The sequence below is a fragment of the Aythya marila genome (genome assembly GCF_965140915.1).
Source record: "Aythya marila genome assembly, chromosome: 6".
NCBI lineage: Eukaryota > Metazoa > Chordata > Aves > Anseriformes > Anatidae > Aythya > Aythya marila.
In genome coordinates this window covers 31,970,760-32,031,707 of record NC_139047.1, presented here as the reverse complement: position 1 = coordinate 32,031,707, position 60,948 = coordinate 31,970,760, and the positions used below count along the sequence as shown (strand labels likewise).

The window sequence follows — 60,948 nt, the reverse complement described above, 5'->3', positions numbered from 1 at the left end:
GCCGTGGGTGCTTCCCGGTGGCCGGAGGATGGCCGGAGCCGTGGCCGGAGCCGTGCCCGTGGCCGTGGCTGAGCGCGCAGGGCGCTGCGCTTGGCATCCCGGAGTCCCCCCGCCCGGCCCGCCCTGTCCGTCCCCCCGGGCTCCGGTTTCCCTGTCGGAGGCAGATGCTTTCGCAGCCCTGTCCCTCCTCCTCCTTCTGCGGAGCAGCCTCCTTCGCCGCGCTCCAGCCGCCCGGAGGTGCCTGCCCAGCCCAGCCCAGCCCAGCCCGGCCCGGCACGGCCCGGCCCGGCACGGCCCGGCCCCGGGCTGGCGGAGGGAGGCAGCGGGCACCCAGCCGCGGGGCCCCGGCCAGCCCCGCCGCCCTCCTCCTGGGGGCTCGGAGGGGGGCTCGGCTCTCCTCGCTGCCCCCCAGCCCCTGGCAGGATGTTGCCCCCCTCCCGGACCCAGCTGGGGCTCTTCTTCATCCTCCTCTGCCCCGCCAACATCATCGGGCTCTGGTGGTGAGTAAGGGCAGCCCGGGGGTGGGCGCGAGGTGGGCGACGGGGTCCCGAAGCCCTTTAGGGGTGCGCCCGGCTTGGGGACAGAGCCCCCGCACCCCTGACACCCCGACGGTGGGGACCGGGGGTCGCCGGGGGGGGGCAGAGCCAGCTGTGGGGTGCACACAGGGTGGGTTCGGGCTCCCCCCGGGCACCCCAGCGTGCCGGAGACCGGTGGGGGGCAGAGGGCTAAGGGGGGGGAGGGATTGGGGTACGGGGCACCCCGATCCTACAGAAGGAGCCGCAGCCTCCCCGCCGCCCTACAAGCCCGCCGCCCGGCAGGGCTGTGTGCCTGTGGGGCGGGGAGGGGGAGCGGGGGCCTCCAGACCCCTCCAATAAGTCAACTTTAATTAAAAGCCCGAGGGTCCCCACGGCGTCCCCTCCCCGAGAGGTGCCCTGGCCGCGGCGGGGACAAAACCCCTGTTTGTAATGGTGCCTTCATCAAAGGCAGGGACAGTGCTCCGCAGGATCCCGGAGGGGGTGGGGGATTCATTACAGGCGCAGAGCCGGGACCCAGCCTTGGAAAGCCCAGGTATCTGTCGAAACATGAACTATTTAAATCTATTAAGAATTTCACCCGGCCTGTCTTTATCCGGTTTTAAGTGCTTAGATTCCAGCTCCCCGGCGTGCCGTCCGGGCTATCATTCATTATCTGCGGCTATTCGTCTCCACATTGTCACACTCTTTTGACCCCTAAAATAAAGCTCGCCGTAAGCCTTTCCCCTCCCGTTCCCCCGCCCGCCCGGCGCTGATTTATTCCCCGGCTCCATCCCCTTCTCCAGCCCCGGCTGCGGGGACGCGGGGCGACAAGGGGGGGGCCTGGCTGGGTACAAATCCTGCCCTCCCCGGGGCTGGGGTCGTGGGGAAGGGGTTAACGTGGCTCTGAGCGGGGTGGCCCCGCCGGGCAGGGTTTTTTGCCGGGGATCCCTCGCTCCCCGCCGCTCGCCTCCGGACATCTGCGCCATCCCGGGGCGCGCTCCCTCCCGCTGGCTGCGAGCTGCGTTCTTTTTCCTTGGCTAATTCTCTTTGCGCACGCAAAGGCTGCCCCTTCGGCCGTCCCCGCTGTCCTCACCCCGGCCCCACCGACACCCACCCGCTGCTCCCCTCGTCCCCAAGCTCGCGGCCCGCACCCCAGCTGTGGGACGGCGGTGGCACAAGCCCCACGGACCTCGCTTTGCCCTCGGTTTGGGGGCGGGTGGATGGGGCCAGCACGGGCAGGGCGCTCCGAGCCGTGTCTCACCCCACGCACGGGTCCCGCTGGTGCTGCGACTGTGCCCTGCGTGCGCTGGCAGCGCCGGCGTTGGGGAGATTAGAAGGATTTGGCAGGGGAGGGCAAGGGGTCAGGCTTGTTTTTTCTTCCCTTAAAAAAAAAAAAAAAAAAAAGAAAGAGAAAAGGAACCTTTAATTTAAGAATAATAAGGCAGCTGCGAGCAGCGTGGCCGAGCGCGCCGGGCAGCGCAGGGGGGTCACCGGTGCGCACAGGGGGAGGCGAAGCCCACCAAAGGGATGTGGCGGGCTTCCCAGGATGGGGCAGGTGGCTGATTCACGAGCTGCTTCCCCTGGGGCAGAGCTTGGGTCTCCTGCCCGGCTGAGATCATCCAGGGAGCTCTTCTCATCTGGGGGAGAGCCCCGGCGCTGCCGGCCCTGGCAGCAGGCTCCGGGCAGGCACCTTCCCACGCACCTGCTGCCGTGACCCGGCCACCTCCCAGGAGGGGGCTGCGTCCTGGTGCAGCTGTGCCTGGGCTCCTGGAGCACCCAGGGGGTGCTGGCAGTGGCAGAGCCACCCCGCAGAGCCATCCCTTGCTGTCCCTGTCACCAGCACATGGGGATCTCGGTGCTGTGCCTTTGTTTCTCCGTCTGTGCGCACTCGCCTGGCTGCAAGGTGCCACAGGGGCACCCGTGGGTGCTTATCCAGGGGGTGTGTTCCCCCCGGCAGGGAAGGGAGGGCTTCGTTCACCCTTCTCCCTGGCCCACCTGCGGGCACAGTGCAGGAGCTGCCTGTTTGAGGTGCTTTTTGCCATCCTGGTGACAAAGGACCTGTGGGAGCGAGTGGCTGGTGGGTCCGTCTGCACTGACAGACAGGTGCTGGTTTGGTGCGGTGTCAGAGGAGGGATGCTCTGTGTCCCTGATGACTGAGAAAAAGCTTCTTTGCTGCAGCAGGGTGTCCCCAGGTGGGTCACTGGGGATCCAGGCACCCCCATCCTCCACCCCCTGAGCCCCCGTGTTGGAGTTGAGGCAGGGGGACAGAGGGATGGGCACGTGCCTTCCCGTGGCAGAAGGCAGTGCTGAGGGGGAAAATGGGCTGCTCACGTGCTGCAGGTCCCTTGGCTTGCACCAGGCTGCAGGGAATCAGCTCCCCTGGCTCACACCACCCCTGGAAAATCTGTTTCTTCCTCCTCCCTCCATTTTTTCATGTTCGTCACCCAGCTCCTCGTGTAACCATTCCTCCCTCAACAGGGCAGGTGGGGATGATTTGGGGCTCCCAGAACAGCAGGGACATGGGCAAACCTGGTGTCTTGGCAGCCCCGAGCATGTTCGGGGCAGGATTTGGGCTGAGATATTTTGTGGCCGTGTCCCTTGGACTGCTCAGGCACTGCATCATAACCGGCTGTCCCTTACCCCTCACTCTGCCGTGTGTCCCCATGCCCACCCTCTGTCCCATGTGCCCCAGCGGCCTCCCCTTTTCCTCCACCACCCCAACCAGCACCCCCAGCACCACGAAGCACGGCCGAGCCTGTAAGGGCAGGCTGCTGGCTGGCATGCCCTTGGCTGAGCCGTGAGTCACCTGCCATCCCGCTGACCCACGCCCGCCACCCCACAGCCCCCAGGGTGCCCACGGGCTGTCCCGGGCATGCCCTGGCCCCGGCTGCCCTGGCACGGGAGCCCTGCCCCGTGGCACCCTCTGGGGCAGCCACGCTGGGGTTTCCAAAGGGAAAACGTCCCTGCCTAGCATGAAAATGTTCAGCCTAGCGTGACCCCGCAGCCAGCAGGTCCCTGCCGTGCGAGAGCCTCCTCTCCAGAGATTTGCATCCCATCCCTGCCCCTGGTGCCCCGAGGAGGGCAGGGGAGGGGTGCCGCAGCTCTGCCCGGCCCATGGGATTTCCAGCTCCCGTGATGCCCCCGACGCTGCTCGGCAGCCAAGCCCTGGCTGTGCCCCCCAGGCTGGTGACTTGCTGCTTACTCACCCCGCTGTGCTCCTCCTGCTCGGCTTCCAGCACCCCCCCAGCCCTCCCGGGTCAGTAACCCAGCTCCAGGCACCCACGCGCATCCCCAGGGGAGGAGCCGGGCACTCGCAGGGCATCTGCGTGGGGAAGAAGGGAAGGTAGGCTGGGGAAAACCCACGTCCCCCCCTCACCCTGCTTGCACAGGAGATGGGCACGCTGCTGGGGTGAAGGTTGGGCTCCTGGATGAGATTTCCTTGCAGGACGGCCCCTGGGCGTGAGCTGGGGGTTGGTGGTTGTGGCTCGGGAGGTGATGGAGCCGTGGGGTGGCAGGGTCTCTGCATCCCTGCGCTCACATCCTGCAGATCTCGCCTCTCCAAACAGGTGGAGAAACACCTCTGGGCTCAGGGGGGTGGCTGGGCACCCTTGGGTGCTGCGTCCCCGCAGCCCAAGGCATCCAGAGGCAGGGATGGAGACCTGGCTGCGAGGTGAACCGTGCCTCTGCTCCCCCACAGCCAGGCCCCCCATTTTTCCAAGCAAGCTGCAGGAAATCACGTCACCCTGCACGCTGAAACCCAAGGCATGGCCGGCAACCTCTGCTAGGGCACGCGGGCAGGGTGGCACCAGCCTGCTGGGCTGGGGACGTGGGTTTTAGGGGAAGGCTGGGGATCAGGGACGCCGAGCACATCGCTGGGGTGCAGCTGGGTTTCTCTGAAGCGAGCTGAGGCACGGCTGTGCGGGGGATTTAACCCGACCCAGGAGCAGGCGGCTCTAGCACCTGCGCCCTCCTCCAGGGCTGCCTCTCCCTGCTGCACAGCCCATCCCCTTCGGCCGTGCTGGAGCACAGGGCTCGCACCAGGAGCTGGCAGGGGTGCGGATTTATAGGGCAGCTCCAGGTCCTCTCCTCTGCCTCAGTTTCCCCTTTCCACGCTGGCGACCCGGCTCCATCACCAGGGCAGGGGGAGGAGTGCCCGGCGGCAGAGGTGGGGCACCTTAATTGTAGATGTGGGAGGCCTTGGAGCAGGACAAGCTCAGGCAGATCTGGGCCCCGCGCCGAAGCCCTTGCCAAAGCAGTAGCAGTTTGGCAGCATTTTTCTTGCCCTCGTCTCCCCCCCCCCTCTTTTCACGAGCTTCCCCCCCCCACCTCAACCCTACAAAGCAAAAACAGCTCTCGGGCTCCCGGCAGCCTCCCCTGGCGAGAAAGCAGAGCCCAGCGGAAATTAATATCGCGCGGGGCTTAAGGAGCCCACCCCACAGCCCGGCCGGGGTGGGGACCCCCGCGGTGCCGCCAGCCCCCAGCCCTCCGGGGCCGAGCTCTCCCCGTCCTGCCGGCCCCGTCTGATCCGGGGTGAGCCGCAGTTCAGCATTTGATCTGAGGGCCCGAGGGCTCGCGCATCGTTTTTATAACAAGTACAAAGAGTCCTCTCTTAATGAAAGTCCCGGCCCCGGCTCCCCTGCTTCCCCACCCTGCCCCATCCGCCAGCCAAGCGGCCCCGGCGCAGCCCGGCACGGAGGTGGCGATGCCCTTGAGGACGGCGTGGTTTGGGGCACGGGGCAGGCTCCGTTTCCTGATCCAGCAGTGGTGTTGGGACATGCTGGGCTGTTTCTGGCATCAGGGAGGGCATCGGGTCCCCCCGGTGCTTCCCCAGCTGCTCCCCAGTTTGCAGCGTGTCGTGCCGGCACAGGGATGCTGGGCTGTGGGGAAGAAACGAAGCTGCGAGCTCCCCTGCAGCGCTTTCCTCCGTTCCCCTGCGGGAGGCCACCTTTCCAGGCTCTGCGTCTCTTTAAGCCTTCAAACCCCCAGCCAAAGCATCAGGGCTCCTTTTCCAGGCCGAGAGGACACATCCTCCCAAACCCTGCCTCCCTCGCAGACGCATCCAGCAGGGCTGTTCCCGGCCCGGCCCCATTCCCGCTCATCCCAGGGGGAGCCCAGGGCGAGCAGCGAGCGATGGGTTAGCCTGGTCCAGGCTTGGCAGCCTGCCGTGGAGCAGGGGGAGCCTGGGAAGGGCTTCGAGCTGAAAATCCGGGGCTAGGAGGGGGCTCGTGGCTCCCGCAGCCTGGCCTCCGCAGCCCGGTGTCCTGAGCACAGCCCCCCAGCTGAGCGAGAGGGAGAGAGGAAAGGAAACCCAGAGCGTACTTGCACACAGAGATTCATCTTGCGATTTTTCGAGCCCCTGGGGCTTGGCCAGACTATAAAGGCCTGTCTGGGTTTGGAAGCGGCGCTGCAGCTGGTGCTCGGCAGCGAGCGGGGCCGCCAGCAGCACGGGGCAGCCCTGCTGCTGCACCCGAAAACGTGGCCGGGGAACCTCTGCCTGGATCCCTCGGTGCCACGGATGGGACCTTGCTGGCCCTGCTGGCCCAGCCCAGCATCCCTGGCGCAGCACTGGGAGGCTGCTGGCACGCAGCTCGCAGCATCCCTGGGGCAAAGCAGCTCTGGTGTGCACGAGACCCCCCCAAAAAAATCCCTGCGTGCAGCCTTGGGATATCTGCGCTCTTCCTTTCACAGCCCTGGCGCACCCCAAACCGCTGGGGGCACGCCGAGCCCGGCGAAGCACCTTGGGGCAGGCTGAATTCGGGCAGCCCGGGGCCACACACCGTCTGCAGGCAGCTCAGCACTGCAGGACGGGCGGCGTGGGCAGGAGGCTGGCGGCACGCGGCGTGCCTGCCCTCTGCCCGCGGCACCGCTGCGCCAAGCGCCTGCCCCGGCACCGGGCAAAAGGCGTGGGGGAAGTACAGGAGGTTTCTGTAGCCAGCGGCGTGCCGTCGTGCTCAGGCTTTGCCTCGCAGCCCGGAGAGGCAGCAGCTCTCTCCAGCTGTGCTGGAGCAGGAGCAGGAGCTCTGGCAGGGCCCCAGCCGGGACTTGCCCTCCCGCACCGGGATCGTCGGGGCTGATGCCGCGCGCATCCCTCCCTCACCTGCCCGCGGCCACGTTCCCCGGGGTGGGTGCCCGGGAAGGGGAGGCGAGCGTGGGAGTTGGGGAGGGAGCCTGGCCTGCAGCCCGTGGGTTTTATCTCCGGCAAAGTCTCTGGGCTCATATCCCGTGGGGTGAAGCAGAGAGAAAGCCCTGAGCCGGGGAGGTGATGCCTGTGGTGTGCCAGGAGCAGCAACCACCCCGGGGCATCGTTCGTGCGGAGGAGCCAGGGCTGTGCCGGGTCGGTGCCAGAGCCGAGGAGCAGCACAGCATCTCTGCCACCCCACAGAGGACACCACCATCACCCCCAGGGCTGGCCAAGGTGCCTTGGGGTGTGCGAGGCGCTCCTGGCACTGCCCCGTGGCCCCACAACGTCCCCGGGAGCGGGTCTGGCCGTGCCCCCCCGGCTCGGGTGCTGGTTTTGCTCTGCTCCCTGTCCCTCCTGCAGGGCAGTGGGGAGCCCCCTGGTCATGGACCCCAACAGCATCTGCCGCAAGACGAAGCGGCTGGCGGGGAAGCAGGCGGAGCTGTGCCAGCTGGAGCCGGAGATCGTGCAGGAGGTGGCCAAGGGCACCAAGCTGGGCGTGCGGGAGTGCCAGTACCAATTCCGCTTCCGCCGCTGGAACTGCACCAGCCACAGCAAGTACTTCGGCAAGATCCTGCAGCAGGGTAAGGCCGCCTCTTCCCCTGCCTCGCTGCTCCCCCAAAAAGCACCCCGTGCACAGCTCTGTGTGTGCGTGTGTGCGTGTGTGTCTGTGTGTGTGTGCGCGCAGAGGGGCTCGCTCGGTGCTCCTCCTGAGGTTTTACTGCCGGGACATGTCTCCCCGTGTTGTAATGAAGCAATTAGCGATGCTCCCAGACAGCGCGGGGCTTCACGCAGCCCAAGAATGCACCCTCGTCTGGCAGTGATTTACTGCTCCCCCCCCGGGACCCCGCTGCGTGCAGGGGGGGAAGGGGCCTGGCGGGGAGGTGGCCCTGGGGAGCTGCCCCTCGCCCCGCGGGTGCCCGGAGCCTGCAGACCCCTCGGAGCAGGGTGGGCACCCTGACATCGCCCTGCACGCACTTCCCATGCCCGAAGGCCTTGGGGGGCAGGGGGTGGAGGGGATGCTAAGGGTCCTTCACTGTCAGCCCCCTGTGAAGGTCCTGGCACAAGCCCCGGTCTCCTTGGCCACCGCATCTCCCTGGCATGCACCAGAAGCAAAAGTACACCCTTCGGTCAGGGTGGCGGTGCCCCGAGGACAGCATTTTGCTGTTTTCCTCCTCCTTTCTGGAGGGACCATCAAGGGCAGGGCACCTTGGGCACCCCACAGCTGCAGGCATCAGCCGAGAGCAAAGCTGTGCCCCCAGGGGGACAGGGCTCCCCGGGAAACCCTCCCCACAGCACCTTCCATCCACGGCGGGGTGGCTGGAGGCTGAGCTGCCTGCTGCTGGGGGCAGCCTCTCTCCCAGCGAGGATGCTGTGCTGGCAACCTGAGAGCTCCTGAGGATGAGGGTGAAGGTGTACCCGTGCTCTCACACCTCTGTACGCACGGCTGTGGGCTCGGCACCCTGTGCTGCACGTGCGTGTGTGGCACGTCTCCAACGCACACACGTGTTGCACATGCCTGGGTCAGGATCTGTGTGGGGCAGGGCAGAGCAGTGGGGCAGGATCAACCCCTAAAACCTGCCACGGGGCTGAGGGAAGGGGATGCTGAGCCTCTCGCCTGGCATCAGGAGTGACCCCAGTGACCATCTTTGGCTCCAGCCCTGAGCATCTCCCCCAGCCCCTCTGTCCATGGGCTGCAGACACCCCCCGTCTCCCCTGCCCACCCCCGTGCTTCCTGTGCCACCCTCAGTGCCCTGGTCACATCCTGGGTGTCACCACCCCGGGCCACCCCTGCCCTGGCACCCAGGGGCCCGCCTGGCACGGGGGGGGGGGGTGCGTGTGGGATCCCCCCGAGCAGGGCGCCGCGCCCCCGCTGCCAGAATCCCCCGCTGGCTGCGGCTGCGAGCGGCAGGTCCGGGCAGGGGAAGGATGCTTGGAATTTGTGTCCCGGAGCAGAGAGAGACAGGAGCAAATACTAATAATAAATAATCCTGCAGGGTGGAGGCTGCGCCGGTGCAGGGAAAGGGGGGGGGGGAGCAGGCATCGCCCCGTGGCAAAGTGGGTACAGGGGGGGAGAGCAGGCAGGACAGAGCGCGTGTGGCACCCGGGGTGTCCCTTGTGGCACAGCTCTGCTCCCCGGGTGCCACCAGAGAGGGCATTTTGCTGTCTGGGGGGACGTTGCAGGGTGCTGTGAGGACGCTGTTGGTACAAGCTGGGCACCCAGGCCTCCCTGCCTGCAGCCAGCCCTCCTTTTTAGGGCCCCATCCTTGGGTAGGTGTGAGTTTTGGTGTCCCTCCAGCAGCCCCTAGGACCTGCTTTGGGGCGGGCGCATCACCGGGGAGCAGCACCAAGCAGAGGGGGAGATCCGAGCACCCACGGGCGCAGGCGAGGGGGTGCTTTGCTTGCAGAGCCTTACCCAGAGCTGACCCCACGTCCCGGCCCTGCTGTTCCCCTGCAGATATCCGCGAGACAGCCTTCGTGTATGCCATCACGGCGGCCGGCGTCAGCCACGCCATCACGCAGGCCTGCAGCATGGGCGAGCTGCTGCAGTGCGGCTGCGAGCTGACCCGCAGCCGGGCCCCCCCCTCGCCCACGGCGGGGCCGGGCACCGAGGGCACGGCCTGGGAGTGGGGGGGCTGCGGGGACGACGTGCAGTTCGGCTACGAGAAGTCCCAGCAGTTCATGGACGCCAAGAGCAAGAAAGGGAAAAACGACATCCGCGCCCTCATCGACCTGCACAACAACGAAGCCGGGCGCTTGGTAAGGCTCCCTGCGGGCAGGACGCAGCACCCCTGGGTGAAACAGACCCCAAAACATTTCAGAGGCCGTTTGGAGGTGTTTTGGGAGCCCCTCATCCCCTCCTCAGCATCCTCTCCAGGACCAGGGTGGCGCGGATGGGCTGGGGATGCCGGGCAGGGGTGCTGGGAGGGGACCGGGAGGGGACCAGGAGGGGGACAGGGGGGGACCGGGAGGGGATGGGGGTCTCAGCACCGCTGTTTCCCCACAGGCGGTGCGCAGCTACATGAGGACAGAGTGCAAATGCCACGGGCTGTCGGGCTCCTGCACCCTGCGGACCTGCTGGCGGAAGATGCCCCATTTCCGCGAGGTGGGGGACCGCCTGCTGGAGCGCTTCAACGGCGCCTTCAAGGTGATGGGGGGCAACGACGGCAAGACCCTCATCCCGGTGGGGGACAACATCAAGCCCCCCGACAAGCAGGACCTCATCTACTCGGCCGACTCGCCCGACTTCTGCTCGGCCAACCGCAAGACGGGCTCGCTGGGCACGCGGGGCCGCGTCTGCAACAGCACGGCCATGGACACGAGCGGCTGCGACCTGCTGTGCTGCGGCCGCGGGCACCGCGACGAGACCGTGGTGCTGGAGGAGAACTGCCTCTGCCGCTTCCACTGGTGCTGCGTGGTGCAGTGCCGCAAGTGCTCCGTCCGCCAGGAGCTCAGCCTCTGCGTCTGACGGCCTCCGCCGCCCCGCTGGTCCCCGCGGGGTGAGGACACTTCGGGGGGCACCCCCCTGGGATTGTGCCGCGGGCGCGCTGCAGCACCAGGACACGGAGAGGTGACCCGGTGGGTCCCGGAGAGCAGCAGGCTGGGCTGGTGGAGGGGGAGCCCAGCTCTGCGTGCGGGATGCTCCCGCTGCCTGGGGATACTGCGGGGTTGCCCGGCGTCCCCACGGCCCCTCGGGGGGGCTGCGGGTGCAGAGCTTCCACTAATAAAGCTATTTAAAGCCGGAGTGCTCCAGCGCTTCCTGGGGAGGGCTGGGAAGCGCTGACGGCCATCCCCTCCCCTCCCACCAGCCGCCACGGTGACGAGCTGGGACTTTTTGGTGGCTCCTGTTCTTATCTCTCCGCCAGGTCCCTGCTGCGGGGACCTGGCATAGCAAAGCCCCGCGTGGCGCTGGCACCGTGGGGCTGGTGGCATGCGAGGCATTCTCTTGGCATGCCGTGGGCCACGTGCAGCCTCACCTGGCCGGCACGGCGCCAGGCAGGGCTCGGTAACACGATCAGCCCGTACCCTCCTGGGCAAACACGGGACGAGGAGCAGCAGCGAGAGCACTGCCAGGCAGGGCAGGAGCAGGGCTCGTGGCGTGGGCACGCTGCGAGGCGAAGGGGGCTGCGGTGCCGAAAAAATACCCCGGTGGGTCCCTCCTCACCCAGCCCTGGCAGCGAGGACGAAACAGGGTGGTGGCGAAGCATTAACGTGGCCTGGTGAGCGCCAGGGCGGGAGCCTCTAAATCTGTCAGCTGCAGCTTTAGAGCTGGAAATTCCCTCCTGGCCCGGGGAGAGGGGAGGCACGCGGGGCGCCCGGGAACTCCCGGCCATGCGCGTAGGAGCACACGGGTGCGTGTGAGGGTGCGTGCCAAGGCGCCTGTGCGTGCAGGCAGCTCCGTGTGTGTGTGTGTGTGTGTGTGCACGCTCAGGTAACACGCTGCTGCATGTTCACTGCTCGCCGTGGGCTTTTGATCTCGTGTGCACGCCCCCCCCCGCCGCGTGCGTGAGCCCCTCGTGGGTGTGCAAGCAGTTTTCCCCACGTGTCTTCGTGCACGTCTGTTCATGTACGTGGGACGAATCGTCGGGGTGCTTGGCGGTGACCCTGTCCCCCTGCGTGCCTGTGTGCAAGCGTGTTGGTTTGTCTTGCTCTGCTCTGCCCCTGCAGCATCCCAGGCTGTGGGCAGCTGTGCCAGGGGATGCTGAATCTCCCCGGGAGATGTCGGAGCGCAGGGGCTGTGCCTGGGGCTGGGGGCAATGTTTCCTGCTCCATCCCAGCCACGGCTTTCAGTCAGCTCCTTCGCTGGGCCCTGCCCCAGTTTCCCCACCCTGGGCTGGTGCTGGCTCACGGCTAAAGCCTGGGCAAGGCAGGTAATTCTGCGAGCGGGGGCTCTGACCTGTGTGGCCTCCGTGCCGTTGCCAAAATTACAGCTCCCGGAGGCTGGAAACCACGAAAGCCAAAAACGCGGAGGAAAAGAAGCTGGAAAACGGAGTGAGGGCAGGGACAAGGAGACAGACACACGGCCACCGATTGTGGGGTGACTCCTCGGCACCCCCAGCACATCTCCAAGCACCCTGCCCGGCTTTAGGGGGGACACCAACTGGGGGCACCGCTCCCTCTGGCACTGAGCTGGCAGAGCCAGACCCATGCCCTGGGACCCCCTCATTTCCCCAGCCCCCCCCCCGATTCCTAGAAGTCCCCTATCTCTCCAGAACCTTCGGACCCCCTTGGGGACACCCCCAGACCCTCGGAGCCCCCCCGGGAGCCCGCAGCATCCCCTGGGTCGCCGTGGCAACGCGGGATGCGGGACGGGGCCGCTGTGCGCAGCGCCCCGAGGCCGCCAGGGGGAGCCGGGACCGGCCCGGGGGGGTCCGGGGGGGGCTTGGGGAGGGCGTGGGGGGGAGCCGGGGGGCGTCCCGGGGTGTCCACGGTGGGCACGTACACGTGTGGGGGGCACAGCGTGTGCACGGGGGTGATTTGTGCCACGGTGCACGGAGAGATGCTGGGGGGGGTGTGGGGGGGTGCAGCCCGGATCCTGGGGCTTGGGCAGAAGCTACCAAGGGAAAAAGGGAAGTTTATGAAATTTGGGTGAAAAAAAAATAAACCCCCGAAGTCTGTAATGTGAATGGCTTCATTTTTTTTAATTTTTATTTTATTTTTATTTTTATTTCAATGGGAAGAGCACGACTTCCCCTTCAATCGCTCGGGTTGAAAACAGCCGGACAGATTAATTCAAGCAAACTCAGGGAAAAAAAATCCCTCTGGACCGAGACCAAAAATAGATTTTTTTTTTTTCTTTTTCCAAAAAAAGAAGCTTTTTAGGAAAGTTTGGACCAACACAGATAGGCCTGCGAGGGGGAGGCTGAGAAACCCGGAGAGCAGCTGAGCCAAGGGAAAACTCGGAGGGCAGCACCCGAAACCACCCGAAACCTCCAGCAAGTTGTGGCCAGGGCTCCTGCCGTGCCCCCCCCGCCCTCCCACCCCCTGCTCCAGGCTTTGCTTTTCCCCAGGGAGCCGCCCTGCTCTGTCCCTGCTCCCTCCAGCCGCAGGGACAGATGTCACCCGTGGGGTCCCATCCGTGCCGAGCCACCCACTGTGTCCCAGCGCTCCGTGTCCTCACCCCGGCTGGGGACCAGCACCTTCCACCCACCCTGGGGACCCTCATCCTGCCCTGGCGGGGGCACCTGGAGCACTGATGTGCTTGGCCAGTCCCTATCTGGTCACCTCCCTGCCACCCCCAGCTCCTGGCGTGGCCCCAGGCTGGGCGCCGTCCCACCGGTCCCCATGGGGACTGTTTGGGGACACCCACAGCAACGTCCCCAAATCTCCCCATCCTTGCACCTTTCTGGGGGAAGGCAGGAGACAACCTGCCGGGTGGGAGCGAGGAAAAGAAAAAGATGTGGGTCTGACGCCGTTGAGCATCTCCAGCTGCCTCCATCCCCTGCCAGCTGCCGGGAGGAGGAGCGGAGGAGCTCCTGGGGATCCCCACGAGGATGCTCCTGGGGAGAGACGGCCGCCTCCTGCTCCTCCGCCCCGACGCGAGGGGCAGCGTGGCTGTGGCAGGGTGCAGGAGCTGGGCACGCACCCGCCGCCCCGTTCCTCGCCAGCTCCCCAGCCCGGGGCAGCCAGGAAGACAGGCCGGGCCGGCCGGGTGGCCGGGCGGTGCGCTCCTGAGTCACGGCGAGCAGACTCGGGCAGGTCGCCGGCCGCGTGCCAGCGGGAGGGCAGCGGTGCTGGGGGCTCCTCTGCCGCCGCTGAGTAACCCCCCACCCCGCCCCGAGCCCTGACTCACTCGTGGCCGTGGCTCCGGTCCCGTGGGTGCTGGGGAGATGGGGAATGCTGAGCCACATGGGCTTCTTCCTCGCCATCCTCCTCCTCCTCCTCCTCCCAGCGGGGCGGTGGGGTCCGTTGCACGGTGCGGGGCGGCAGCCGTGCCCTCCTGGTGGTGTCAGGCTGGGTGTTTGTCCCGCTGGTGCTCCATCCCTGCCCGTCCTCCAGCTGCACCATGCTCCTGGTGCTTCTCCTGCACCTCTATCTGAGCTGGCAGAGCTGCCTCGTCCTCCCACACCACCGGGAGGCTGCCCTCAGACGTCCCAGAGCCCCAGAGAGGTGACCCAGCGCTCCAAAGAGTGCCTGGAAGAACCTCCCTGGAGGTGCTCAAGGCCAGGCTGGAAGCAGTGATGTTTTTAGGGGCTGCAGGAGGGTTTCAGCGTCCCCCCTCCAGTTTGCCTTGGGACTTGTTTGTGTGCAGGATCCCCCGCAGGAGCACACAGACATCTGGAACCAGGAACCAGGTGCTGGGATCCCCAGAGCTGCAGGAGCCCTGCTGCCACTGGGGGAGCCCCAAGGGGAGTTCCCCGGCCCCAAGGGCATCGCGCTTGGTCCATATGGACCAGGGTGCTGCCTGTGCTGGGGTCTGGGGAGAAAAGGAGCGCAGGAACGGGGTCTTGGCAGGAGCAGTGACCCCGTTTCAGAGCCCAGTGTGCGTCGCCACCACCCCAATCCCCTTGGTGTGCTCTGTCCAGCACAGACATCACGCCTGCCATCAGCCAGCCTGCAGCAAGGGGACTGCATCCTGGCGTGGGACGTGGTGGCTGGGGACACCGGGGAGCTGGGAGAGGGCGTGGGGACAAGGATGCTGCAGCTGGGTCCCGGTTGCTCTCCTAGGAAGGTTTGTGGGGACACTGAGGCACGGGGCGCTCCAACCTGCCTGCCTGCACAGCCCAGCCCCGTGCACGTCCCCTGCCACCCCGTGCACACCCCACCACATCTCCTCCTGTGCGCACCCCACACCGTGTGCACACTCACTCCGTGCCCCACGGATTTAAATTCTGCCACCTCACCCCACACCCTAAATACCCAGCCCACACCCACCTGGCCCGTGCACGCTGACCACTTACCCCGTGCCCTGTGCACACTCCCCACGCTCCTTACACACTCCCTCGCCCCTTGCACGCTCACCCCAAGCCCCGTGCACACTCACCCCGCTGTCACCTGACACTCGGTGCGCTCGCAGCCCCACTGCTCACACTTTCTCCACACACCCCCCACTGTGCACACCCCCTCCCCACGCACCTTGCCCACCCCCCGTGCCGTGCACACTCATTCCGCGTGGACTCTCCCCCACGCCGTGCACTCACACTTTCCCTGCACACTCCCCCCGTGCCCTGCGCATCCCCCCCACGTGCTGCACACCCCCAAGTGCCGCACCCACTCCCCCCTACTCACAAAAACCACACGCAACCCCCCACCCCACACCCCCCCCCACCCGCTGCGCACTCACCTGCACTTTTTGCACACCCCCTCGTGCACGCTCCCCCCGCAGCCGATACCCTCGCCCCAAAACCGGGCTCTCCACGCGCTCCCGCACCCCGTACCCCCCCCAAATCTCCGTGCGCCCCCCCCTCCCCAGGCTGCGCGCAGCACCCCGGCTCCAAACCACCCCGCGCCGCGCACTCGCCCCACTCCACGCGTGCTCCGCGCTCCCCCTGCCCACTCGCCCCCCTCCGCGCTCCATCCCCACGCCCCCCGCTCCCCTCGCACCCCCTCCCCGCGCCCCCTACTCCCTCCCACGCCCCCCCCACGCCCTCGGTTCCCACTCCGCGCGCCCTGCCCGGCTCCCCAGCGCTCCCCCGCCGCCCGTGCCCGCTCCCCACGCCCGCCGCTCGCCCCCCCCGGCCGCTCCCTCCCCGGCAGCCTGCGTGCGACACGCCGCCTCCCCGCCCCGCTGCCACCCTCTCTGCCCCGTCCTTCCCCCGCGGGCTCCTGTCTGGACGTGTCGGGACTCGGGCTCCGGGCGCTGAGTAATGCTCGGCGCAGCGCGATCCCAGCCAGAGCCGCCGCCGCCGCCGCTCCGCGCCCAGCGCTCCCGGGGCGCTCCGGCCGCGACCCTGCCCGCTCCGCCGGCCACCCGGCGACACCGGCGGGGGGCGGCGGGGGGCCCGCGGCTCCCCATGTGCCTGCGGGCCCCGCGGGAGCCGCAGCGCCCCTCGGCCGGCCAGCCCCCCCCCGACACCCCCCGGGCGCCCTGCCCACGCCCGCCGCGGCCCCGGAGCCCCCGGGCGCCCTGGGGAGCGGCGGGGGAGCGCGCCCCGAGGGCCGAGGGCCCCCCCGGCCCCCCGGCCCGTCCGGCCATGGGGGGCTGAGCCGGGGGGGCGCGGAGCTTGGCGAGGCGGCGGCGGAGGGCAGGGAGCCCGGGGGGGGCGCGCAGCCCTCGGAGGGCGCTGGGGCGGCGGGAGGCGGCGGGGGGGGCATCCCGGGAGGATGGCAGAGCCGCCCCGGCGAGCCGAGCCCCGGCGCGCAGGGAGCCAGTGAGAGGGAGGAGAGGGGAAAACACAAACAAGCAAACAACCCACAACAAACAAAGCGGGCAGAGAGCAGCGCCGAGCCCCGCCGCCCCTGCCCCAAAGGCGCCCGCCCGCCCGCAGCCCGCACAGCCGCTGCCCCAGCGAAGATGCGCCCGGCCCTGGCCCACGGACTCTGCTCGCTGCTGCTCAGCCTCTGGGTACCCAGGTAGGACCTGCGCCCCCCCCCCCCCTCCCCACCTCCCGCAGCCCCGCGGCCCCCCAAACCCTCGGCGCCCCGGTTCCTCCGGGGAGCCGCTGCGCGCAGCCCCGCAGCGGGGGCGGGCGGCCGAGGGGGCTCCGCGGGGTCCCTGTCTCCCCGGCACGGCTCCCCCCGGTCCCCCCCGACCCCTCGGTGGCCCCTCACGGCCGGCTCCCCGCGCTCGGGGCGCTGTCAGGGCCGCCGTCGTCCCCCCCCCCCAGTTTTGCTGCTCCCCCCTCTTTTCCCCGCCGGGATGCGCGGCTCCCCAAAACGCGGAGCTTTGCGCTTTCCTCCCCGGCCGGAGCCACCCCGGCGCGGCCCGGCCTGCCTCAGTTTCCCCGCTGTGCCCGGAGGAGGCCTGGGGATGAGGGAGCAGCGCCCGGTGCCGCTGCAGCAGCGGGGTGGGGGGGGGGGGGAGCGCAGCCCCCAGCCCCGGCACCCCGCAGCCGGGATCCAGCAGCATCCCCCCATCCCTGGCTCTGCCGAGCCCGAAGGCCTCCTAGGGGGGGTTGGGGGGCAGGTGGGGGCCTCCTGGTTCCCAGAAATCGCCCCCCCCCCCTCCTTCACTCACCACCCCCGGCCGTCTCCATCTCCCCCGGGTGACTGGGAGCTCCCCTCTGCCTGCTCCGAAACTTGTGCGCCGCAGGCAGCCAGGGGTTAACCGTGGTGCTGAGAAAAGGGGGGGGTGTGTGGGGGTCCCCCCGCCCTTCCCCCTCCCTCCAGCCCCCTTTAAATATAATTTGTTAACGTTGGGACTTGTATTAATTAAAGCGGCAGCCGCTGCAGCCTGTGACCTGGGGGCTTGTCACCGTGAAATCAAGTTTAAATCCAGATTTCAAGGGGGGGAGAGAGAGAGCTGGGGGGGGGGGGGGGAAGAGCGCCGCGTCCTCCTAGGGACGGTGACAGTGACAGCCCCGTGCGGGTCCCCTGAGCCCTGGGAGGAGCGAGAGGCAGCAGGACCTGCCCTCTGCTCCCCGGGCCCTGGGTGAGAGCCCCTGCCTCAGTTTCCCTGCCGTGCAATGGGGACAGCGACCGCATTACCCCCCCGTTTGCCCCCCCGGGATGCTGGTGGGTGAAGGTGGCAGGCGCTGGGGCTGGCTGAGGACAGGCAGGGGACGAGGTCACCGCAGCGCTCGGGGTGGGAGCTTGTGGTGGCCTTGGGGTGGCTGCAGGGCTGCTGCCCATCCTTGGGGCAAGGGGCAGAGGATTCCCCTCGCGGGCAGGGGCTTTGGAGGGTTGTGCTCCCCCTCTGCCCTTCTTCTTCATCTCCCTCTCCCCCCCGTTGCAGTCCCCGTGGATTCACGCCGTGGCAGCCGCGCAGCTCGCCCCATGGCAGTGGTGGGATGGGTATGAAGGCACTTGGGAAGCTGGAGACGGCAGCAGCATGACGCTGACAGCTCCCTTCCCCCCCCTGCCCCGAGCGAGCTGTAATTCAGCGGGGATGCTGGGGCTGAGCCCTTCCTCCAGGGCTCAGAGGCAGCCCCTGTCCCCTGAGCTGCTTCTCTCCACGTACCTGCAGCAGGAGCTGGGGGAGCAGAGCGGGAGCAATCCTTCTCCCCGGGGCCTGGCTGCTCCAGCAGGGAGCTGCAGTCCCTCCTCCAGCATCCTCCTCCGAGCCTCCCTTCCCGGATCGAGGCTCGAAGGGCTCCTGCGCCCTGCTCCTGCTGGCACCCAGCTCCTGGGGAAGAGGGAGCCCTGCCCGGGGAGAGCTTCCCGCGGGGATGGAGCTGTCCTGAGCGAGGAGAGGGGCAGTGCTCAGCCCCTGGCAGACCCTGCTGCAAGGTGCAGGATGCTCCTCGGCACCCCACTGCCTGCCGCTCGCTCTGCGTGGGCTCTGTGGGTGCCAGGGGCCCCCAGGCTGTGCCCTGGAGTGGGGCAACTCTTTTCCCTCATCCGTCTCCCTCCTCACGCCTGCTTGTCCTGCCTGCCCCTCTCTTACCTCCAGCCATGTCCCTGGACGTGCTTTCTCCATCTCCCCACGCTCCATCCACCTCCCTTCTCCCCAGACAGCACCTCTGCTTGTGTAAGGACCCCGTACCCCCAAACGGAGCCTCCTCTTGCCCCCATCCACCTGCCAGCCTCCTGTTCCTGGCGGTGACAGCACCACAGCCACGGGGCTGTGCCTGTGGATGGTTCTGGGAGCGTTCAGCAGGGTGCTGAGCTCCGAAATTCCCAGCTGAGCTGCTGGGAAAAGGACGGTCCCTCTGCTTCCCCCCTCTCCTCCAGGAGACACAGATCTGCCGGCAGCAGGGACGGAGCCCGAGGGTTTCCCAGCCTCTGCAGCATCCGCTGGGCTCACGGCTTTCCCTTTTCCCCCAAAGCTCCTGCTCCAATGAGATCCTGGGCCTGAAGCTGCCGTCGGAGCCGGTGCTGAACGCCAACACGGTGTGCCTGACGCTGCCGGGGCTGACGCGGCGGCAGCTGGAGGTGTGCGTGCGCCACCCCGACGTGACGGCCTCGGCCATCCAGGGCATCCAGATCGCCATCCACGAGTGCCAGCACCAGTTCCGGGACCAGCGCTGGAACTGCTCCAGCCTCGAGACCAAGAACAAGATCCCCTACGAGAGCATCATCTTCAGCAGAGGTAAGGCACCCCTCCTCTTCCTCCTCCTCCGCCCAGACTCCGCTCTCGGGGGCCCACATCGGCTCCCAGTGAGCACAGCTCCTTCCTGGAGCAGGGCACTGGGACAGGTCTTCAGCATCCCCATGGGTGAAGGCAGAAAGAGCTGGATCCTAAAACCCTTAGGATCTGCCAGACCAAGCAGCAGCAAATTGGGCTCTTCCCCATGCGCCTTTTTTTTGGCCCTTGTCCTGAGCTACGTGCTCATGCCCAGCTTCTCCTGAGGCTCCTCCGAGGTCCCACCACTTTCCAAAATCTTCCCCCCGCGTGCTGTAGGCTGGTGGTGCCATGGGGAGCCTTAGGGAGCACCTTGGGGTGGGTGTGAAGGTGTGTGCCGTGCTCTGGGGTTCGGTTTGGTGGATGCACCGCGCGTCCTGGCTCCTTCCCGCTCTGGTGCTGGATTTTGGGGATGGTGTCTGAGCGCAGCGCGGCGAGCAGAAGCACAACGGGCCGTAGGTCAGTGAGCACATCGCCCTGCTGTCCTGCCTTCGTGTTGGCTCCCCCGGCAAGCAGGTGTCAGCCCTCTGAAGGGACGCACGGGCAGGGTAGGGGGATGGCTGGAGAGGGCACGCAGCAGCCTGTGGGTGCCGGGAAGCCCCTCACATCCAGGGCAGAGGGGCAGGGGATGCTGCCTGCGGGCAGGTGCGGGTGCCTGGAGGAGCAGCACCGAGCGTAGGGCCTGGCAGGGAGGGTGGGGACCGTCAGCCCTGATAAGCATCGTGGTATTTCCAGTCTCCTCGGGCAGCGGGAGACACCAGTTCACTGTCTCAAGCCACCCCCAGAGCTGGGCGAGATGCTCCAGCAGCAGCAGGGTGCAAAGCCCAGCGGGGAAGGAGCTGCCCCAAGGTCCTCAGCCCCAGGGCGCCAGGCACTGTGGGGATGTCCCCCTCCCCGCACAGCTCTGTACACGAAGAGGGGAGCCATTAGAGCAGGGATGCAGCTGGGAGGAGAGGCGAAGCGAGGGGTGCAGGCTCCGTGCCACACGCGCTGATGCATCTGGTCCCCGAGGTCCGGGTCTCCGCTCCGTGCCCTGCCCCATCCTTGGCGTGCCTGGGAACGTGGCGTGCTGGCAGGATCGTGGTTTGTAACCCGAAGTGACAGACCCCTTTAATCTTTCATTCCTTTTCCCACTTCTTCTGCCATCAGTTCAGCCGTGCGTGAACCTCACTTTAAATTATTTGTAGCTGCTTTCTCCCTCCCTCCATCTCTCCCTCTCTCCCTCTCTCCCTGCTCTGCTCGGCTCCCACCTCCACCCCGTCCCCCCGCACCCCACACGTCTCCCCCAGTGAGGTGGCAGCATCCCAGCTCCTGCCCCGCATCCAGGCACGCAGCAGAGCCCGCAAGGCAGATCCCAGCAGCTCGATGCAAGCCCTGGGGAGCCAGGGAGGAGCAGGGAGGCTTCAAACCAGACCTGGTGGGAGTCTGAAGGGGGTTTCTGGGCAGAAGAGCTGGGGAGAGGGATGCTGATGGGCTCCAGGGGTGGATGGAAAGGGATGGAGCGGTGCTGTGGGTTCCCCTGGTATCCAGGGGCTGTGAGGAGTTGGCTGGGCAGGACCGTGCCTGGCTGCGTGCCCAAAACCCACTGCGGGTGGCAAAGGGGTGCTGAGCCCTTGTCCTGGCCTCTCCAAGTGGATCCATGGTGGGGTGTGCTGCTGGGGGGGCTGCGGGGTGCAGCCCTGAGGGGTGCTGCGGGGCGCAGAAGCTCCCTGTGCCCGTGGCTCATCCCAACCCCGTTTATCTGTGGCTGGGCTGTCCTGGAGCGCAGCATCCCTCCGGTTCCTTCTGCAGCGTTTGGAGGCAGGGTGAGGTTTGCCAGCCTGTGCCCTCCTCAGAAAGCCTCCCGGCTGCTGTGGGTCTGTGGGGGCCCGGCCAAAGCCTGGCGAGGAGAGGGGGAACTCCCTGGAGGCCGGCAGGGCCGGGTGCCTGGTGCTGTTAGGGCCATCCCGAGGGATGCTGCCGAGCACAGGACCCCGGCGCCCAGCTCTGCAGAGCCCCAGCCAAGCTCTGGCGCCCGCAGACCGCAGCTCCCAGCCCAGCACAGCTGCAGCTGGGATCCTGGCAGGGATTTTCAGTGCCCCCAGGCGAGCTGCGGGCTTTGCCCACCCGGCCCCGAAGCGCACACGCACGCGCGCGCGCACGCAGGTGCTTCGGGTGCTCAGCTGCAGCCCTGCGGGTGCCCGCAGCCCCCGGCCGTGCCCACCGGGTGCACGGGCACAAAGCGGTGCCCTCGGGGAGCGGGCAGCATCCCCGGAGGCGCAGGGCTGAGCCCAGCTCCCCGCAGCCCGAGGAGCAGCTCCAGCTCCCGGCCCGCAGCGCCGTGGGCGGACGGGGAGCCGCGTGCTCGCAGCGAGGGCTCCAGGCTGTCCCCGGCACGCTCGGGAGGTGCAGGGAGGGCAAGTCGCGATCTGCAGGGAGCCGTTTAGTGCCTGGCGCGGGGCCAGAGCCTGGCAGGTTCACCTGCAGTTTAATTAGGGCGAGGGGAGGGGAGGGGAGGGAGCGGGGCTGGGGGAGAGGCGGCGTGTCGGGACCGGCTGGCTCTCGCGGGAGAAGCGCTCCTCCGCCTCGCCAGCCAGTGGGGACGGGGGCCTGGCAGCCCCCCTGGGCATCCCCAGGGTACCCTACGGTGCCCCCGGACCAGGCAGCAAGAGTGCAGAGCAGGATACTTCCCACAGCCCCTCTCGCATCTCCTGCAGCTACGACCTCCTCTGTACTCTCCAGAGGGACCTGGTGACTCGGGCATCACCACCAAGGCCTTAGGAGCCTTGGGCAGCTGGTCCCTCTCTCCAAAGGGCTCGGGGAGCAGCTGATGCTCACCGTGCTTGGCTGAGGTTCCTGGAACATCCCACCCTTGCCGAGACCGCGATGCCCACGGTTGTCACCTGCAGCCACCTCGCTCTCTGCTTTGCTGCATCCTCCAGGTTCTGGCATGGCCTGGGCAGAGCTGGTCCTGGGCTCAGAAATGCGTTGGCTCCACGGCTGCCGAGGGAAGGAGGCTCCAGGGACGTGCACCCATGCGTTGTCCATCAGCTCACGCGTGGCTGGAGAGCAGCAGGGGAAGAAGAAGGGCTGGGGCTTGGCCACAAGGGGTTCCCAGCCACGGAGGGCACCAAAGCAACTTGGCCTCCTCACCAGCAAGGAGACGGGCTTGCTAGACACCGTGGGTGGGGTAGAGCTTCTGTCTGGGCTCCAGGAGGGATTTGAAGGAGATGCCGCATGGGAAATTATTAGTTAGGCTGGGGAAACGGGTGAGAAAGAGGCTAACGGAAAGGCAGGGCTGGAGAGGAGAGCGTGGCGCCCCGTGGAGGGTTTTGCTCCTGCCATCCCTGGGCACGGGCTGGGAGAGCAGCCGGGGACAGCGAGCGGGTGGCAGCAGCGGGATGCAGAGCTGATAGGGTGATGCAGGGGGTTTGGGGGTGCTGGGGGCTCGTTCTCCATCCTGCACTGCACACCCGAGGGATGAAGTGCCCAGATTTGGGCTCTGCTTCTTGGGGAAGCTTGCAGGGAGGTGGCGCAGGCTGGTGGAGAGGGGAAGATGAGGTCCTTGTAGTAAAGACAAGCTGCTGCCGTGCGTCGAGAGCTTCCCTGGCTGGATGTGGAGATGCTCCCCGGCCAGGGATGGGGCTGAGAGGGGCTGACCCAGCCCCTGTGGCGGGGGCTGATCGTGGCGTGGGTGTGTTGCCACCCCCGGGGAGGCTGCACAGCGTGCGCACCAGCTGCCCCATTACCTGCCCAGTGAAAAATGTTGTTCAACTTGTGCATTGGAAGAGACAGGCTCGGAGCAAGCTTGTCCGACACCGAGGGGAAGCTGGGAGAGGCTCCCGGTTGCTTTTAAGCAGCGCCTCGTTAATTTTTTAAACGCACCAGTGTCAAATTAGCACACAAAAGAGCAGCACGGCTTTAAATGCAGGTTTCCGAGATGCGTTTTCGTTTCCCTTTAATAAGATCATAGCGTTGGCTCAGCAGGCGGCAGGGAACCACGGAGGAGACATGCGTGCTGCCGAGCATCGCCCGCGCCAAGCGCGCCCGCCGGGGAGCCTTCGCTGGGAAAAGCCCCCCGAACCTCCTGAATGTTCAGCAAACCCAGGGCTGTCCAAGGTCTTTTTGTCCAAAGGAGGGAGAGGGGCTTGCAAAGCCCATCCGTTTATTTATTCACGTGGGAAGGCAGCGCAGAAAGTCTGTCCCTCCCTCCTTCCTTGCTCCTGGGCCGGTCAGGGCGCAGCGAAGCGAAGCGTGCTGGGGGCTCCCCGCCTGGCCCGGCACCAGCAGGAAGGAAAATAATAGTTAGCATTAAAACAACAACGAAAAGAGACGGTCCCAGGTAGGGGAGGCTGTGTCCCTGCGCAGCAGCGAAGCCGAGCAGCCCTCAAGCAGCCCCTGCCTGCAGCCCCACGGGACCCGTCCCTGTCCCCGTCCGCCCCACCGGCTGCTAATGGCACTGGCGGGTGTCCTCGCTCCCCGGCGCTTAACGACAACCAGCTGCCGGCCCTGGCAGCCCACGGTGCGGTCGGGGATGTGCAATTTTTCCAGCGCCGTATCACATTTACAGGAGGTTTCAGCAGGAAGCAGCAGGGCTCAGGGCTCGGGGCTCGGGGAAGGAGCGGGCTGGCGCAGATGGATAGGGCAGGACGGGCAGTGCCGCACGCCCCGGGGCCGTGATTTGGGGTCCTGGTGCTGTGCGTGGGGACCCACAGCTGGTGGGGAGTGCTGCTGCCCGCCTCAGCCAGGGACAAATCCTGCCTGCTGCTGTCTGGGCAGTGCTGTCGGCACAGCCGCCTGTTTGGGGAGGACGCCTGCACCCACTCTGTGCTGCCCAGCTGTGTGGGATCTATTCCTTCCAGAAATATTCCTCAGCCAATGTGCTTTGCTTTTCTCTTTCTTTCTTTCTTTCTTTCTTTCTTTCTTTCTTTTTCTTTCTTTCTTTCTTTCTTTCTTTCTTTCTTTCTTTCTTTCTTTCTTTCTTTCTTTCTTTCTTTCTTTCTTTCTTTCTTTCTTTCTTTCTTTCTTTCTTTCTTTCTTTCTTTCTTTCTTTCTTTCTTTCTTTCTTTCTTTCTTTTCCTTCCTTCCTTCCTTCCTTCCTTCCTTCCTTCCTTCCTTCCTTCCTTCCTTCCTTCCTTCCTTCCTTCCTTCCTTCCTTCCTTCCTTCCTTCCTTCCTTCCTTCTTTTTATACACCGGGGAGCTCAGATGGGATGGAAGGCGATAACTGCCTCTCCCACCAGCCCCAGATGCCGCGGTGGCATCTCCGCAGGGCGATGCGAGCGCAGGTGACGGTCCTGCCATCTGCACCCAGCACCGGGCAGGGCTGGCACCTGGCGCAGCGCTGTGCCCTGCTTGGCAATGGCACTCGGGGCACCCGGAGGGGTTTTGCTCGTGGTCCAGACAGAGCAGGAGCCCGGCCTGAGCCCCCTCTTTCTCCTTCCCCGCAGGTTTCCGGGAAAGCGCCTTCGCCTACGCCATCGCGGCGGCCGGCGTGGTGCACGCCGTCTCCAACGCCTGCGCCCTGGGCAAGCTGCAGGCTTGCGGCTGCGACCAGAAGCGGCGGGGCGACGAGGAGGCTTTTCGCCGCAAGCTGCACCGGCTCCAGCTGGAGGCCATGAACCGCGGCAAGGGCATGGTGCACGGCGTGCACATGGAGCACATGCCGGCCGAGACCCCCGGCCTCCAGGACTCCTGGGAGTGGGGGGGGTGCAGCCCCGACGTGGACTATGGGGAGAAGTTTTCCAAGGATTTCCTCGACTCCCGGGAAACCTACCGGGACATCCACTCGCGCATGAGGCTGCACAACAACCGCGTGGGGCGGCAGGTGAGCGGCACCACGGGGAGGGGGGACATGGGGACACCGGTGGGGACGGCATCCCTGGGACACGCACGGGAGGATGCAGGGGCTGGTGCTGGGGTGGCACGAGTGCCTGAAGCTGCTTGTCCCCAAGGCACCCCCAGTTTGTCCCGGGCAGTGCAGCAGGATGGATGGGGCACGGTGAGGCTCGGCTGAGCCGGGCAGCAGGCACCCAAGAAGGGTGGCATCCCCTGGGGAGCTGGGGTGGCGGCTGGCAGCCTTGTCCCCCAGCTCCGTGGGGACGCCCAGGCGAGCAGAGCTGCCTCCCCTCCGTTCTCATGATGTCAGGTCTCGTTAAAGGTGCTAATTAGTAGCTCTCTGTCTGGGAAGTGGTGTTTAAAAGCAGGAGGGGACCAGAAGCTGGCTGCGCTCCCCTGCCCGGCAGCGCTGCCAGCAGGTGCAGGGGGGACCCCAGCAGCATGGTGTTTGCTGCTGCTGGGTGCACAATGCCAAGGGAAACCCCAGAGATGGGGGATGTCACCACGCAGCGCCTTTAGGATCTGCTCTCCCAGGAAAGGAGCAGGTGCAGCAGCTCTGTGCGCTTCTCCTCTACCAGGGGCAAGCCCCGAGCATCCTCCCCGAGGTCCACGTGCCCCCCGAGGGTACCCTGCATGTTTGTAGGGCCGACGCGTGCCTGGCTCCCAGCTCGGACCCCGCAGTGCCCGGGGAGGTGACAAACCCAGCGACAGCCAGCCCTGGTGGCCCAGGGATGCGGGTTTCTGTAGTGTAGTGGTTATCACGTTCGCCTGACACGCGGAAGGTCCCTGGTTCGAAACCAGGCAGAAACATGCCCTTTTAAATCCAGCTCCGAAGCCGGGGAGGGGATGCACAGCACAGCAGCATCCTCGTGGGCATCTCGCTGCCTTGCCTTTGCGCAGGAAGCCACGGGGGCAAGGAAAAAAAAGCTCACACCCCCCCCAGTGTGAGGCTTCCCGTGCAAACTCAAGACCCCAGCATGCACGCAGGAGGCTTTGCGAGCCCTCCTCGCCCGCCAGATCAGAGAGCAAGAGGATGAAAGGCAGGGAGCCTGGAACTACCCATTACCCTCACAACAAAGGGCTCCGATAAAGCTCTTATGAGCGTGTCTGGGAGGAGCTGGGAATGTGTGAAAGAAAGCACCAGCGAGTTCAGGCATGTGCCGAACCCGGGTGTCTGTGAGATGGGAGAAGGACCTGGCTGGGCAGGGGTGTGCGAGGAGAGGTGGTGGCGAAGGCACTCCGGGGCCTGGCGGGGTCTTGCTCCCCAAGCAGGATGGAGAAGAGGCTGCCCACGGGCAGGGATGCTGCGGTGCAAGGGTTTGGGCTGCCCGGTGCTGTGACGGCTCGGATGTTCCACGCTGGGTGATGGGGACACCAGCATCCCATCCCCTCCGTCCCAGCGGGGACCTTGCGGCACTCGATGTGGATTTCCCTGGTCCAGGCCCGGGAGGGGAGGCAGCAGAAGATGGGATCCCGATGCCAGGCAGCTGGTGTTCCCCGCCGGCACGCCCAGGGCACGGCGGAGAGGACGGGCAGCTCATTACCTGCGAGGTGGAGGCTGTTCCCGGCAGGAGACAGGGCTCTCAGCAGGATGAAAGCCAAACTCCAGCCCAGCCCAGACCTCTCTGCCGTGTGCCCCGAGCTCCAGGCGTGTTTCCCTGACCTGCCTTCATTAACATAAGTGCTTAGCAACGGGGAGATTTACTCAAAAACAAGCAAACAAGCAGCAAAAAAATACCCACCCCTACCGAAACAAGGCACTTCTTGCATTGCCCCCAACCAGGGAGGGGGTGAGAACAGGGGACCTGTGACAGGCACGAAGCCAGGAGGCCGGCAGGGACATCACGGGATGAAACCTCACGTGGGGCTGCGTGTCCCCCAGCCCCCGGGGGGCACCAGCCTGGGATTGCATTAGCACGTCTGGGCTGCTCTGCGCCAGCCCCAGCCCCGCTGAGGCACCCCGAGGGGTCCGGGGGTCTCCGTGGGAGGGGGTCTGCTGGAGCCCACACGAATGAGTGGGGCTGGGGGCAGGCAGTCCCATGGGGAATCCCTGTCCCTGCTCGCTGAGGCTGGGGCCGGGCAGGAAATTGTCTCCCAACCACCACAAAGCTGGTGGCAAAGCGCTTCAAAGCGCCTGCTGCCTTCAATCTCTCCGCGCTCTGTAATTTGGGGCTAATTTCCCTTATTACGTTGTTACTCTCGGGCAAAGGGGTGCGGAGGGGGAGGATGGGGGACAGGCCTGCTGCCTTCCTCGCTGCTCTCAGGCACGGCTCGGAGGAGGTGCTCGGTCCCCAAGCCAGGCAGCCCTGTCCCCTGTGGGGTCAGAGCACAGGGTGGCACCAAGTGCGGCCCTCTGAAGCTGCTCTGTGCCCCTGGAGGTCGCTGGGCTTGAGCTCTTTGCCTTGGTGCGGCCAAAGCAGCATCCCTCGCATTTTTGGGTGACCCTTCAGCACCTGCCCTGGATGCCAGCACCGTCCCCTCCTCCTGGCATAAGCACCGTGGTCCCTCTCGTCCCTTTGTCGGCCACACTCCCAACCACAGCGCCATCCCTCGCGGGGGCGGACGTGTGGCAATGGCCCTGCTGCAGCCTCCCAAAACCACAAGCTGGGACCGCAAGCATCTCCGGCTCCTGCTTGAAATTCGCCTCCTGGTGTGCCGTGGTGATCCCACATGGCCCATACACCGGGATCTCCACGTCCCCCTCTCCATCACCCAGACACCGCGTCCTCCCCGCTAACCCCTTTGCCTTCCCCTCCCCGCCCAGGTGGTGATGGACAACATGAGGAGGAAATGCAAGTGCCACGGCACCTCGGGGAGCTGCCAGCTGAAGACCTGCTGGCAGGTGACCCCCGAGTTCCGCCTCGTGGGGTCCCTGCTCAAGGACCGCTTCTACGGGGCCACCCTCATCCGGCCCCACAACCGCAACGCGGGGCAGCTGGAGCCGGGCCACGCTCGGCACCGCCGCCGCGCCGGCATCAGCGAGCTGGTCTACTTCGAGAAGTCGCCCGATTTCTGCGAGAGGGAGCCGGCCCTGGACTCCTTGGGCACCCAAGGGCGCCTGTGCAACAAGACCAGCCCGGGCATGGACAACTGCGAGAGCCTGTGCTGCGGCCGCGGGCACAACATCCTGCGGCAGACCCGCAGCGAGCGCTGCAACTGCAAGTTCCACTGGTGCTGCTTCGTGGCCTGCGAGGAGTGCCGCATCACCGAGTGGGTCAGCGTCTGCAAGTAGCCCCCTGCCCGCCCCGGGGTGCCAGGGACAAAGCGCGCCCGCCCCGGGGACCGGCGCTGGGGGGGTGATGGAGCCGCGGCGGCCGCTTCCCTCCGCTCCGGAGCCGGAGAGGAGATGCTCAGCACGAGGGCGGCCCGGCCCTCCGAAACCAGCACTTTGTCGTCACCCGGGGTCGGTGGGGGCTTCTTGTCACCCGGGGAGGGTGCCCACCTGGCCCCGCACCGAGGCACCGGGGCTGGCGGCCCCCGGAGCGCACGGCCACGCTGTACAGAGCGCCGACACCAGCACCGCGCGGGGGGCGCAGGGTGGGCACTGGGGGGGCACCCGGTGGGACGGGGTGGGGTGGGGTGGGGACAGCGGGGCACGGGGTGGGAGGGTGGGGGGACGCACCGGCACCGTGCGCAGGTTCCTCCGGCCACGTTGCGCTCCCGGTGGGGTGGGGACGGAGGCTGGGCATCCATCGGGGGCTCAGCACCCCCCAGCTGGAGCTCGCCTCTGCCAGGACGGAGCTGTAGTGCAGGGGGGTGCTGTCGTGGCCGGAGGGGAGGGTGCCCGGGCTGTGCTGTGCGTGCCTGTGTTATTGTATGGTAAGTTATTTCCTGATTGTGAATAAAAGTGGATTGGAGACAGCGCTGGGTGTTTAGGGGCGCGGCGCCCTGCTCTTGGGGACCCTCTGGACTGCCCACCCCGGTGCGCAAAACCCTCACCCCATAGTGACCTTCATCCCAAAGTGACAGCCCTGGCAGCTGTCTGGGGACGGGCAGGAGGCCAAGCACACCCTGCACCCGCTCCAGCCCACGGGGATCCCTGCGTTTGGCCCCATGTCTGTGGCTGTGCCGCTGCCCCCTGCGCCGCTGGAGAGATGCTCGGGGCAGGGAGCAGGGAGAGGAGCAGGCAACCAGGCAGGGCCAGGTGCTGGGGGCTGAATTTGTCCCTCCCTGGTGGCATTTGAGCCCCGTGCTGGTGGCAGGGGGGCACCCACCCGGCCGTGGCAGCCCGCAGGGACCTGCAGTGAATCACGGCGCTGGTATCTGCCGGCTGATAACCTCCCCGCTCCTCCCACAGCTTCGTGCCCCTCGGGGCTATGCAAAAAATATAACAGAACAAGTGAAGAATTAAAAAAAAAAACAAAAAAAACAAAAAAAAAAACAAAAAAAAGCAAAACACAAATCGAGGAGGAAAATAGCAGGCTGGGAGGAAGCAAGTGGCCCAGGTGCAGCGGGGAGGAGCCCTGCGCCCTTGTTTCATAACGCTCCTGTGGGCACCCGTGCAGCCGCTGTCCCCAGGCTGTGGGACAGCCGTGGTGGCACTGCCACAGCACGCCAGGAGAGCCCAGCTCCGTGTCCTCGGGTGGGACGGTGCCTGTCCTTGCCATCCCAGACGTGATGGTGCCCAGGCTGGCTTTGCCCCTCGAGGAGGGACTGGCTGGATGAGGTCCTTGCCCCGGAGCTGGCTGCGTTTTGGGGGCTCGGGAGCAACGGAGGGTGGTGGAGGTGATGGAGGCAAGCGTGGGAGCTCCTGGAGACCCACCCACGTGTGGCCATTTGGCCACCCCAGCTCCCTGCTCCTTCCCAGGCTGTCCCAGTCCCCGTGTCCCCAAGCCGTGCTCCCCAGGGCAGGGCGGTGGGGCTCTGCACATCCCTCGTGCTGCGGCGTTGTCCCTGGCAGCTGGCTCCAGCCCCAACGGGGCTGCTTTGAGCATCCTGCAGAGGCAGCTGAGGGGCCGTGTGCTCTCCGGGTGCCCGGCTGCCCTCTCCAAACCCTCCTTTCCGGGGGTCTGCAGGCAGTGTGCTCGGGGTGCAGGCGGCTCCAAGGCATGGGCTGCCTGCTCGCAGCAGCTCCTCTGCTGGTGGGGCCAGCTGGCTCCCAGCACAAACCAATATTCGGGATCCGCTCTGCGGCTTCCCTTGCTGAGTGTCTGCGAGCCGCAGGCAAGGCAGCAGAGAGAGCCTGTGGTTGCAGGGACAGTGTCCCTGCGCTTTGCTAACTGGTAACCAGCCTCCGAGCACCCGTCCTATCCAGGACACCTCCTCGCCACATGGAGCTGAGCCTCCAGAGCCATTTGCAAGGCAGCACCGGGCTCCCTGCATCCCAAATCTCCCCTCCTTCCTTGGAAAAGAAATGCCCTGTGTGTCCTGGCAAAGCTCAGGGGAAAGGGGTGATGCTTCACTCCCAGCCCACAAGTGGCAGTGGCCCCAGTCCCACCAAAACGCCCCATTTTCTCACATTTGGGGGGACTGGGCTGCTCCAGCCTTGCGCCTCCTGGTCCACGGTCCCCCTGCACTGCACAGAGAGATGCTGCTGAAATGGGAAAATTGGAGGCACTTTGCCCAGGACTGAGGGATGAGCGCCAGAGTAAATGAGCCTCGGTAGATGGCTGAGGTGGTTTCCTCCAGAGGAGACCAAATTTTTCCAAGGCTCTCCCGTTTGTAATCAGATGCAAATTAATGAGGAAGCTCCCAACTTAAAAAAAAAAAAATAAATGGACATTGCTTTCACGTGCACAAAAAGGGCAGTGAAGGCTTCCAAAGATGGCAGAGGGCCCATGCTGGCAAGGACAGATGGAATTTACCCCAGTGCCATGAAGCGTTTGGGAGGTCCCTCCACCCCGGGGGTCCCTGCAGAGGGACCATCAGCCGCGTGGCTCTGGCAGAGCCGTGCAAAGCCTGGTGGTTTCCCCAAACTTTGAAGCCCCAGCAGCAGGAGAGCTCCCCAGCTCCCTCAAACAAACTGAAAGCAGATGCAACTCCTCGCCCGTGCGGCTGGGGAGAGCGATGGGGAAACCTGACCTTGGTGTGACCGCCGAGAGGGCAGGAGAGAGCCCTGAGCACCGGTGCGCTCACCCCCGTGCCTCTGCCAGGGCTGAAGCCGGCTGCGTGGCTGCCCGGGTGCGGATACCCCGGGATAGCCGATGCTATCTCAGCCCGGGCCCTGTGCCCATCGGCAGGCACGGCGTGGAAGAGCCAGGGGGCAGTGGGTGCCCTCCGGCGTGGCAGGTCGCTCCGGTCCTTTCTCCCGGCTCTCCAAAGCCCCAGCTCGTCTCCTGCTTCTGGAAAGCTCCAGCAAGGGTGGGGAAGGTCTCTGGGGGTGGCAGGGGGGGAAAAACGGGGGGGCTGGGACTTTCCCCAAGAGATCACAGGAGGAACTTTGGCTGGAGGGTGGGGGGAACCAGCGAGGAGTTGCTACATCATGCCCCAGTGAGCCGTGAGTAACTCCTCTGGTATTTATTCCCCGCGCAGAACAGTCATCGGAGCCAGATCCTGCCTGGGGGAATCGCTACCCGGGAACGCCCAGCCCCATCCAAATTCCATTCCTGCTCCCAGCAGAGCCGTGAAGCAAAGCCACGAGGGAACGGTTCCCTGTCCCCCCTCCCCGTCCCATCCTGTCCCCACGCTGGGCTGACACGGGCACGGCCACCAGCACCCGCTGGCAGCACTGCCACTGGTGGCACCCGGAGCGTGCTGGGCTCTTGACATTCCTCTCCGGGAAGCCACCAGAGAGCAATATCTAGCTGCTGGGCTACTGGGCAGACCCCAAATGGCCTTGGGGTGGGCAGCGTGCCCCCATGCTGCTTGTGTTGGGAGGCAGGTGGCCGTGCCCTGAGCCCCTTCCCCAGAGCCCGCCCGGCACCGTGCTGCAACCTGAGCGGCACGGCGCTGCTCCGAGGCTTTCCTGGAGTTCAGCCCCAACATGTCGTGTTGGCACCGGCGCCCGTGCAACCCCCTGAACAAAAAAAAAATAGGAAAAAAAAAAAAAAAAAGTTTGGCCCTAACTGACCTGCTTGGCAAGGCAGAGTACCTACAGGGAGGCAGCAGCTGGCTCGGGAGCCCAGCCCAGCAGCCCTGTGCTCACCCCTCCAGGGTCCTGCCCGCCGGCCCCTGGCACAGCATCCCGGTGGCATTGGCCTACAAAAAGTGGCCTTAATCTGCAGCCACCGCCGTGTCGGGCTCGTTGAGGGAGCGGACATGCAGGCTGCTCTCCATCCGTGCTGCCCCTGCCGCCCGGGAGGACTTCAGCCTCCAAGGCACCACGGCTCGGCTGGGTGGCCTGGGGCACGGCGCTGCCACGCACCTTCACAGCCCAAAATTAGGGGGCTGAGGTCCCAGCCGGGCAGGCGGGGGGCACCAGGGCTCCTCGGGGTGCCCGTGGTCTCAATGGCAAGGCTCTAAGAGCATCATTTCACCTCTTCGAGGTGGGACCCGGCTGCAGTGGTTTTGGGTAGGTTTGGAGCACACACAGCCCCCTGCCCCTGGCTGACACCAGAAGCTCCCCAGGCCTTTTGGGGAGCGCACAGCAGTCCCGGGCACGGGTCTGTGAGCCAAGAGAATAGGACACCTGCTTCTTTCCCTTATCCCTTGACCAAAGACTTTCCTTGGTTGGGCAAGGAGTGCCCGACACCGGCTGCTGCAGGAAGGGTGCCCTCGCTTGGTCTCCATCTGGGGCTGAAGAAGAAGAAGGTGGGTTCCAGGGACAGGGAGGGACATCGGGGTCCCCCAGCACCCCCAGTGAACTCCTTCCACGTGGCAGATGGGGTAAGGGGGTGCCTGGGACACACACGGCCCTAGAGGCAGCCTGGTGGGGACAAGGGGAAGGATGGGAGAAAGGGAGGAAAGCTCTTTGGATGGGGAAGGGAGAACTCCAGAGGGGACTTTGCCAGTGCCACCCCCTCCTTCCCACCAAAGCAACGGGAGGTTTGGGGATGGGGAGGGAGATCACAGAGGGGCACAGCCGGCGAGGGGCAGGCAGCCAGAGCAGGGGAGGTGGGAGCAGGCGGCTGCGGCCGGGGGATGAAAGCACAGGGTCCTGGGGGGGGGACACACAGGAGAGGCGCAGAGGCAGCCAGCACAGCCAGGTGCAGCGGGGAAGGGGTGGGGGGAAGGCAGGGAAAAGAGGCCAAGTGCAAAGAGAGCAAAGGCGGCGGAGGAAAAGAGAGCGTGGCCAGAGAGGCAGACATGAAAGGGGGAGCGAGGCAGGGGAGAGATGAAAGGGCGACGGCGCGGGTGCTCCTGCCTCCTCCCCACGGCTCCCGGGGCTCTGTAATCCCCGGGGAGCTGGCTCCTCTCATGTGGTGGCCCGCAGCTGTGTGCGGTCGGCTCAGCCCCACCGCTCCGCACAGGGACTTTCCAGGAGGGGGAGAAGCCCAACACAAAACACATGACTTAACCATCGCCTGCGAAGCCCGGCGCATGCGGGGTCCGGGGGCACCCCGGCGCACACCCCGCCAGGGCCAGGGCCAGCCGCAGGCACGCTGCCTCCTGCCCCGGGGAGCAGCGGGGAAGGGGAAGGGGTATGACCCCGACGGGCATTGCTCCAAGGTGGTTACGCACTCGGGATGAGCCCGGATCAGACGTCGCTCACGGCAACGTCGTGCTGGTCCCGTAGGGCACCCCCTCAGGGCATGGATATGGGGAGTGGGGGGCTTCGTGTGCCCTGAGCCTCTCCCTGTCCCCCGCTTCCAGTGCTGAATTGCACCCCCTGCTCCCCAGGCTTGGCGCTGGGCACCAGGGATGAAGCAGGACTTGGCACCCATCCTGCTGGGTCACCGGGTCACTGGTGTTACTGCTCAAAACCAACCCAGGAGCCCATGCCACAAGAGGAGTTGAAGCAGCTGTTCCAAGAGACTCGTGATTTGGGACGCCTCTGTTCTCTGTGCCCAATTCAGGCCGCTGGAGCAGGGTTTTTGCCCACACAAAGGGACGTTGCTGTTGGACAGCACTCGCCCAGCACTGCAGGGATGTCTCCGTGGAGATGCTGGGCTCTCTCCTTCAGTCTGGAGCATCGGGGGCAGCAGAGCTGGTTCCCACGGGGGTCCCCCACACCTCTCCCTTCCCCTGTTCTCAGGTTTGCCTGTGCCAGCCCTCTCCTGTGCACCCGTGTGAGCGTGGTGGGCTCTGATGGAAGTGACCCTGGCTGAGCTTGAGCAGCACCAGAAGCTGCCTTGGCCCTCCCGCCTCTGCGCTCCTTCAGGACAAAAGATGGGTGCTTGGCAGCACAGCCAGGGAGCTCACCTGAGCCCCGGGGAGAATTTAATTCCCCATAGGACCTTCCCCTTCCAAAGGTTCTCATTGGGCTTCATGATTTCATCCCCATGGGCATTGTCCCTCCACGGAGATCCCCACGACCCCCATCTGTTTGGGTACCTGGGGAAGTACCCCGGCTCCCTCCACAATCCTTCCCTCAGCAAGGAAAGGGATTCTCCTTGGGGGACCAAGGTCCTGCCCAGCCCTAACGCACCCTCCTTGCTATCCTTGCTCCTGCTTCGCGTGCCCAGCTGGGCTCCACGCCCTCTGCAGAGGCTCACACCACCCTCAGCCACACGCACATGAAAGCAGGGGCGCAGCCGTCCCGGGGTGCTCCGCACACCTGCACGGGTGACACCCTGCCATCGCCGCCAGGAGCTGCTCCTCGTGCCAGCCAACAGCTCAGGGGATAAACCGGCCACCTCGGTCCACTGAGAGGTGCCACGGCAGGGAAGAGCGCAGCGCCCGGGGTGCAGGGGGTGGCCGGCAGCAGCCAGCCCTCCCCAGAGGAATGCTCCGGCACGGCTGCAGCTGCAGGGAGGGGAGGCGCTTGCAGAGCGCCGTGGCATGAAGGCATGATAGGGCACGCTCCGCCGGACCATGAATACCTGTCCCAGGCGGTTGGAGGCACCCAAGGCGTGTACGGGTGGCGCGGGAGCACACGCCTCGTCAAGCCTGGGCGGCGGTGCTCCGGAGGAGAGGAGAGGAGGAGAGGAGAGGAGGCTCTTCCCCGTGCGCCCTCCCACTCCGGGTGGATGGTGAGCTCCCCCCACCCGCGACCCGCTGCTCCATCACACTCCGCACGTAACGCACGGGCCTCGCGGGGGGGAATGCCCCTTTTCTCCCCGGAAAATGGGGCGCAACGGGGCCCGAGGTGGAGGGTGCTGGGCTGGGCTGGGTGGCCTCGCTGGGTCCCTCCAGCCTTCGCATCTCTGCTTGAATGAGCTGCAAAAGGAGCTGCTGCGCTAGGAGCAGAAAGCAGGAGCCGTGCAAGGCAGCACAAGAATGGAGAAGTGGAAGTGGCAATCCCTGGGAATGTGTCTCCGTCGGCTGCTTGCAGTGCGCCTGGCCACCATGGACAGCATGCTTGTCACAGGCAGGGGGACGCAGCCATGTGAGCCTCGTCCCTGCTGCTCCCCATGGCCCTGCAGGACACCAAGGTGCGTGCCAGGCTGCAGCCTGCTGCCGCTGGTGATTCTCACCGTCTGCACCAAGCCAGGCTCACGTCGTCCCAAGAAGCCCCCAACCCCTGCTCGCTTGTGGTTTTGGTCCAGGCACATATCCCCGGGGCACCCTGAAGGGCTGACCCAGTTAGAGAATGAGGAAATAAGCCAAAGTCTCCAGCTGCTTGTCCATGAGTGGGACTGGACCACCGCACGGCCAGTGCAAATCCTCTGCCGTGAGCAGAGCTGGTCTGGGCTGCACGCAGCGCGGGTTGCTGGGCTCCATCCTCACCCCAAAACATCCAGCTGCTGGGTAGTGTCAGGTCATCGAATCTGCGTGCAGCGAGGTGGTGCCATGGGGCTGCCAGCAGCATCCTGCGAGCCGGGCAGCGCAGAGCCCACGGGCACAGCCCCGGGCACAGCATCTCCCCAGGACTTCCAGCTCTGAGCCGTGTGCTCCGTGGCTGGGTCTCCAGTACCTGCTGGAGGAAGGGGATTTTGCTGGGGGGCAGCTGAGGCTGGAGTGCTGCTGGAAGCCCTGTGCTGGCTACTGGTGTGCTCCAGACCTCCCTGTTTCTCCTGGAAGCCAGGATTCGAGCTGGATTCCTAGGGGCTGGCAAGAAGGCACGTTCCCAGCAATGAGGACGACGGAGGGCTTTCAGCCAGGAACTGGGACGCTTCTGTCACTTCACCTGAGGACCAGGAGCAGGCAGGGTGTGAATACCAGGGGTAGGAGCCCCCAAAACCGCGACTGCTCTGCCCAAACCCTGCTCATCCTCCCCACGACCCCCGCTGTCCCCAGCCATGCCCTCTCATCACGCTGGGTACCCACGGTGGGGTGCCACCGGCACATCCACACCACGCGCACGGGATGGTTCCAGTTTGTGACCCCCTGTCACTGCCACGGGTGGGTTTCCTGCTGCTGTGGGTAGAACCCTTTGGGATTTGGGGACTCGGCTCCATCCCCGTCCTCCTGGCGTGCCGCGGGAGCGAGCCTGGTTCCCAGCTGCTGGCAGAGCGGGCTCCCTCGCCAGCTGCCTGCGCACGGGGCCGCACACAAACAAACAAACGCCGAGCTCCAGCAACTCATCTTCTCCTAACAACTGTAATTACAGCCAGGCAGCTGGCGAGCCGTGCTTGAAACCTGGTGTGTAAACACGGCCTTCTCCTCCACCGCCGCTCAGGCAAAAGCAACCTCCAATTTTGGGAGGGGGGCTCCGCGCGTCGTTGCGGCGAGGGCTGCGGCCGGAGACTTTCATCTCGGCCTTTTGATGCAGGGCAGGGGTAGAAGATGGCAGCTGGCAACAACACACCTCGCTGCACCGCCTGCTCGGGGCCGTTTTGCACCTCCCGGTGGGGCGCTGAAGCCTCCTCACCCTTCCCAGCCCCTGGGCCAGCCACCAGCTCCCTCTGCCTCGCCAGGATGGGTGAAGGTGCAGGGCAGGAGTCAGGCCAGGGCTGCCCCAGACGCCCAGGAGCTCCCTCAAACCACCACTTCCAGGGCTGCGGCTGCTCCAGAGCCGATGGACCAAAAGCAAGGGCAACTCGGTGATGGGCACCCTTGGCACGATGATGCCACATCCCGGCTGCGCCCCTCTGTCCTGACCCCTGCGCCCATCTCAGCCCTACCTGGAGGTCCCTCGGGCACCGCTGGAGGGGTGAGGAGATGCATGGGGAGCAGAGGGCAGAGGCTGGGTGGGTGCAGGGTTGGGAGAGGCGATGGGAGAGGTGGGTACAGGAGCCCCTCACCTCCCAGCCCCTCCAGCTCTCCCCGAGGTGCCAACCCTGTGTGCGGCTGCTCCCAAGCTTTGGGACCCTCAGCCCAAACGCCGGCTCACCATCACCACGCACCTCCTTGTCTCTCCTCCGTGCCCTGCTGCTGCCACTTGCACGGGAAGCCTCCAGCACTGAGCCCTGTGCAGCCGGGTCCCTGTGGGGAAGGAGGTGGCGCGTGTCCTGCCAGGGCAGGAGGAGCTGTGCCAGAGCCGGGAGAGGGAGGGAGGGAGGGGACAGCCCGTGCTGCCACCGCCACCCGTGGCACTGCCAGGCTGAGCACTCGTGAGCCAGCCAGGCACAGCTCCGGGCACTGCTTTTCCCAGCACACTCGCTTTTTGGTTTTGGGGGAGCGATTCCTGCTCGTCAGCCACCACGAGCCCAGCGTGCGTGCAAGGGGACAGCGCTGGGCACGAGGGTGGTGGCCGGCACCACCCCGAAGAGTGGCAGGAGGGGAAACGCTGCTGTATGCCCCGCTGGCTCCACGCTCTCATGCACCCATGGGTGCTCAATCCACCACTCCAGACCACATCCAGCTCGGCCACCCATCCGAGCCCCCTTCCTTGCAATCCCAGAGCAGGACGCCCTCTTTCCCTTGGCTGGGGGCGGACGGGAAGCCGTCGCCTCCCGGGGATGCTCTCCCAGCACCCGTGCCCACCTCAGCACCCCGGGAAGGCGCAGCCTGCCCCCAGCCTGCCGGGAGGGTGCCGCTGGGTGCTGCGGGGAGGATGCGCGCCCGGCTCCCCGCTGACGTAAGTGCTGGGAGCTGCCAGCGGGGAATTGGCCCGCAGCACCGGGAGCACTCGGGGAGCCGCGCGGAGAGGAGGTAATTGTTAAATGTGGGCTGAGATAGGCTGAGCGGGGAGGGCAGGAGGCCAAGGAGGTGGCAGACACCTCACCGGGGCTGGCTTGGTTTACACAAGCTGGGCTTTGTTCATTATCTCCTCGGGCTTTCGTGGCTGTGAGTTAACACCCCGTGCTGCTCTGATTACAGGGAGCCGGGCGGCTGCTTCGCAGAGCCTTGCAAAACCTTCCCCAGTGCCCTTGCCTCAGCAGGACGCGGCGGGCAGGGGAAGGGGCACAGCAGGGCCACGGCAGGTGCGTCCCTAACGCCGGCCCCAAACCCGCTGTGAAACAGCAGCCTCGGGCCTCTCGGAGGGCACAGACAAGGTCCCACAAGGGCATAAGGTCCCACAAGGAGCACAAGAGCTCACAGCAACCCCCGTCCTCAGGGTCCCCTGGAAGCACATGGGCAGGTGAGGGGTGCCCAGGAGGCAGGTGCCGGCAGCTGCGGCAAGGTCCTTCAGCCTTCAGGCCTCCCAGTAAGTCCCTGTGCCCACTGGAGGTGACATCCCGATGGCTAACGGGGCTGGGACATGGCCTCTCCCTGCAAGGGGAGGACTTTTCTGCTCGCCATGCTGCCACCAGGAAGGGAAGACCACATCCCCTGGACAAACAGAGCAGGTTTCTCGTGCCAAATCTCAGCATCGGGGTCCGCGGACACCTGGGTTATGCACCAAGACACAGCCGGCCATGGGGCACCCTCGGCCACCCCATCTTCCCGACAGCCCCGCTGTGCCCCAGCCTGGTGCAGGGGGTGCCCGCCGTGCTGTGCTGGCTCCCGGGCTGCCCTTTGCAGTGTCACACGTCACCGAAGCGGAGCCTCCTGTCCCACAGGTAGAACCTGCCCTCGTCCTCGCCCCCGGCGCTGCCTCGCACACCCGCGGTGGCTCTGCGTTGCTCACCGCCAGCAGAGGTGTCACCTCCCTGCCCTGCCCCACGCAAAACCCACAAATGTCCTCGGGACCCTCCAGCAAGGGGCCAAGAGCCCTGCGCTGCCTTCCGAGCCCCCTCCCCGAGCTGCGGGGACATCCCCAGCACATCCCCTGCCGTGACCCAGGCACAGCGCGCGTCTCGGAGCTAAAACCCTACAAAAAAAAGGGCCAGGAGTGTGCCAGCTCGCTTGGCTCCGAGCCCCTTTGGTCTGAGGCATCACAGCTCCCAGCACCTGCCTCCCCCAGCCCGCCGGCCCCGGGGCGCAGGCGAGGGGTGACAGGTGAGTTGGCAGCAGCCCGGCCCCGGCTTCCCTCGGCGCTTCTCCCAACCCCAGCCTCCTGCGCGCCGTGTTTTTGTGCCGTGACGAGCCGGCAGACTTCAAGGAGCAGCAATTTGCCGGGATTCTTTTGGCCAGGCGTGTCCCGACGCCCACACGCCGCTCTCGCCTGTGCGGACAGGAGACACGTGCTCTGATGTTGCCCGACACCCGGCGCGGCTGCCGGCTTGTGGTCTCTGGAAGCGCTCGCGCAGGGCTTGGCCTCGCTCCTCCCCGCACGGCAGCTGTCAGCCGAGGACCTCGGCGTCCAGCTGCGGGTATCGGCTCGGGGTTTGCCCTCGGCAGGGCGCGGGGCCGTGAGACAGCGAGCACGTGGGGTGTTTTTCGCACGGGGAACCCGGGCGGCGTTGCTTCAGACAGGACGAAACCGGCTCCAAAGAGCGCGGCGATGCGCTGCCCTTCCCTTCTGTCTCACGGCTCCCGAGCATCCTTTGGCTTCAGGCAAGTCCTATCACATATCCAAGCTTCCCTCCCCTGTTGTTGCTCTGAATCACCGAGTCTGCCTCCTGGGAGCTGATACCCTTCCCCAGCAGAGCCAGGAGCAAACCCTCACGCCTGCTTTCCAGGTTTCCCCGGTTTTCCCCATCTCTGCAAACCTCTCCGAGCCTTTAAATCCTGGCTCCAAAGCCAAACTGCTCCATCCCATTTCACAGCACATTTCCCATCTCAGCACAGCTCCGAGCAGTCCCCCTGGTGGGGCAGCTTGGTTCCCCTGCATCATTTAGATGGGAAAACCATTCCTGGAGGCTCAGTGCTGCCCGTGCCCGTTGCGGACAGGCTGCAGTGGGGCAGCAAACGAAGGCACCCCGGCATCCAGCGAGGCTCTGATGCGCTCTTCCTGCCGTAGCTGGGCTTGGTGACAGCCGGGCTCAGCCCCAAAACGCTGAGTCTGCTGAATCCGGGCCAGGACGGCTCCTGCCCTGGCAGCCAGCAGGGGCTGGGAGCGACCGCTGGGGATGGGGTGGCACAGGCAGCATCCCAGCACGGCTCCTTGGGGCCAGCCCGGGCTGCGGAGGGGCTGGGGGGCCGGGAACACCCTCCCTGTGGCTTCCCTCGCAGTGAGGAGGGGATGACGCCATGCGTGCAGGCTGTTCCTAGGGGAGGAATGTCCTTTCTTCCTGTGCCACGTCGCGGCTGGATAAGTACAGGCCTGGGGCTCGGCAGCCTCCGCAGGGCTTGCAAAGTGCGCCCGGCGCATCTGGCCCGGGTGCTCTGCAGCTGCCGGGGCTGCTCCCTCCCTCTGCCCAGCACATCTGGGGCTGGCAGCGGCGAGGCTGGGGTGCTGGGGCTGGCAGGGAGAGGCTGGGGTGCGCGGGGAAGGGAGAGCGAGGGGTAGAGCCCCTCTCCTGGAGCCCTGCTGCAGGGCACGCAGGGTGGCCACGTGCCCGCAGCACGGTCCCCAACGGGGAGAGGTGCCGAAAGCGTGCCAGCCTCCTCCTGCCACGAGCACGCATCACCTCCAGAAAGAGCACGGTGTCCTTGGCTGACCCAGCCCAGCGAGGCCAGCGCAGCGATGGGGACCCCCTGCTCCTGCCCTCCCCTGCCCCTGCTGCCCCCTGGGGGGCACTGGGGTCCCACCTGAGCAGCCCCTTCGCACCCCGTGGCTGCAGGGCAGGGCAGGGTGTCCGGCTGGTGGCCCGTGTGCCAGGTCGTGCCAGGGCCCCGTGCGCCTGCACGCACGCAGACACGGGTGTGCAGCACAGGTGTGCACGTGTGTGTGCATCCACTGCCCTCTGCTGAGGGAGCCCGGGCAGCTCAGCCCCCATCAGAGCTCTGGGAAGCTCTGGTTCTGCCTCCCTCCACCCCACACACCCCACAGCTGCCTCCTTCCTCCGTGCCGCCCGCTCCCCTCCATGGGTATTGCTATGCCCTGACTGGGGGGCTATTTTCTGCCCCCTGTCCCTTGGCCCCTGGCTCTGAGCTCATTTCTCCATGCCAAGAGCTTCCCAGATGCTCCCAGGCCTCGTGGCTTTTTACTTTCTCGCGGGCTCCTCTTCCCCCTCCCCATTATTTGCTTTGGGGAGGGGGAGCTGTGTAATTATCCAGCCAGTGCTGATTTCTCCTAGCCCCAGCCAAACACTTCCGTATGAATTAATAACCAGGAGCCGGAGCTTAATTAATAACCACAGCGATGCTGGCACAGGGCAGTGGTGTGTCCATGAGGCTGGATCAGCCTCTCCCCACAGCACCCCTCTTCATCTGGGGGTCTCAAGCAAGTGCTTGGCTCCCTGCAGGGCCTCGGGGGGGTCTCAGGGTGCATCGAGCTGCCAAATGTGCTGGGGAGGAGCTGCTCCCCCTCCCCGCCTTGCTTTCTGTTCCCTTGCGGCCGCTCTGAAAATGGGCCGCTTAATTCAAAGCCTCTGGAGGAAAGGAGAGGGGGAATCTCTGGTTACGTCTGCACTTGCAAAGCAAACAGTCCCAGGGCATTCCCAGGCATGGCAGCGTGACTGTCCACATGGGAATATGTAGCACTGCCCTGGCGTGATTTTGGCTTGGGGCAGCTCCCGCTGATGCAGGTGATTTTTTGCTCCAGGTTTGGGCACCAGCCCGGCTTCGGGACAGTCCCGGCAGGGCTTGGCACACCATTTGCAGGATGTGTTTAACACCCTGGAGGTGGGCAGCTCCATGGCAGAGGCCCTCTGGAGCAGAGAACAACCCCGGGCTTATTTCATTTATCGTATAACAGTTTTTGTGCCTAGAGCATCCATCCCGGAGCGCCTGGCGATGGGCACTGCGGCAACACAGCCCTGCTGCTCCAGGACGATGGGCAGAGGAGCTCCCACCGCGGTGCCACGACAGCGGCTGCGTTTGCACAACCACCAGGCAGAGGACGGGGAAAAACCCGCCTGCCTGCCTGCCTGCGTGCGTGCGTGCACGCGCCCGTGCCAGGTCCTTGGCGTGCCGCGCGCCTGTGCTTGCGCCGCGCTCGCCACGTGCACGGCCGGGCACGTGTGCCAGCCGGCAGCCCCGGCGCGGGCGCGCGTGCTCTGCGTGGGCTGGCCGTGTTTTTGCTCAACACACGCCTTCATCTGCCGCGGCGGTTTGGATCCAGGGAGAGAGAGAGCCCGTGCGTTTGATGTCTGCGCGTGCTGGGCTCTGCAGGTATTTCACGCACGCCGCGCCTCCCTGTGTGTGTGTGTGTGTGTGTGTGTGTGTGCGTGCACATGCGTGTGCGCACGTGTGTTTGGGGTGAGATCAGTGTCCCAGCTGGCCGCCGCTCCGGCTGCTGGAATCCCTGCCTCCCAGGCCGTGTTATAGATGAACACACTTGAAAGCATTTTTTCCCCCTTAGCCACCAGATTTCACTCGGAGGAGAAAAGGAGCCGGGCGCTTTATCTTCATTAGCAGCTGGGAGCCTCTCGGGGCGGCTTTTGTCTGGGCGCTGCTTCCTCCGCCCCTGCTCTTATCCCCTGTCCTCACTCATTAGCCCTTTCGAGAGGGGCAAGGGGCTGGCTGGCAGGATCCTCTGCCTCTGTTCCAGCCCTGCTCCCGCTGGCCACCACGTCCCTCAGCCCCGTGGCCTCCTGCAGCCCTCTCCAGGCAGCGGGACTGGGAGGAGAGGGGACAGCTCCCTTCCCTGATCCGCTCTGGGAGACCCCGCAGTCGAGCGAGGCCCCAAGAAGCCCCTTTAGCAGCAAGTTGGTGGCGCTCCTGGCTTTGGACAGCGCTGGCTCGGGGGCTGGAGGGGCTGGGGAGGGTCCTGCATGGCCAAGACCCCCCTTGGGAGGGGGCAGCCCGTCCCTCCTGGGCTGCTCATCGCGGAGGAGCGCTCCTGCCCGCATCCGTTCATACCCAGTAACCATGACAACTGGCAGGAGCTGTCATCCCATCCCCAGGCCAGCCACCACAGGGGTCCTCATGGAGGGGTTTGGGGGCAGCAGCTTTCCTTGGAGCGCTGCTGCATGCCCCCAGACCGCTGCTGCCGGGGCAGGCTCACGGGGGACACAGCGCTGGCCCCAAAAGGGTACCGGGGGCATCCCGGGGCAGGGATGGGGCGGGATGCTGGGGCTGTGGGGAGGGCAGAGATGGGAGCACAGACCCTCTGCGCTCATCTCCCGCTAGCCCAGATGCTGGGGGGTTCACCGAGACAGCGAGGCGGGGGTGTCAGGGGGGCGGACTGCCTTAGGTAACATTCCTTCCCACTTAAAAGGAGCCATAAATCACTCACTCTTTATTAAAAGCCCTGCCCGAGCTGGAGAGAGATGTCAGGAGCATAAATCACCCCCGCCGCTCGCTTGCAAGGGGTCCCGGCTTGCCAAGGGGTGCGAGGCAGGGAGCGAGCCCCCCACCATCCCCGGGGAGGGCACGGCACGTCCATGCTGCATCCGTCCCCACAGCCAAGGGCTGGGGGGCCAGGGTCCCGATAACCAGATCCAATTTGTGCAAATTCTTCAATAGACTGAAGGAAAAACGGAGAGAGGCTGGGTTAGCCCAAAGCATCCCTCCTGCCAGCCCGGGGCGGGGCGGCGGCGCAGCTGCGGGTGGCGAGCACCCTCTCCTGGGGAAGGGAGCCCCTTCTCACCCCTCCCCAAACACCTCCCCAAACACCCAGCCCTTGCTCAGAGCCCGGCTGAAGCCGAGCACCTGCCCGAAGCCCCTGAAATCCCGCAGCCGACCCAAAAGGCCGGGAATCGGCCCCATTCTGCAGCAGCCTGCGCAGAGGGAGCCCCGCTCGCCTCGCCGCCTCCTGCTTTTCCAGCTGGACGCGTGGCTTAACATAGCAGCGCTTCGCCTTGTAAAGCACGGCCCGTAAAACGCGCAGGATGTGCTGTGTGGGAGCCTTCCCCAGCCGATCCCCAGCTGCTTTTTGATGTCAGCCTGGAAATCGCAGCGTCCTGGCAACGGCTGCCTCCTGGGGCTAGCGTGCAGCGGGGCCAGCCCTTCCCCAGGTGCCTGCACGAGCCCCCGCTGGAGCCTGGAGGGTTTCCACCCACCCCCGAGCAGAGGGGAAGAAGTTTTGGGGCCGGTGCTTGGGGTCAGCTTGGCCAGGACAGCCACCAGAAGCAACCGCCGGCGCACCGAGGATGCAACAAGTGTCTCTTGTGGGGCACGTCCAGCCCCATCTGGCCCCAGTGCGGGGCCATTCCCAACGCTGCCCCTCCTCAGATGGCTTCCCCGGAGCAGCAGCAGGATGATAATGTGGCAAAATCCGGCCCTGTGCAGAGGGGAGGGCTTGGCTCTGTGGGGTACCGCAGGGCTGGGAATGGGGAGGCAGCCAAGGATGGCTGATCGTCCTATTCCAGCCTCAGCTGGAGGGGGAGCGGGCTGGGGGGGAGAAAGAAAGGGGGCGAGGGGAAAGGAGGGGGGAATCTTGCTTGGGAAACCACCGGGGCTCCTCCATCAAAGGGAAGGAAACCCTGAGCAAAATGCTGCAGGCTTTCATGAACCGCTCGCTGCAAACCCCACGGCTCTGTTTATCCTGGCGCACGAGAGCCCATAAAGCACAGCCCCCAGCTGGCCCGTGGAGAGCTGCTCTGCCTGGCTGCAGCAGGGCTGGGACGGGCTGCAGGGAGGGGAACGGGGCTGTGGGGAAGGCAATGGGGCTGCGGGGAGGGGAATGGGGCTGTGGGGAGGGGAACAGGGCTGTGGAGAGGGGAACGGGGGCATGGGCACCAGCAGAAAGTGCGCAGGGGCAGGTGTCCCTGCCCTCACATCTACATCCCCGCAGCAGATGAGCAGCGCTGGGGTCTCAGGGGCTGAGTCTCGGACCCCAAAGCAGGTCCCAGCCCAAGGACAAGGGGCTGGGAGCTGTCACCACGGCCGGCCGGCTGGCACCCCCGCAACGTCTCTGCCCCAAGGTGCCCCGCAGTTTCCCACGTTCCCTCCCGCCCGCCACCCGTCATATTTTGCATTTCTCCCTCTATCTTATCTCCCCGCCGGCTCACCCCTCTGCAGCTGGTCTCTTGTTTTCTCCCTGCCCTCTCCCTCGCTGCCCGGCCCCACCTGCTGCAGCTCCCCGCTGAAGGACCCCGAGGCAGGTCCCTGATAAGGGCCAGACCAAACAAGAACCTTTTGTGCCACGCTCAGCTCATCCCCAAGAGCCCCACGAAGCCGGGGCAGAGCAGGAGCGATGCAGGAGGATCCGGGGGGCTCGGCGCCTCCGGGCAGTGCCAGGCACACAGCAGGATGACACCGGGTGCTGCCTCAGTTTCCCCACCTCCCCAACAAGCCCTCCGTGCCCGCAGCATCATCCCCATCCCTCCCTCGCCCCCGTGCCGGGCCGAGCCGCGTGTCCCGCTGAGAGCTGCTGTCAGCACCCAGCCCTGAGCGCACAGGGGACAAAACTCTCCCCCCTCCCGGCCGGGTTAATATTCCCTCTAACGACAGACGGCTCCTTTTATCCCCTCGTGCGCTCCCGCCGGTGATTTAATCTCCAACGAGCCGCGATTATTTCCTGTACAGCTGCCTCCCTCGCACCGCCGGCATCCAAAGCGGGCAGGGGGCCGTGAGCGAGGACAGGACAGACCCCATACAGCTCCCACCCTGCCCGGGGCTGGGGAAGGAGCTGGGTTGTTGGCCAGGGGTCTTCCTAACCCCAGCTTCACAATCCCCAGGGGTTAAATTGGCAGCTCCTTGGGACCCCCTCCCCGGGGGGAATAGCACCTTGGCTGTGCTGCTGAGCTGGTGGAGATAGTGGGGTCAGCACTGGGGGCCTGGCACCAGCACATCGGCGCAGGATGGGAGCCTTTTACCCACGGGGAAGCCAGGATCCCTCCTTCGCAGCTCAGGGCCGAGCAGCAGGAGCCCGGAGCTGGCCCAGAGCCACCCGGCAGCAGCAGCAAAGCGCGGGGCGCAGCTCCACCTGGTGGGCAGCGAGACCCCCCCCGGCCCCCCAGCGCCTCCGGCTCCCTCTGCCCACCACCCCAGGGGACAGGGGGACACCGAGAGCTGGACCCTGCGGCTCTGCCTTCCCTGTCCCCGCTGACAAATAGGGCGGGGGGGGGGACAGCAGCCTCACCCCGGGGCTCGCGTTGCGCCTGGGGGTGCCGGGGCAGCGCCTGCCTGCGGGTGCGCACCCCAAAACCCCTTTGCTCCGGGATGCTCCCTGCACACAGCAGCCGGCAGCACCCTTCCCACGGGGACCCCCCCCTTCATCCATCACGGTACGAGGCCCCCCCGGGACCCTGGGAGGGGGCCGGGTGCCACCAGAGGGCAGCACCGGCCCGGGGCTGCGGCACCCGGCACGGCTGCGGCGGGGCGCACAGCGGCTGCTGGGGGGGTCTGGGGAGGTCTGGGGGGGCTTGGGGGGGTCTGGGGGGTGCCCGGCTCCTCCTGGTTGTCTGCAGGGTGTGGGGGTAATTAGCCCCTCCGTTAATCACTGCCCAGCTGCAGCTGGGTGGGCTTCCTCCTGCTGCAAGGCTGCGGGGATGCTCTGACGGGTGTTTGGGCACCTGCGGCTACGCTTGGGCTTTTCGGGGTGTGTCGTCCCGTCCTGTGCACAGCTGGGAGCTTCTCCTCTCAGTGGCTTTAACAGCATTTGCCCTTGGGGGGGGGATAGTTTGCAAGCGTGGCCCCCCGGCAGCAATCCCCATCCTCACCCCGTGGCAGTGAGGGGCAGCCTGGGGGCTGCCCGGCGCCCCTCTCTCTGCCCAGGGATCCGGAGGTGTTGCCTCATCGATTCGAGGCCTGGCTCCGTCTCACGGTTTCCACCCAGAGGAGCTGCGTTTCGCCGCCTCGGAGCTGTTTCCAGCGCTGCTGTTGGGCAAATGGCAGGCCAGAAATAGCTGCTCCCCTGGGGCTGCCGTGCTCCGCTCCATGCCGCTGCCTGAACCCGGGGCTGACCTCGGGGCAGGGACTGCACGAGCTCCACGCTAAGGGGGCACCATGAGGTGAACCCTGAGCTGCTGAAGTATTTGGGGAGCCACAGCTGCAGCCTTTCTCCCGTGGGGACCAGAAAAGGGCTGAGGGCTGGAGGGGGAAGCAGAGATGGAGAGGTGCTGGGGTACCTGGCGGCACGAGCACGTTTCTCCTCCCTGGGGGCTGCAGGCGAGCTGCCAGCCAGGCTCTCTGGGGCTCCCCAGCCCCAAGGGGCAGCCAGCTGAGCCAGGAGCTCTGCCAGAGGTTGTCTGCGTGCTGCACGGGCTCGGGGAGGAGCGGCAGAGCCATCAGAGCCGCCTGCCAGAGACGGGCTGAGGCTGCGAGCTGTGTCTCCACGGGTACAGCAGCCCAGCCGCTGCCAGGGCGACGCAGCCCTTGTCCCCGGCTGGCTTTGCCAGTGCAGACAGACCTCGGCACAGCAAGCGAGCCATTAAAGAGCAGCCCCAGCCAGCCAGCCTGCAGGCGGGCGCTCATTCATCATCCTGGAGCAGGCAGGAGGACGTGCCAGCTGCCTCCAGCCAGCACCCAACACAAGGCTCGTGCCCTCAAAATTGAGGGCCTGGACAGGCAGCCATCCCTTTGTTGGCACTAGCCCACAGCTGCTGTATGTGCTGGGCTAGCTGGGGTGACCCCCAGGAGGAGGGGACCTCTGTGTGCCCGTGCTGGCCCGGCAAAGCCAAACCACCACGGCTGAAGGATGCTGAGAGCAGCTTTGGGACCGGCCGTGTGCTGGCCTCTCCTCCTGCGCCGTGCCTTCCACAGCTGCCCCAAGCTGCTGGGAAGGGAGCAGCCGAAGGAAAAGCCAAGCAGAGATGGGCCCGAGGACGCAGCTGGTGCCGTATCATCGCCTGGCAGCCTCGGGGCTGGAGCCTGAAGAGTAAAACTGAAGAAGGGGGGGGAGAAAAGATCCTCCTCTTTCACGTGGAAGAGCAGCTGCCTCCCAGGTAAGCTGCAAAGCTGCTTCCTTACCTGCATAAGAAACGTCCCTCTGCTCTTGCAGGGCCTGGGTAATTCCGCAGCGCTTGCAGGAAGCCCTTGCCACACTGCTGGCCACCTTGGGGCCACCAGCCCGGGGAAGGACAACGTGTCACCGACCAGAGCTGATCCTCGGGGACCAGACCCCGCAGCAGGACACGGGCAGGTCCTGGAGCTCGTCTGCTGCTCCCAGCTGAAGCCTCCTCAAGCTGCGTCACCGAACGGCCCCAGGCTGGGGATTTTTATACAGGCTTCAGCCAAATCTCCCCTCCTGGGAGCAGCGGGAGGCTCACACGCAGGGAAACTGCTCGGGGCTGGCGACCAGGAGCCCAGCTGGGGGAGGCAGGGGAGCTCTCTGCATGCTCCTCCGTGGAAAAGGCTGCAGAGCCCGGCTGGTCGGAGCCAGATACAAATAGCCCTTCCTAACGAGTTCGGGGAAGCCAATTTGGGAGCGCTGGCGGAAGGCGGGGGCGGTTTCATGCGCTTCAGATGAAACGATCTGCGAGCAATTTGGCTCCAGCAGGAGCAGGCAGCAGGCAGGGAGGGCTCTGCTTCCTCACCTGCGAAACTCAGCTGCGGGTTTCTCGGGAGACCGCATTTGTGCACGGCAAATCAGCCCATCCTCATGCGTGCGAAGAGCCACGGGCTCCTGATCCCTTCCCGAGGACTAGGGCTCCTCCATCTTCTTTGCTAGGCTTTGTACGTCCGGAAAAGCTGCCTTAATCTTCATCAGGAAGCTTGTCCTGACTTTGTTCCTTTTCATTTGTACCCTGTATTCTTGTTTTGACACCAAATCCTCTCGTGTCTGTTTTTTATTATTATTTTTTTATTATTATTTTTTTTTTCAGCCCACCCTGAGCAGGCCTGGTGATGCTGGCCCAGTTCCTCTTTGATTCCGGCCTCTCCCAAAGCAAATCTTCATGCCTGTGCCTCTGTGCACACGTGCGTGCTGTTGCAGAGGCTTTTTGCAAGGGAGCAGCAGCGTGAGGCCGGCTGCAGCGGGCGATACACGGGAACGGGGCTTCGCCCTTTTCCCTGCCGTGGCACAAAGGGCACAGCCTCCGCCCTGCCCCAGCCGTGCCACATCAGCCCCAGGCCCCGCTGGAAGGACGAGACCCAGCTCTGAGCCTGCGCTTCCATTTCCAACACCTCCAGCATCAGCAGCACAGGAGGAAGGGGGGGGCTCCTTTAGCTCCTCCTGGCTGATAATTCATCACCGCCTGTTAGCCCGGATCCACCCAGCCGCCGCCACATCCTGGCACTGACACGTGTTCATTTCACAGATAAAACGCTGTATCAAAGCCCATCATCGATATATTCTCCCCCGAAACCTTCCCCAGCTGCTCTCGGGCACTTTGCACACGAGCGGGGCGCTTTGTTCCTGAGGGCTGCCTGGCAGTCTGAGCTGCAGGAGCCGCGCTCCAGCTCACCCAAAATACAGCAGGACCTTCCTGCGAGGGGCACGGAGGCGGGGGGGGGGCAGGATTCATCAGTGCCACGCTCAGATCCGGAGGGGGAGAAGCAGCCCTGCTTCGCCACGCACCATTTTGCAGCGCTGCGGGAGGGGAGCGCAGCGTCCCCTCCCTCCTGCCCCCCATCTCTCCAAAATCCCCGACTTTTCTTGATGCCGCTGGTGGGAAATCTCCCCCAAAAAGGGCTGAAAATGCAGGGTGGGGCTGGGGGGGGGGCACCGAGCTGCTCGTGCAGCAGGCGCTGAGCCCTGGGGAGCCAGGCGGGGTGCGAGCACAGGGTGCTGTGTGTGCGCTGGGGGGGCTCTCCCCCACCCCTGCAGCCAGCCGTGCCCCTCCCCAACTCCACCAGAACGGGACCAGGCAGGGCTCAGCGGTGCCCCCAACCCCCCCGGGTACCCCCTTAACCCTCGGGGTCCCCCCTTAGCGCAAGGACCGGGAGCGCCCCGTGAAGGTCACGGCGGGGCGGCGGCCGCTCGGGGCCGGCTCCCCCCGGTCCCCCCCTTCCCCAATTCCACCTCCTAGCGGCGGGGGGAGGCGGAACCCACCGGGAGCCGGTGCGGCACGGATTGGCTGGCGGCGGGGAGGCGGGGAGCGGCGGGGCCGCGGCTGGCTGCAGCGGCGGGCACGGAGCCCAGAAGCGGAGCATCCTCGGGTACCGCGGCTCCGGTGCCGGCCGCCTCTCCGGCATCCCCCCCCCCCCAGCCCGAAGCCGCAGCCGCCGGCCTCCTATGGGCCCCGCTCGGCCTTAGCATGGGCACGGTGCTCTCCCTGTCCCCCGCCGCCTCCTCGGGCAAGGGGGGCGGCGGCGGAGGCGGCGGGGGGCTGCTGGGCGACAAGGCGCAGCCGGGAAGGGTGCCGGGCAAGGGCGAGAGCCGGCTGAAGAGGCCCGGGGTGCTGATCTCGGCGCTCACCTGGAAGCGGCTGGTGGCCGCCTCGGCCAAGAAGAAGAAGAGCACCAAGAAGGTGACGCCCAAGCCCGGCGGTGGAGCCCCGGGGGGGGTCCCGGGGGGCCAACCCGACCCGCTGGTGGCTCAGCGCAACCGCGAGAACTTGCGCAAGTCGCTGGGGGACGGAGCCAAGCAGGGCCCCCTGGCCGTGCCCGTGCCCACCGTGCCCTCGGCGGCGCCCCAGGAGCTGCAGCCGGGCTCCGGGGGGGCCAAGCAGCCGCCGCCCCCCCCTCCGCCACCTCCACCGCTGCCGCCGCCGGCCGGGAGCCGGGCTCCGGGCTCGCCACGTCGCGTGGTGGTGCAGGCGTCCACCGGGGAGCTGCTGCGCTGCTTGGGGGACTTCGTGTGCCGCCGCTGCTACCGGCTGAAGGAGCTGAGCCCCGGCGAGCTCATCGCCTGGTTCCGCAGCGTGGACCGCTCGCTGCTGCTGCAGGGCTGGCAGGACCAGGGTTTCATCACCCCGGCCAACCTGGTGTTCGTCTACCTGCTGTGCCGCGAGGCGCTGCGCGGCGAGGAGATCGGCAGCCAGGCCGAGCTGCAGGCGGCCTTCCTCACCTGCCTCTATCTCGCCTACTCCTACATGGGCAACGAGATCTCCTACCCGCTCAAGCCCTTCCTGGTGGAGGGCGACAAGGGCCGCTTCTGGGAGCGCTGCCTGGGCATCATCCAGCGCCTGAGCGCCAAGATGCTGCGCATCAACGCGGACCCCCACTACTTCACGCAGCTCTTCCAGGACCTCAAGAGCGAGGGCGAGGCCAGAGACGGGGCCAAGCACTGGACGATCAGCCTGGACCGCTAGGGAGGTACCGGGCCCCCGGCGGGGGAGGACAAAAGGACTGCTGGATCCCCCCCCCCCCACTTCAAGATCCTACCCCCACAAAAAAAATTCCTCCCCGTGGAGATGCTGCCTGGACCCTCCCTGCTCCGGATCCGGCCGTTTTCCCCCCCCTCCTCCTCTCTCTCCATCCCCAGCTCTCCGGGACACCCACACGGCGGAGAAGACCGGGATGGAGGCTGGGGGGGGGCGCAACCGGGGGGGGGCGATGGGGTGGGGATGGGGGGGGCAGGCTGCCGATGTTTTCTTTGGAAAAAAAAAAATATATATATATATATATAGGTGGGGAGGGGAAGGAGGGGGGGGGCTGGGGGGTGCTCCTGGTAACCCGTGCACCCCAAGGACCCCCCCCCGGCAGCGCCGGGCCCCCCCCGCCGGAGCTGTCCGCGGTGCTGGAGCCGCCGCGGCGGAGCCGGGCAGACAAAGGGCGGCGGGGAAAGAGGGGGGGGGACAGGGGGGGCGCGGGGCTTTGTGTCCCTGCTGCCGCCTCCATCCCTGCTGGGGGAAGGCAGCGGGGTGTGGGGGGGTCCCCCCCATCCGGTGGGTCCTTCAGCTGGGGGGAGCAGCCCGCTCGCCCCTTTGTTTGAGATGCTGAGGGGGGGGCTGCAGCATCCCTTCTCCTCGCCCCCCCCCCCCCACCCTGCTGCTGAGCCCCCTCCCCAAAGCCAGGGCACCTGTGGGGTGAGCGGTGTTCCCTTGTTCCCTCTTCGCCCCCCCTCCCCTCCCCACCTCGGCTTGCTGCGGGGAAAGGTGTATGTGCCAGAGGAGGGCTGGGGGGGGGGGGGCTGCTGGGGTTGGGGAGGGGGGGGCCCTCTCCTCTTGCTTTGCTTCACTGGAGAATAAAGAGGTGGCCTGGATGGGCCTGGCGGTGGCTCCCTGGACTTGCTGGGGTGCAAGGGGGGGTGCTGGGGGGTGACCCCTTCCCGGGGGGGGCGCGGGGAGCCCATTCTCAGAGGGAACCTTCCTCCCCGGTGCGAGCTGTGGGGTCACACACACACACACACACACACACACACACCATCCCCGCTGTTTGGTGTGCCCGAGCCCAGCCCTGCTCCTCCCGGGGTGCCCCCCCGGCTCCCCGGGTGCTCTCCGTGCCTCCTGCGTGGCAGATGGGACCGCCTGGCGGCTGCCTGCTGCGACGAATTTAACCCGGATCCCAGGGCCCACGTCACCTCCTTTCCTTTGCCTCCAGCAACCCCACCCTCGCCTCCTGCCTCTGCTCTGCTCTGCTCCGCAGGGCCGGGCGAGCTCTGGTGGTGCCAGCCCAGTTGCCAGCCCTGCGCTTCTGCACACCCCGGGGAGAAAGGGTGGAGAAAGGGAAGGTTTTTTTTTTAATTTTTTTTTATTTTTTTATTTTATTTTATTTTATTTTTCCTCCTCCCAGCTGCTTGCTGCCACTCCAGGTACCCATTTTTCTGGGGTCTCTTTAGCAGGATCCCCAGCACCTGCTCCCCTGGTGGGGTCGGCACCCGGTGCTCCCCAGGCGCTCGCGTCCCGTCCCCGTCCCCCCCCTCCTCAGCCAGGAAGGGCTGTGCTGGCTCTGCAGGTCACGGAGGGTAAGCTGGATTCCCTACCTTTGTGTGCATCAGCAGAGCTGCTAATTAGGCCCAATCTGGCTCATTCAGCCAAAGCTGCACGGCCAGGAAGATGGCACAGATGTCCCCGTGACGGCGCCTGACCTGGCGGGGTGCTGCGCGCACCCTGCGCTGCTCCCACCCTCCCCGTCCCTCCCCTGTGCTTTTTTTTTCCTTCATCTCCACATTTCGGTGACCTTATGGGGAGATTTCTGCACTAAAATATGCCCACCAGCCCTCCCCACCCCACTTTTGGCTATCCCCCTTCCTTCCTCTACCCTGGCAGCGGGGTTTCAGCCCCTCTTGCTCCGGAGCCGAACCAAGTGCTAACTCTCACGGAGGTTTCCCACCCTACAAATCCCCTAAGAGACCTTCTCGGGGTCCCTCCAGCCCCGAGTCCTGGCCTTTTAAAACGCTTCCAGCTGCAGAGAGGCCGCGTCCTTCCCCTCCTCCCTTGTGTTTCATTGATTAAGAGTGCCAGGCCCTCGCCGGGGGATTTAGGAAGAGCTAATTGCAGGCTGGTAATTGAAGCCAGCTTGGAGTCTCTGGAAATGTCAAGGAATGAGAGACGAGCTCGGGTGCTCCCGTGCATTTCAATACGCAGCGTGGCTCAGCCGGAGCCTTGCTGGGGGGAGAGATGTCTGCCTTTCCCTTCCCCCAGGGGACCTCGTGCCGCTGCCGGGGGGAGCGGGAAGCTCCTGCTGCCACCCAGGCCAAGGGGGGATGAGCCATAGGGCTGGTAGCCCCCCAAAAAAGGGTTTTTTCTGCCCAGAGCTGAACCCGTGCCCAGGTGGGCTGCGAGGATGATGGATAACGTGCTCCTGAGGGCAGCTGGAGAAGGAGGGTGCCTGCCCCTGCGGGAGCAGCCTGGGCATCACGGCTTCGAGCTGCTGCTCTGCTGCGCCGGGGAGGGTTTCTGGGTGGAGGTGAGCCCCACGGATGCCTGCTTGGCCCCAGAGAATTTGGGGCCGGTGGGGAGAGCCTGGGAGCCCTGCTGTGACACGCAGCAGAGCGGTGGCCGTGCGCTGCCCCTCTCCCTGCCCCGTGCCACCCCGAGGAGCCAGCTCCTCACACAGCTGAAGCCCTGGAGGGGCGCAGGGCTGGAGCGGGTGCCTCTCCCTCGTCAGAAGTCCTGCGTTACAGCTTAATCTGGCATTAGCGCCTTAATCCAGTCCTCCCCGCAGCCCAGCCCGTGCCCTCGGCGGAGTCCGGCCCAAGGTCTCAGCGCCACAGCGGGGCAGGAGCAGCACCGAGGAGCTCCCCAGCGGTCCCTGCCCAAAAACCCGGGTGCTGGCTGGCCTCCTTCCCTTCCTTCTGGGCGATGGGGTGAGGGGGAGAGCAGCCACAGCGAGGTGGTGCTTTGGGGAGGACAGGGGGGTCCCAGCCCCGGCACAGGAGGCGCTGGGGCCGTGCCCACGAGCACCCCTCAGCTCCAGGGGCTGCCTCGGGGAGACCCCAGCACCCCAACCCCATGCCAGGGGGAGAGCAGCACCCTTTGGGAAACCCCAGGGTTGCTTCCCTGGAGGGTTTGGAGCCCCAGTGCCTGCTCCTGCAGAGCCCCGCTAAGTCACGAAGCGTGCGCAGGGAGCCAGGCGGAGGGGAGGTGGCGCCTGGAGAGAGGATGTGAGTCAGCAGCCTGCCGGGGGGTGCTGTGCGGGGCGGGGAGGAGGGTAAAGGAGTGGGAATTTGGAAAGCTGGGGGGGGGAGGAGGGTGGGGACGCGGCCAGCCCACGGTTCCCTGGCGCAGACGGGACCTGGCGCTGCTGCGAAGGCTCTGGGCAGCATGGGGAAGGATACGCGTGATGGGGGAGCTGCTAAAATAGGAGAGGGGCTCGATACACGTCACGGGGAATGATGCACGTCGGCTAAAATAGGAGAGGGGCTCCTCAGCACCCCCGCTCCGATCCCTTGCTGTGGGGCTGGGAGGATGTGGGGGGACCACAGGGGTCCCCACGCCTCCTGGGCAAGGTGTTGAGAGCGAGGCGAGGCTCAGCCCTGCCCTGCTGCTGGCTAAGAGAAGCCAGACAAAAAGATATATAATATATATATAAAAAATACATAAAAAACCCTCCTCCTGCCTTTAATCACAAAGCAGCACAAAAAGCTCCCAGGCCATGTGCTCTGCTCCCGGCTCGGCGCAGGATGAGCCCTCTGGGACCCCGTTCCCCCACGCAGGGCTCCCAGCACCATCCTCCAGCAAACTGGGGGCACATTTTGGATGAGCAGCAGAGCTGGGGGGCAGCGCTGTGCCCCCCCTCCAGCTCATCCTCATCCTCTCAGCCACCTCCGTGAGGCACCGATCCCTCCCCGTGCCGTGTATTTGGGCACAGGGAGGAGCGGGTAGGTCTGGTGGGCGCACCGAGCCACCCGGGCTGTGCCCCCCACGAGCCCCCCACTGCCCAGGGCGATGCTCCCACATCACCCCCCCGGGCCAAGCACCCCGGGGCCGGTCCCTGCCGCCCACCGGAGCCGTGCCGGGCTCGGCCCCGCTCGCCCATTGGCAGGATTTTGCTGCAGTCTGCTCCGAGCCACGGGTCGGGGGAGCGATGAGAGCAGCGCTGCTGCTGGGCAGGGTCAGCCCAGGGCGCCGGGATGGGGGCGATGCTCCTCACACAACCCCCCCCAAAAAAAAAAAAGTGTGATGTGGAGGGGGCTGCGTGCGCTGGGAGCATCCCGAGTTGCCATGGCGATGCTGGCTGCATCCTCGGGCAGAGCATCGCTGGGTCCTGCGTGGGTGCCCCCACCTTCCTGCCGGCTGCCGTCACCGCCGGGTGCGTTTGGGGACAGGGAGGGGGGACCTCCCTGCTTCTGGGGACAGCGCAGAGCTGGACAAACCCTCACCATCAGCCCGCTGCGTCGGGGTGCGGTGTGGAGCCCCCAGATCTGATCCAGCGGGGAGCTTTTGGGGCTGGGGGCTCACCTGGGCTTCCCCGGCGCGGGCACTGGCAGAGGGACAGGAGCGGGATGGTGGCGGGGGGGGCAGCTCCTAGTGACCCACATCCCTTAATCCCCGTCCTGCCCTGCGTCACGCTGTTACCTAAGCCCTGCAGCTGGTCCCCTCAGGACCAGCCTGTGCAGGGCTCAGGGGCACCAGAAGAAGGGACCCCCGCCCCCCCTGCATCTTCCTTCCCCCCCGTGCCACGCGTGGGCTCCGTGCCGGCAGCACCAGTCCCCGGTGCCCTCCCCGGAGGAGACTCTGCCATCAGCTCCCCCTCCCTTAAGCTGATTAGGGCAGCGAGGATGATGCTGAGCAGATGCCAGCGGGGCTACGAGTGTGACCGGACACCGGAGGGACGCAGAGGGGTCAGCACGGAGCCACCACCCATGGGGCTGCCCTGATCTGGGGGGGCTGGCCACCTCCCCTATGGGCTGGGGGCTTCCCCCAGGACCCAGCTGCAGGCTGAGCTGTCCCCTTGAGCACTTTGGGGCTTGGTGGCCCTGCATGGGGCCGGGGGACACCTTGGCTGCGCCCCCCTCTCCAGCCCCCTGGGCGCACGAGCAGACACGGTGACAGCACCTCTCGGTTTTATTGAAGCCAGATCCCTCCCTGCCTGGCAGAGCCCGGCACTTCTCCAGCCACTGGCTCAAAGTCCTGCTCTGGAAGGGGGGCACCTCCTCGGGCACGGGGTGGGGGGAGAGCCCCAGGCCCACCCCTCGGTGCCCTGCGCTCCCAGCCCTGCTCGGGTCCCTTCTCCTGCTCCGTCTCCACCCAGCCTCGTGCCTTGGAGATGGGTTGGGGGGGGCCAAGGGGCTGCGGGGAGGGCCCCTCACCCCCGGGCAAGGTGAGGAGAGGGAGGAGGGTGGGCACGGGCTGGGGGCAGAGCTAAGCACCAGCGGGGGCTGTGGGTTGGGGGGTGGTTGGGGAAGGACCCACGCTTTTCCCTCCTGTTCACGCCCCTCTTTTAGGCATCCCTGTGTGTTCCCACAACCGTGGCTCCCCCCTCACCCTAAAATCCAGACGCCTTCTGCCCTCCAACCACCCACAGCAGGGAGAAGAAACCCTACTGCCCCGCGGCCACCCCGCGCCCCTCTCCAAACCTCAACCGCACCGCCAGCAGAGCCGCAGCATCCCACCCCCCTGCACCCCTCTAATAAACCCGCCGAGCTCCCCAAGCCCCACAGCGCCCGGGGACGGCACCGGGGTGGGGACGGGGACCTCCTGGAGCGGCCGAGCCCCTAATGGTAGTGGTTGTTCATGTTGTTGAGGTGGGAGGCTGCCACGGCGCTGAAGGGGGCGGAGGGCTGCAGGCTGTGCCCGGGGTAGAGGGACGGGCTGGAGCCGGGCCAGTAGGAAAAACCAGCCGGCGTCACCCCGGAGGTCATGAGGTTGAGTTTGGAGATGCCCGAGAAGGGCAGCGGGGCCAGGTTGCCCTGGAATTTGTAGAGGGCGTGCTCGGGGGCGGCGGGCTGGCAGACCTGGGCCAGCCCGTGGAAGTCGAACTTGTAGGCGTAGCGCTTGCCGTGCACCTTGGTCATGATGTTCTTGTCGTAGTAGTAGCGCAGCGCCCGGCTCAGCTTGTCGTAATTCATGTTGGGCTTGCTCTTCCGCTCGCCCCAGCGCCGCGCCACCTCGTCGGGGTCGATCAGCTTGAACTCCCCGTTGGTGCCTTCCCAGGCGATGCAGTTGAGGTTGGCCCGGTCCGACAGCAGCTCCAGCAGGAATTGCCACAGCTGGATCTGCCCGCTGCCTGCCCCGGAGAGGTCAAAGCTCCCCGTCAGGGCACGGGGACGGGATGTGCCCCTTCGCCCCCTGCCACGTCGCCCCCCTTCCCACCCCCGGGTGCGTTTTTCCTGCGCTCGGGGCGCGGGTGTTGGCATCCTGGCGTCTCCTTCGCAGCATCCCTGCGGCATCCTGCGCCCCGAGGCAGGAGGAGAGGACCCCACGGGGGCTCTGGAGGCCGAAAGAAGCCGCAGCGGGGCCTGATCCCGGGTCCCCACAGATGGGCTGGTGCCACGGGACACCTCCAGGGGCACGGATCCCCCCCGGGGGAGCTGACACCAGGGAGCAATGCTGCCCCGAGCCAAGCCCTGGCTGCCCAGCGGGTGCAGGGGAAGGTGAGAGCAGGTGAGACGGGACCCTCCGTGGGGCTGAATCAGGCACCAATGTCCCTCATTTCCAGAGGGGAACTGTCCCCTCTGGGGTCACCGCACCCCCAGCCCCGCTCAGCCACCCCGCTGCAGGACCCCCCGAGGCCCTGCCTTCACCAGGAACCACCCCACGCCTTCGGCCCCTGCACCTCTCGGTGTTTCTCCCCTCTCCGGTGCGCCCACCCCGTGCTGGGGGTGCGGCTGGGTGGGGTGGGGTGGGCTGGGGTGGGGTGGGGTGGGGTGGCGAGGTTCAGTCCTGCCTCTGCGGCTCCCCGGGGGATCCTGCAGCGATCCTAAAAGGCTCTGATCTCGTGGCATGGCTGGGCAGAGTCCGCAATGCGGAGGTAAAAGGGCTCCCCCCCAGCCCCAGCCTCGCCCTGCTCCCACCCCGAACCCAGGGCTCCCCTTTTGCAGCTCAGAGCAAGCCCCGAGCCCTATCCCCTCTCCAAGCAGGTGAACGGGTGCTGGCCCCACATAACCCCACGCCCCCCCAGGAGGCTCCAGGCTGCTCCTCGTGTCCCTGGATGGCTTTTCCCAGGGGGAGGCTCCAGCTCCCGGGGGATCCATCACTTCCCAGCCACCCCGTGCCCCAGCAGCCCCCTCCCCAGTTGCACCCCCGTTCTCCTGCTCCCCGAACCAGCTCTCCCAAGCCCCGAGGAGCCCTCTCAGCTCCAGGGCTGGCCGGCAGCCCCCTCTCCATCAGATATTCCCGGAGCAACAGGGGGGGACCCGGGGTCACCGTGCTCTGCCCCATGGGGCTTTGGCAGCACCGCTGGCGCACCAGGACGGCTGTCAGGGGGCTCGGCCCCTTCCCCGTCTGGTTTTGGGTGTCAATCATCCCGGCCTGAGCTTTGGAAGCCCCGACGGATGGGGCACGCGGAGAGGAAGGTGGCTTGGCCACGGGGCGCGGGGGGCTCCGTGTGCCCAGGGGGTCCCTGCCGCTGTGGGGAAGGGGCAGGGGGGCTCTTACCTTTCTGCACGCCTGGGTTGAGGGACCCCCACGCCTGGCTCTTGCCGTCTTTGAACAAAGTTTCCCCGACTGGATCTGCGGGACGAAAAGGGGAGCGGGTGCTGGGGAGGGGTGAGGGGGGGAACGAGACCCCCCGGCGCCCACCCCCGGGCGGCCGCTCCCCCTCGCCTGCCCCGCCGCCGCGGCGAAGCCAGGAAACGCGTCCAGGAAAAAGGAAATCCGATTTCCGACAGAGCCGGGGAAGCTTTTAAATAGGAATAGAAAATCCCGCGGGCTGGGGTAGGGCGGCGGGAGGGAGAGAGGGAGAGAGCTGCGGGGAGGAGGTGGCTGGACGGGGGAGACGGAGGGACGAGCGCGGAGGGAAGGGAGCGCACGGGTGGGGAAAGGGAAAGAAAAGTAGGGTGGAAAGGAGGCGAGGCGGGTGGCGGGGGGCGAGGAGGGAGGACGTGTGGACGGAGGGATGGAGGGAAGGGCGGGCGGAGGTGGAAGGGTGGAAGGATGGACGGGCAGGCAACGGGTAGGGCGGCGGGAGCACGGCGCGATGGAAGGGCCGTTGGGTAGACGGAGGGGACGGAAAGCAGGACGGAGGGATGGGTGGGTGGGCGGGTGGGCGCCGGGGCTGGGGAAGGGCCGCGGGGCCACGGCGGGGCAGGGCGGGCGAGGGCCGGGGTGCGCTGCAGTGCGGGGGGGGGTCCGCCCGTACCTGGCAGGTACATGTTGAGCAGCAGTGGCACCGCTCCGGCGCCGCGTCTCATGGCAGCTGTGGGGGCGGCCCGCGGGCTGCATGTTTTAATATTCCTGCCCCTATTATTATTATTATTATTCCACTTTATCAGGGAGCAGCTGATGGCGAATAAATGGCAGCGGGACGGGCAGGGGACGGGCAGGGGCCGGGGGGGGGGAGGCGGGAGGTGTAGGGGAGGGGGGGGGGGGGAGTTTCCAAGCAACTCGCAGGGGCTCGGGGCCCCGGCTCCAGCAATTTCCTCCGCTGTAATTAAAGCGGGCGCTGTCCTTCCCCCCCCCCTACCCCAGCCCGCTATCGGGCCCGCATCAGACTTTAATCACGGCCGCGGGTTTCTATGGAGAGCGGCTCGGGCCGCTTCCTGCCTCTTCCGCCTCCTTAACTCTTGGCAAACACGGCGCTGCCATCCCGGCTGCGAGCGGGGCTCCCGCACTGCCTGGAGACCGCCGTGGCCCGGCCTCCCCTCCCCGGCCTCCCCACGGCCTCCCCACGGCCCCCCCGTCCCCGTGTCACCCCCCAGCGTCACCCCCGTGCCCCCCGGCCTTGGCGCATCCTTGGGGTCCCCGGTCCCGTCCCGACCTCTGGCCCCTCTTGGTTAGGGTCTGCGGCTCCGCGCACCGTCCCGAACCCGCAGGGTCCTGTTGCCATCGGGCTTTGTGGGTTCCAGGAGATGCCAGCGCTCTCTGGCCGGCTTGGTGCAGGGACAGAGGTGTTTCGGGTGCCTTGCGAGGACAGGAGGGTGACTCGGGGAGAAACTCACAGCAGGGAAAGGGGCTGGGGCAAGCTGGCTCCCAAAAGACACCCGTGGCCACCGGGGCCACCTCCGAGTGCCACCTCCATCCCCACGGCCAGGACTGAGCCAGTGGTCAGCCCACGAAGCCTCCCGCGGCGTTTCGCTGATGTCTGTTAAAGCTCTGGCTCCAGGCTCGGCAGGATTTCTCCAAAATGTTCCTCGTGAGGCGTGAACCCGATGGGAAGGGGGACGCGCTCATGCCAGACCCATGGTTATTACTTGGGAACCGGGCTGAAACTGGGGTTCCCGGGGGTGCCCAGCCAGCCCCCTCCCTCCACCCCAATTCCCATCCCCATCGGGGACAGATTGCAGATGCTGGTGGGGAGAGATGAGCGCAGCCCCCTGTACGCCTCCCCAAATTTCCCCCAGCCTTTTTAGGGTGATCTCCAGCCCCCCGATCCCCTCCCAACACACCGTGCAGCCTCTCCGCAGCCTCCCAGACTTGCTTTCGCTGCCTGAGTCACTGCAACAAACCGCAGGCAACGGAAAACAAGCCCGGGACACGGCGGGGTGGGGTGGGGACGGGGGGCACGGCCACCACAACTCCCCTCCGGCAGCCTCGGGAGCTGGCCCCGGTGGCGAGGATCCCGCTCCAGGGAACCTGCGTGGCAGAGGGAACGTGCTGGGCAGTGTTAGGGCCGGGGGAGATGGAAATAGGGGGGGGCTGGGGGCATGAGATGGGGACCCCTGGGTGTGGGGGGCTGCGGGACACCTGGGGTGTGATGGGGCTGGGGGCTGGGGGCGGCCTGGGGGCTGAGG

The 60,948-nt window shown here is 66.2% G+C and overlaps 4 protein-coding genes across 4 annotated transcripts; 3 read left to right on the top strand and 1 right to left on the bottom strand.

The window, feature by feature from the left end:
• The first annotated feature begins 280 nt into the window (after positions 1-280).
• Positions 281-10,200, top strand: WNT6 (Wnt family member 6). Its single transcript, XM_082764064.1, has 4 exons — positions 281-500; positions 7,057-7,277; positions 9,152-9,453; positions 9,701-10,200. The coding sequence occupies exons 1-4, from the start codon at positions 424-426 to the stop codon at positions 10,160-10,162; spliced, it is 1,062 nt and encodes a 353-aa protein (XP_082620190.1). The 5' UTR covers positions 281-423; the 3' UTR covers positions 10,163-10,200.
• A 5,888-nt stretch (positions 10,201-16,088) lies between these two features.
• Positions 16,089-28,063, top strand: WNT10A (Wnt family member 10A). The gene is made up of 4 exons (XM_082763565.1): positions 16,089-16,206; positions 18,561-18,823; positions 24,284-24,660; positions 27,436-28,063. Exons 1-4 carry the CDS (start codon positions 16,148-16,150, stop codon positions 27,901-27,903), a joined length of 1,167 nt encoding a protein of 388 aa, XP_082619691.1. The 5' UTR covers positions 16,089-16,147; the 3' UTR covers positions 27,904-28,063.
• A 21,924-nt stretch (positions 28,064-49,987) lies between these two features.
• On the top strand, positions 49,988-50,983 carry CDK5R2 (cyclin dependent kinase 5 regulatory subunit 2; the record flags this gene model as incomplete). Its single annotated transcript, XM_082763055.1, has 1 exon — positions 49,988-50,983. The coding sequence occupies one exon, from the start codon at positions 49,988-49,990 to the stop codon at positions 50,981-50,983; it is 996 nt and encodes a 331-aa protein (XP_082619181.1).
• Positions 50,984-56,768: 5,785 nt separating this feature from the next.
• On the bottom strand, positions 56,769-59,409 carry FEV (FEV transcription factor, ETS family member; the record flags this gene model as incomplete). Its single annotated transcript, XM_082762865.1, has 3 exons — positions 56,769-57,284; positions 58,655-58,729; positions 59,358-59,409. The coding sequence occupies 3 exons, from the start codon at positions 59,407-59,409 to the stop codon at positions 56,773-56,775; spliced, it is 639 nt and encodes a 212-aa protein (XP_082618991.1). The 3' UTR covers positions 56,769-56,772.
• Positions 59,410-60,948: the final 1,539 nt, after the last annotated feature.

Coding starts and splice junctions, on each gene's coding strand:
- WNT10A (XM_082763565.1), top strand. CDS start 16,148: ATGCGCCCGGCCCTGGCCCACGGACTCTGCTCGCTGCTGCTCAGCCTC. Junction 18,824..24,283: donor GAGCATCATCTTCAGCAGAG/GTAAGGCACCCC, acceptor CCTTCCCCGCAG/GTTTCCGGGAAAGCGCCTTC. Junction 24,661..27,435: donor ACAACCGCGTGGGGCGGCAG/GTGAGCGGCACC, acceptor CTCCCCGCCCAG/GTGGTGATGGACAACATGAG.
- WNT6 (XM_082764064.1), top strand. CDS start 424: ATGTTGCCCCCCTCCCGGACCCAGCTGGGGCTCTTCTTCATCCTCCTC. Junction 7,278..9,151: donor CGGCAAGATCCTGCAGCAGG/GTAAGGCCGCCT, acceptor GTTCCCCTGCAG/ATATCCGCGAGACAGCCTTC. Junction 9,454..9,700: donor ACAACGAAGCCGGGCGCTTG/GTAAGGCTCCCT, acceptor GTTTCCCCACAG/GCGGTGCGCAGCTACATGAG.